Source organism: Numenius arquata, chromosome W, assembly GCF_964106895.1.
Source record: "Numenius arquata chromosome W, bNumArq3.hap1.1, whole genome shotgun sequence".
Taxonomy (NCBI): Eukaryota; Metazoa; Chordata; class Aves; order Charadriiformes; family Scolopacidae; genus Numenius; species Numenius arquata.
The window spans coordinates 18,911,589-18,983,677 of NC_133615.1; the positions used below are offsets into that span (position 1 = coordinate 18,911,589).

Below are 72,089 nucleotides of genomic sequence, written 5' to 3' on the forward strand. Positions count from 1 at the left end.
TCTTTGCAGGCATCAAAGGCTTCTTGCTGTTGCTTGGTCCCCTGCCAGACAACTTTCTTCCTAGTTAATTTCTGCCAAAGGCACATTAATATGACCAAATGTGGCATAAAAGTTCTCCAGTACCCTAAAAGCCCTCCAAAGGTCTGTGACTGTTTTACTGTGATTGGTACAGGAAATGGCTGCCTTGTTTGCTGTACCTGATTTGGTATTTTTCTGATCTGTCCATGCCAAACTATTCCCAAAAATTGTAGAGTAGCACTTGGGCCCTGTATTTTCTTTGGATTATTTGCCCAACCTCGGTCCTGCAAACGCACTTTTAACAATTCAGCAGCTGCTTCGCTTTCTTGTTGTGATTCTGCCAAAGTCAATAGATCATCAATAGAATGGTAAACAGTAACAGTACTGACCACACTGCTAAATCAGCTGCTATCATTAGGTGGCAAATGGAGGGACTGTGTTTGTATCCATGAGGCAATACTTGTAAAGTATATTGCTTTTGTTGCCGGGTAACATCTTGCACTGAGGTGTCAGGTGGGGTGGAGGGGAGGCGAGGAGTTGGTGGTGGGGCTGGGGGAGGTTGGCTTTTTTTGCGTAAATGCTAACTTTTGCCACCGGGGAAACATTTCTGATGTGATCCCATCTATCCCTGGTTGTGGGATACCAGCTTGCACAAAATCATTCCACATTTGTTTCCTTGTCACCCGTGCCGTAACTCCTTTCCATTTTGCTGCCTCTCCTTTATTCACCAGCCTCAGAGAGGGTCCCAAAATCACAGCCCCAGTTTCCCTCAAGGTATTTGTGGCGTATGAAGAAATCACGGACTCGCAGATCGTGCAGTAAGCGGATCCACTTTATTGCTACACAGAGAAACTTATATAGGCTAAGACACAAACCCACTCCCCTAGTAATGCCCAGTCATGGACTTACAAAAATATTTTTTACCTTCTACTGATCTTATTACAATAACAGGTACTCTGCTACCAGGACAAGTTTCGGTTCCCAGACTGTGTTCTGTTTTTGTCAGGATGAGCTTCAGGATGTGAAACTTGTGTTTCTCATTCCTCCCCTGCTCTCAAGGTCGCTACTGGCACACGCTGTTGCTCCAGATGCACGTAAATCTTAGCTGTGTGAGTGAACTTTAACTGAACCCACATCTCCCCCTCCTTTATTAGTTAGAATAGAAATCAAAGCGAGGGTCATCATAACCTGGCACTGAACACCACGCGTCTGATTAATAACTGAACCTAGGAACCCCAAAAAAAGAAAATTAAACAAAAGAGCAAAGCAACTTCAAGGGCCTGTAATCATGTACTATAGCAAAAGTTAATCACTCAAGAAAGCACTTAACCCTCTATTATTTTCAACTTCATCCTTAAGAAGTCTAACTAAATAACCTATACCATCTTGCCCCATTCACATGTAAAATTAACAGGTATCCATACTTCTGGTCGTCTTCTAAAAGAACAATAGTCATATAATTTCCTAATGCTAAATCAACATGTGTAATACAATTCTTAAAGAAAAGGATTGTGCTTCTAATGAATACAAACTATCATTAAAGGTGCATTAAGATTATGAGCTAACGCGAATACATATGAGTGAGTAGTACACACAGTTATGTTAGCACAATGCAAAACCATTAGATTAATTAAGGCAGTATTTTTCTGCATATACAACTGATATACAGTTCGTGTTAAGCCTGGCAAAACTAACATCCATAGATCTATTTTAATGCTAGAATGATTGTCATTATGAACATATTGAATCAAAGGTCCTGCCATTTCTCTATTATGCCAAATGAGGCTTGCATTATCCTCACTACAAGATAATGCCAAATAATTATATTTTTGATTGCAAAAGGTGACATGCGGGCCCCAGTCAATAACGAACCCAAATGACAAATTTTGTCTTTAAGGATACAACCTCAGACACTGAGCCAATTGTTGTAAATCTTGCAATTTTTGCAGATTGCATGCTGGAAAATAGGACGAATATGGGATAATACCCTCCTCGTCGGTATTGCTTAGACCTGGCAGAGTGGCCATAGTGTAATTAGTTTTGCCATTTAGTTTTAATCCAATAAGAGGTAACTGAGTAGTAGATTGATTCTTGGGCCTAGCAACATTGGCCCATGTGACACACATGTAAGTCACTATAAAATATCTGGCTAGTCTCAAAGGAATTGTTAAGATCATCGTAAGATGGTGGTAATCAAACTCCTCTCATCCATCTCGTGTCATTATTACTTAAAGGTGACACTAGATCCCACCACGTGAGAGACCTAAACGCAGGCAGGTCTAAAACATGTGCCCAATAGACATAAGCTCTAGTTACTGAGCTACATAACATACATATGATAATGCGAAACACATGTGACATGATTAAACCTGATGAAGATTAGAATCTTCCTCTTTAGCTTTGCCGTGAGAGACGTCTTCAACAGATTCCGCGTCTTTCTGTATAGTGTTGTCAGGCTTGATATTTTTTGCAGGTAACCAGTATGGTCCTGTGGATAAAGAAACACAACCATAGCCACGTCCCCATGACAACAAGGGTACTGGACCCATCCATTGTCCTGATTGTAAGTCTTTATAAAATACAGTAGGCTTCATATTTGTCTGATCCGGCAAGCCATGTCACCGTCGATTAGCAGTCAAATTGTCAGCATGCGTAAGATTCAAAAAATTTAGAACATAAGTGGCTCTATCTAATTGTTCCTGAGGTGTGGTACCCAGGGGATTCCCCCTTTTTTGTTTATAAAGCATGTTTTTCAGAGTAAGGTGGGAACGCTCTATAATTGCTTGACCAGTCGGAGAATGGGGAATACCTGTAACGTGCAGGATACCCCACTCAGCTAAAAAGGTTTTTGTCTGTCTGGTGACATAGCCTGGCCCATTATCAGTCTTAATTTTCTGTGGAATACCTAAAACAGCAATTGCACGAAGCCAATGGCGACAGACATCTTTAGCCTTTTCGCCTCTGTGTGCAGAAGCAACAATAAACCCAGAAAAGGTGTCAACAGTAACATGTACAAAGCGAAAAACTCCAAACGCAGAAATATGAGTAACATCAGTTTGCCATAGTTCATTGGGCTGAAATCCACAAGGATTAGATCCAGTCTGTGTAGGAAGCGGCAGGAGACGCTGGCAATCTGGACAGGCAGAGACAATTTCTTGTGCCTGCTGCAGTGTAAGCTGGAAATCCTTGGAGAGTTCCTTGGCATTCTGATGATAAAACTCATGGGAGAGTTGAGCCTGTTGAAGTTTCTTAGGTACCACAACAGTCACAGTAAAAGAATCGGCAACAGCATTACCTTTAACCATGGGCCCAGGCAATGTAGTGTGAGAACGTAAATGAGACACAAAATAAGAATGAGCTGTCCGTGAAATCAGTATATACAGCCTGGAGAGGAGATCAAACAAGTCCTGATTTGCAACTTCCTTTAAAAAGGATTTTTCTAATCTTCGTATAATGCCAAAGACATAGGCAGAGTCAGTGACAACATTAAGGGGTTCAGCAGCAAATAAACTGAATGCATGGATAGCAGCTGCAAGCTCAACCAATTGAGTAGAACCTGACTGAAAAACAACAGAGTTTTGCCACCCATGTGTGGCCTCTTGCCAGACAACAGCTGTCGTGGTTTTGACCAGATTAACCAATCAGAGCGACAGATGGCCCCTCCCCCCCCCCAAGGAAAAGAGAGGAAGAGATAAAAGAGATTTATGAGTTTAGAAAAAAACTAAACTACTTTAATGAAAATATTAATAAATAATGAAATAATAAATAATTTTAAAAAAGGAAAAAAAAAAAAGAAAAAAATATACAGTATATACAAAACCGTATCAAGCTCCCAGGATGATGATCATGTCACCAGCAGGCACAGGGGAAAAGTCCCAGGCTGGACTCGGTGATGGACAGGAGCTGGATTCCGGATCTGGAGTCAGGATTGCTCGGATCGGGATCAAAGGCAGACGAACAGACAGGGTCCTCCTCAGATGTCGGCCATTGAAGGAAGAGAGATGACCCTTTGATCCCTCAGCTTTTATACTGAGCATGATGCAGATGGGATGGAATACCCCGTTGGTCAGTTTTGGGTCACCTGTCCTGTCCGCTCCTCCCTGCAGGTGTGACCCCTCTATGCTTTTCCGCTTCCGACCCTCCAACGGGGCAAATAACAAAGTTACCTGACCTTGGTTGTTATAGCAATAAGTATAAGCAAAGGCCTCTCTGCATACCATTCCTTGGTATTATCAGGTCTTATCACTATGAGAGCGAGCAGTTTCTGAACAATATATCGTTAATTTCAGAGTTTAGTTAGTTAGAAGAGGCCCAGCTAAAAAGGAAAAATTACTGAACAGAAAATTAGTTCTGTTTTACCTCAAACCAGGACAACAGCGGCCTTGCCTGTTCTTCCAGAGCTGTCAATGAATGCCGTTCGGGCATTAGGGATTGGCGAAGATTGCTGTAGAAAAAGAGGCTGTAGAGGAACATCTTTTAGAGAGTTAAGCAGACGGTGCTTCGGCAGAGTATAAAGTATTTTGCCAAGGTAATCCACAAAGGCTGCCTGTAGAGAGAAACTCTCACGAAGCATTACCGTAAAATCTTCCTTCCTGATGTACATATGAATGAAATCCGGATCAGTTCCTCGAAGTTGCTGGCATCGCAGTCGACCTGTAGAAATTAATCTCACAAACATCTCAAGCAAAGTAGTTACAGTTTTTGAAAATGAATGAAGGAAAATCCATTCTAGTACAAATAGCTGTTGTTCCTTTTCATCCCATTGGCCAATAAGCGCATATGGCTGGAAAGAATTAGGGATTAAAAATAGAGGGACAGGTAAATTTAAATCATACCTGGATGCAAAGGCTGTATTAACCATGTTTGCCACAATCTGCAATACTTGCGAAGCTTCCCCGATAATCGATCTTGGGGATGACAAATCAGAATCGCCTTTCAAAAGGTCAAACAGGGGAGATAATAATTCTGTAGAAATCCCCAATAAAGGTCGTAGCCAATTAATGGTTCCCAATAATTTTTGTAACTCATTCAATGTAGTTACTGTATTGACAATTCATATGGGTTGTGGAATAATGGTTTTATCTAAAATTTGCCAACCCAGATATTTCCAAGGTGGTATAGACTGTACCTTCTCAGGTGCAATCCAAAGTCCGTAGCGTTCCATGGCCAATTTCACCTCAGCAAACGCAGATTGTAACTGAAACTCATCAGGCGCAGCAATTAAAATATCATCCATGTAATGATAAAACAGCAGGGTAGGAAATTGTGTTTTCAAAGCAGAATAAACAACAAATTGACAAATAGTTGGACTATTTTTCATGCCTTGAGGAAGTACCACCCAATGATATCTCTCCATAGGCCCTTCATTGTTAATAGAAGGTACAGAAAAGGCAAAATGTGGACAATCATCAGGATGCAGAAAAATTGTAAAGAAACAATCCTTTAAATCAATGACAAGAAGATTCCAAGATTGCGGTATCATTGCAGGATTCGGCAGTCCCGATTGCAGTGCACCCATTGGAGCTATAACAGCATTAACTGCCCGTAAATCCTGCAATAATCGCCATTTGCCCGATTTCTTAGGTATTACAAAAATTGGAGTATTCCATGGACTTGTAGAAGGGACAATATGTCCTAACTGCAATTGTTCTGCAACCAGCTCTCGCGCTCGCTCCAACCGCTCACCTCTGAGGGGCCACTGATCAACCCAAACAGGGGAATTGGTTAACCACGTAAGTTTGAGCCGTGGTTGGACATCAGCGACCCCAGTCAAAAATGTTTTGTTAAAAGCAAACCCCATTGTGACATCAAGTCACGGCCCCATAATATACAGGTAGAACGTATGGTTTTAATTTAGCTATTTTCCCATCTGGTCCTTCAACCAGCAGGGATTGTAGTAATTGTTGAGGAAGCTGAGTTCCTCTGACCCCAGTAATTAAAGCAGCTGTGTCCAAAACAGGCCATTCAGACAGCCAGTCAGACTTACGGATGATAGAAATATCCGCTCCAGTATCTACCAACCCTGAAAAATCTTTACCATTAAGTTGACAAGTAAGAAAAGGTTGTTGGGTCATGATCCGCTGAGTCCAATAAATCTGTGGGGCACCTGTACTCCCGAAACCTCCAGCTCCACGGATCGGTGCCGATGCAGCAGTGTCGTCTGTTAAGGGAGACAAACTAGGGAGAGGTATTAATTGAGCAATGCGTTCACCTGCTGGTATGGTACAGGGAGGATTCGGAGTCCATACCATGATTTTAATTTCTCCCCGATAGTCACTATCAATAATCCCAGGTAAAACAAACAAACCCATCTTTGTAGTAGAAGACCGGCCCAATAACAAGGCATGTCCGTTAAAAGGCAGCGGCCCTTGCAGTCCTGTTGATATCGGGTGCACAGCTGTGTGAGTGAACTTTAACTGAACCCACACTTTTATAGTGGTATTTTCTCTTTTACAGTTTCTACATGGTTTCCATGGAATTATTTTTCCTGAATTAAGCAAAGATACAGATTTTTCTACAGATCACTTTCAGTCCTTCTCATCATTCACATCTCCACTGACAAGGAAGCAAAACATTCATTTTGTAGATTCTTTTCCCTCCCTCTGTATTCAACTGTATTCCTTTAATTTGTACTGGTTCTTATATAAGTCAGTTTAAAAAGTCCTAGCTTCGCAGCCAGTTTACATCATCTAGCCCAAGGCAACCAGTGAAGCTGAGTTTACCACTTGAACATTTAGCTCTAATGAGAAAACAAAGATTACATTCTCTATACATAACAGTTTATCTCTGTTTCTGTTCAAGAAGCATGAGTGTCTGAAACCAGAGTAATGCTCTGAAACATAAAATAAAGGGAAGCTAACAATTGCCTTGGCACCAGCTTGTTGTCAAGAGAGGACTCGGTGCTGCAGTGACCATATACTGAAAGGTTAATTTCATCTGAAAGACAAGCATCTCTGTTTCAGGTCTTCTTTAAGTCTATAGCTGTTGGCTTGTGTTTAAAAATTGAAAATGTATGTAGACTTGTTCAGGGTTACTGAAACGCTTCTAATTGCTGCCAATAAACAAAATCCCAGATTAGGGTGCTACAAAGAAATTACTGTATGCACTACTTAGGTCAGGCTGGATAGGAAGGATAATTACTGTTTTATAATCCGTTTTGCAAGTGCAACTTTAAATTTAGCACAATGTTTCAAGGTAGATTAGTTCAAAAACTGTGAAATGCATCTAATGTGTATCACAGTATTGTAAAAAATGTTAATTTTTCAAATAACAAAGAATCTTAAGAGTGAGGAATTACATTTCAGTTTAAAAACCAAAGAGTAATATATTACCATTTTGTTATACCAAGTTTATGTATTAGTTTGAGGATAGGAACCAAAAAGAATCATCCAAGTTGTTCTAGCCATTTTACTCCTTTATTAAAAAACACAAAAGAAAGTTAAAAAATTATCAATTCTAAAAAAAAGAGTTTGTTGCCTCCAATACACATGTACTATTTTAAAATTCAGTCTCGATTTTTATTGTGCCATATCTCCAAACTAACAATCAAAGAAAGCTGGATAAGGATTTCAGTGTTTTAAACAATCGTGTACTTTTATGTTTTGCATATATGATGTATACAAGCCTTTTCTGGCTTCATAAACTACAGAAAAACCTTTCAGAATTCAAAACATACCCTAGAGTTTTTTGCTTAGAGACAAACAAATATTAACCTTATTGATATGTAAATCTTATTCCTGAACCAGAAAGGGAATACGGGGCCTAAAAGAAATTAGATTGCAAGGCAGAGAACTGGAGGTGATGGGGAGTATGACCAGGATGGTGCAGGTGTCAAGGCTGCTACAGCATAAACTGCAGTTGAAAACTGAAGCCCAGGAACCACAGGATTGTGTGACAGCAATCTGAAGACTGCATCAAGTATAAATTTTTTTTTATACTACTTTCTAAATAATGTCATTTGGTTTTGCTTCTTAAAAGATCGGAAAAAAAAATAAAATCAAATGTTCATATCTTTTTAAGCCCATTCCTAAATTATGGGAAGAGGCCTTCATTGGCATTAGTTGTTACTGATTTCGTGGTTGTTTTTTGTACCTCAGCAGGAATTTCTGAAACCAGTTACTAAGGAACCAGATTTGCAATCATATCTGTGAAGGTCTTTGGAGAGCAATAGGTGATCATGACCGCATTAATTTGCAAATTCAGCCCTATCATAGAATCATAGAATGGTTTGGCTTGGAAGGGACCTTTAAAGGTCATCTAGTCAAAGCCCCCTGCAATGAGCAGGGACATCTTCAACTACATCAGGTTGCTCAAAGCCCCATCCAGCCTGGTCTTGAATGTGTCCAGGGATAGGGCATCTACCACCTCTCTGGGCAACCTGTTCCAGTGTTTCACCACCCTCATTGTAAAAATTTCTTCTTTATATCTAGTCTAAATTTACTCTCTTTCAGTTTAAAACCATTACCCCTTGTCCTGTAGCAACAGGCCCTGCTAAAAAGTTTGTCCCCATCTTTCCTGTAGGCCCCCTTTAAGTAGTGGAAGGCTGCAATAAGGTCTCCCCGGATCCTTCTCTTCTCCAAGCTAAACAACCCCAACTCTCTCAGCCTGTCCTCATAGGAAATGTGTACTACTAGATGCAGTACTCCAGGTGGGGTCTCATAAGAGCATAGTAGAGAGGCAGAATCACCTCCCTCGACCTGCTGGCCATGCTTATTTTGATGCAGCCCAGGATACGGTTGGCTTTCTGGGATGCAAGCGCACATTGCTGGCTCATTTCCAGCTTTTCATCCACCAGTACCCGCAAGTCCTTCTCTGCAGGGCTGCTCTCAATACCTTCATCCCCCAGGCTCTATTGATACTGGGGGTTGCCCTGACCCATGTGCAGGACCCTGCACTTGGCCTTGTTGAACCTCATGAGGATCACACGGACCCCACTTCTCAAGCTTGTCCAGGCCCCTCTGAATGGCATACCATCCCTCAAGTGTGTCAACCGCACCACTCAGCTTGGTGTCATCTGCAAACTTGCTGAGAGTGCACTCAATCCCACTGTCTATGTCATTGATGAAGATATTAAATAGTACTGGTCCCAATATGGACCCCTGAGGGATTCCACATCTCCATCTGGACATTCAGCCATTGACCACTACCCTCTGGATGCAACCATCCAGGCAATTCCTCATCCACTGAACAGTCCACCTATCAAATCCATGTCTCTCCAATTTAGAGAGAAGGATGTTGTGAGGGGACCGTGTCAAAGGCCTTGCAGAAGCCCAGGCAGATTACATCCAGAGAGGTTCCAAGTGAATACTGAGGCAAAAAAGTTGTTGAGTACCTCAGCCTTCTCCTTGTCTGTTGTTACCAGTTTGCCAGTTGTGTTCGTCGGGGGAGTAGGGGAAGTACACTTTCTTTGACCTTCCTTTTCTGGCTAACATATCTGTAGAAGCTCTTATTATTCTTTCCGTCCCTTGCCAAGTTCAGCTGCAGCTGCACCTTGGCCTTCCTGACCCTATCCCTACACAACTGGGCAGTGTCCCTATACTCTTTCCAGGATTCCTGTCCCTGCTTCCACTGCCTGTGCATCTCTTTCTTGCCCTTTAGTTTGACTAGCAGGTCTTGACTCAGCCATGCTGGTCTCTTGCCCTCCTTTCCTGATTTCTTACACCTGGGGATCGAGAGCTCTTGCCCTCTGTGGAAAGCATCCTTAAAGATCTGCCAGCTTTGTTCTGCTCCCTTGTCCCCGAGGACAGTTTCCCAGGGGGTCCTATTGACTAACTCCTTGAAGAGCTGGAAGTTTGCTTTCCTAGAATTCAGGGTCCTGACTTTAATCTCCCCCTGATCCATATCCCTCAGGCCTGTGAACTCCACCAGTGCATGATCACTGCAGCCCAGGCTGCCTCCAGTCTTGATGTCACCAATTAGCTCACTTGAGTTGGTGATCATCAGGTCCAGTATCGCATCCCCTCTGATAGAGCTTTCAATTACTTGGCTTAAGAAGTTATCCTCAATGCATTCCAAAGTTATCCACAATGCATTGGTGTAGAGGCACTTCAGCTGGGCTGTCAGCCTTGTCACCTTTTTTAAAGGAACACTCCTTAGTTCCTTTGAGGTATTTCTCCCTTGTTTGATGTTGGCTCCTATTAGCTCAGGAGCCCTTGGCTCATCTCTGTAAGACTTCAAGTGTGCTGCAATGTACCCAGCACATCACAGAGCAAGAGGCTGAGGTTCCTCGCTAGCACACCATCCCTCTAACTATGTTGTATCATCCCATGGCTTGTAACAGGTAAGCCTGATGTTATCCCCCTCCCCCTTATAGTTTAAAGCTCTGTCAATGAGCCCTGCTAGCTCATGAGCAAAGACCCTCTTCCCCTTTTGAGAAAGATGAATCTCATGTGACTCCAGCAGGCCTGGTGGTGTGTAAACCATTCTATTATCAAAAAACCCAACATTCTGGTGGTGACACCAAACACGGAGCTAAGTATCAATAAACTCAGTCCGTCTGTTTCTTCCAATATTGCTGCCTGCAACTAGAAGGATAGAGGAGAAAATTACCTGGGCTCCGGAAGTTTACGGAATGTGGGAAAAGGGATTGGTCACTTGGGAGAAGTATAGGAACATTGTCAGAGTATGCAGGGATGCAATGAGGAAGGCTAAGGCCCACTTAAATTAAATCAGGCAAGGGATAGAATCATAGAATCATAGAATGGTTAGAGTTGGAAGGGACCTTAAAGATCATTGAGTTCCAACCCCCCTGCCATGGGCAGGGACACCTCCCATTACACCAGGTTGCTCAAAGCCCCATCCAGCCTGGTCTTGAACACTTCCAGGGATGGGGCATTCACAACTTGCCTGGGCAACCTGTTCCAGTGCCTCACCACCCTCACAGTAAAGAATTTCTTCCTAATATCTAATCTAAATCTCCCCTCTTCCAATTTAAAACCATTACCCCTTGTCCTGTCACTACACTTCCTGACAAAGAGTCCCTCTCCGGCTCTCCTGTAGGCTCCCTTCAGATATTGGAAGGCTGCTATAAGGTCTCCCTGGAGCCTTCTCTTCTCCAGGCTGAACAACCCCAGCTCTCTCAGCCTGTCTTCATAGGAGAAGTGCTCCAGCCCTCTGATCATCTTCATGGCCCTCCGCTGGACCCGTTCCAACAGGTCCATGTCCTTCCTGTGCTGAGGACTCCAGAGCTGAACACAGTATTCCAGGTGGGGTCTCACAAGCACAGAGTAGAGGGGTGGAATCACCTCCCTCGACCTGCTGGCCACACTTCTTTTGATGCAGCCCAGGATGTGGTTGGCTTTCTGGGCTGCCAGTGCACACTGCCGGCTCATGTTGAGCTTCTCATCCACGAGCACTCCCAAGTCCTTCTCCTCGGGGCTGCTCTCCAGCCATTCTCCGCCCAACCTGTATTTGTGCTTGGGATTGCCATGTCCCAGGTGCAGGACCCTGCACTTGGCCTGGTTGAACTTCATGCGAATTGCATGAGCCCACCTCTCAAGCCTGTCCAGGTCCCTCTGGATGGCATCCCTTCCCTCCAGCGTGTCGACCGCGCCACCGTGCTTGGTGTTGTCCGCAAACTTGCTGAGGGTGCACTCTATCCCACTGTCCATGTCTCCAACAAAGATGTTAAATAGTACTGGTCCCAGTACCGATCCCTGAGGAACACCACTCATCACTGACTGCCACTTGGACATTGAGCCGTTGACCACAACCCTTTGAGTGCGGCCATCCATCCAGTTCCATATCCACCGAGTGGTCCATCCATCGAATCCATGAGTTTCCAATTTTGAGACCAGGATGTTGTGCAGGACAGTGTCAAATGCTTTGCATAAGTCCAGGTAGATGACGTCTGTTGCTCTGCCCTTGTCCACCAAGCCTGTGGCAGTATCGTAAAAGGCCACCAAATTTGTCAGGCACGATTTGCCCTTGGTGAAGTCATGTTGGCTGTCTCCAATCACCTCCTTATTTTCCATGTGCTTTAGCAGAGATTCCAGGAGAATCTGCTCCATGATCTTGCCAGGCACAGAGGTGAGACTGACTGGCCTATAGTTCCCTGGGTCTTCTTTTTTTCCTTTTTTGAATATCGGGGTTATGTTCCCCTTTTTCCAGTCAGTGGGAACTTTGCCAGATTGCCACAATTTCTCAAATATGATGGAAAGTGGCTTAGCAACTTCATCCGCCAGCTCCCTCAGGACCCGTGGGTGGATTTCATCAGGTCCCATGGACTTATGCACCTTCAGGTTACTTAATAGGTCTAGAACCTGCTCTTCTCCTACTGTGGGCAGTTCTTCATTCTCAGAGCCCTTGTTTTTGCCTTCCGTGACTTTGGTAGTGTGGTTAGAGCCCTTGCCGGTGAAGACTGAGGCAAAAAAGTCATTCAGTAGCTCAGCCTTATCCATATCCTGGGAGGCCAGGTTTCCCGTTTCCTTCCGGAGAGGGCCCACAACTTCCCTAGTCTTGCCTTTATCCCTGACATATCTGTAGAAGTTTTTCTTATTGTCTTTGATGTCCCTGGCTAGATTTAGTTCTGCCTGGGCTTTCGCTTGCGTGATCTGGTTCTTGGCCACTCGGACAGTTTCTCTATATTCTGCCCAGTCTACCCGTCCCTGCTTCCACCCTCTATAGACCTCCTTTTTGGTCCTGAGCTTGTCCAGCAGTTCCTTGTTCATCCACGCAGGCCTTCTGGCTATTTTGCCTGACTTCTTTTTTGGGATGCACCTCTCCTGAGCTTGGAGGAGGCTATCCTTGAATGCCAACCAGCTTTCTTGGGCCCCTCTCCCCTCCAGTTCTTTTTCCCACGCTACCCTGCCAATCAGATCTCTCAGGAGACCGAAGTCTTCTCTCCTGAAGTCAAGGGTAGCAAGCTTGCTGCACACCCTCCTCACTGCCCTAAGAATCTTGAATTCTACCATTTCATGATCGCTGCAGCCAAGGCTACCCTTGAGCTTGACATTCCCCACCAGCCCCTCCTTGTTGGTAAGGACAAGGTCCAACACGGCTCCTTTCAGATGTAAACCATATCCCTGTGCTTTAGTGCTGAATTACAAGATGCCTGCTTATTTGAAGAAGGTCCAAAAGCATAGAGATTTTGAGTAATTTACTCTGGTTTTAGTGTTTCCATTTCTAGCTGTCTGTAGACTTGACTGTACTGTTGTTTGAATGCTTTTCTCATATTTTTACTATTTCTTCCTTTCTTATTGATTGGTAATAATTTGCTATGAAAATTCAATACCCAATACTAATTACTACTTTAGATAGCTTCTAAGAGGAAGACTTAAAGAAACCAATCAGGTTTTGATTTTGTCAGAATATTGGTTAAAGCTTTGTTTGATGGATTTTTTTTTAAAGCCTTTACACAGATGCAGCACTCTCAGAGGTCGTAAAATTCTATATATCATCTCAGTGTTGATTTTTAATTCTCCCTTCTTCCAGTATTCATATAAAACTCTTTCTTTATATATATAGTGTTATGTATGATGATGACATCCCTGTTTGGTTCATGTAACAACCTTCATGCAGGTTGTCGTGGTTTAGCCTCAGACGGCAACAAAGGACCACGTGGCAGCCGCTCCCTCAGATCGGGCCCTCCCCCCGTCAGCGCGGCAGGGGAGAATCGGAGGAAAAAGGCAAAAAACTCGTGGGTTGAGACAAAGGCAATTTAACAGAACAGCAAGGAGAGCAAGAAACAACAACAATAATAACACTGACAGAGGAATATACAGCCACGAGTACGATACCACCACTTGCCGATCGCACCCAGGACGCCCCCCGACTGCTCCGCTCCCCCGGGGGATGACTTCCTCTTCCCCCCCCCCCCCCGACTTCCTGCCCCTCCCCTTCCCCGGCTAGCTCCTGTTAGCCCCTGGGCATGGCTCACATGGAATGGAATACCTGTGTCCCTGCTAGGTCCTGGGGAGAATTAACCCTATCCCCGCCAGACCCAGGACACAGGTTTTGCCAAAAGGCTTGAAAGAGGCTTTTTTATCTCTGTGTAAGGAAGTCTCCCATCCTGCATTATAAGGCTATTTTCCAGCATGACTAGTCACATGCAAGAGGTTGAAATTCATAGTGTAAGATTATTTGTGAAATCATTGATATTTATGGAAATAAAAGAGATCAATCAGGCTTCATTTAGATACAGGTAATGTTTTGCATCTCCAAAAAGCTGCAGACTCCCACATACAATACTCCTTATTTTTCTACATTTTGTGAATTTCTTCTTTCATAGGATGGAGTTTCAGCATGGGCTCTGCCTACCATTTTTCAATTTGTGATTGTCTGTGCACTGCCCTGCATCTCTTCTGTGGTAGCTCTCACCATGCCAGAAAGTCCACGGTTCTTGCTGGAGGTATAACTTTCAAAATGGTTTTTAGATTCCAGTCAAAATTATTTCTGTGTTTACATCATAACATCTGTATAACAGGCATTAAGATAGTTCAGTGACTATAATGAATATCTTAATCTGAATATATGTTTTGTTTAAATGCTTTGATCAAATGTTTAGGTTGGAAAGCATGATGAAGCTTGGATGATACTCAAGCAAATTCATGACAGTGTCCCGGTTTGAAGTAAAACCGAACCAATTTTCTGTTCTGTAATTTTACATCCTAGCTAGGCCTCCTCTAACTCTCTGAAATTAATGGCATATTGTGGAGAAAACTGCTCGTTCTCAGAATGATAAGACCAATGTTTGTGCTCCATGCCAAGGAATGGTATGCAGGGAGGCCCTTGCTTATACTTATTGCCATAACAACCAAGGTCAGCCAATTTCGTTATTTGCCCCCTTAGAGGGTCAGAAACGGAAAAAAACGTAGAGGGGTCACATCGGTGGGGAGGAGCGGACAGGACAGGTGAGCCAAACCTGACCAACTGGGGTATTCCATCCCATCTGCCCCATGCTCAGTATAAAGGCTGAGGGATCAAAGGGTCAGCCCCCTTCCTGCGATGGCCGACGTCCAGAGAGGACTCTGTCTGTTCATCTGCCTTTGATCCCGATCCGTGTGTTCCTGACTCCAGAGCCGGAATCCAGTTCCCATTCATCGCCGAGTCCAGTCTGGGACTTCCCCAGTGCCTGCCGGTGATGTGACTGTCATCCTGGGAGCTTGATATGGTTTTGTATATATTGTATCTATTTCATTATTTTCTTCTTTATTTTTATTTTAATATTAATTCTTCATTAAAGTAGTTTAGTTCATTCTAAACTTCTGAATCTCCTTATCTCTTTCTCCTCCTCTCTCCTCTTTTTTGGGGGGGAAGAAGGGGGGGGGAAGGGCCATCTGTCAGTCCGGTTTTGGTAAATTCGGCCGAAACCACGACAGACAGAAACATGCGAGCTCATAGTCAGCCTGAAAAAGCCTTCACAGTGAGTATTTCTTTTAAAGTTAATTGCTTAGCTCATTAGCCAGCTTGCTGACTGGGAAGGTCTGTAGTGCTTAAGTGCTAAATATTAATATTCTGCATGAAAAGCCAGTCATTTGCACTCTAAATATAAGAACTGAATTCCTGCTGAATTTGTTATATATTCAGCAGATGTTAAGATATCAGCCTTTGGCCAGCATATTCTTCAGTGTATGAACCCATGGTGTGGTCATTTTCTCTGTTGTACCAAGATACTTAATAGATTCCATCTGTGGTTTTTTATTACGTTTACTTCATACTTAATGCAAGCACATAGTAGAAGTACAAATTAGTTCTCTGTTGTGTCTTTAAAGCTTTTGAAATGATTTTTCATTTTTATCAGCTAGAATAGTAATTTTTAAAAATTCATTTTCATTTCTGTGAAATAGTATTTTTTCAGACATTTAATTTTCTCAAAATATCTTGGAAGCTCAACTGCATCTTGTTATTGACTTGCAGGTCTAATGATAAGACCATATTCAAAGTATTAATAGGTTGTTTCTGTTTGGAAGAGAAATTGGCAGTTCACATGTGGGTCTTTTTTTATGGCATCTTTCTTATTTGTAAAGAATATACACAACAAATTTGTCTTCCTGAATACAGTAGGACCAAACAGCAGAAGGCATTTTCTTGCTTTGAAATCCAGTCTACCTTTCCAGCCTGCGCTATGCCATGGGAGTGCTGGCACTCTGCTCCTTCTTAGACCACGTGTGGGATTTTCTTTCCTCTTCCAGAGGTTTTCTCTGTGCTTTAATACACATATAACTCAATTAAGAAATCCTCTTAAAGATTAATGAATCACAGAATCACAGAATGATATGGGGTTCGAAGGGACCTCTGGAGATCATCCAGTCCAACCCCCCTGCCAAAGCAGGTCCACCTAGAGCAGGTTGCACAGGAACATATCCAAGTGGCTTTTGAATGTCTCCAGAGAAGGAGAATCCACCACCTCCCTGGGCAGCCTATTCCATTGCTCTGCCACCCTCAAAGTAAAGAAGTTCCTCCTCATGTTTAGGTGGAACTTCTTACGTTCAAGTTTGTGCTCATTTCCTCTTGTCCTGTCACTGGGCATCACTGAAAAAAGACTGGCCCCATCCTCTTGACACCCTCCCTTTAAGTATTTATAGGTGTTGATCAGATCCCCCCTCAGTCTTCTCCAGACTAAAAAGACCCAAGTCCCTCAGCCTTTTCTCATATGAGTGATGTTCTAGGCCCCTAATCATCTTTGTGGTCCTCTGCTGTACCCTCTCCAGCAGTTCCCTGTCCTTCTTGAACTGGGGAGCCCAGAATCAGACACAGTACTCCAGATGGGGCCTCGCCAGGGTGGAGTAGAGGGGGAGGATAACCTCTCTCAACCTGCTGGTCACACTCTTCCTGATGCACCCCAGGATGCCATTGGCCTTCTTGGCCACAAGGGCACATTGTTGGCTCATGATCATCCTATTGTCCACCAGGACTCCCAGGTCTTTCTCCTCAGAGGTGCTCTCCAGCAGGTCAGCCCCCAACCTGTACTGGTGCATGGGGTTATTCTTCCCCAGGTGCAGCACCCTACACTTGCCTTTATTGAAGTACATCAGGTTCCTCTCTGCCCAACTCTCCAGCCTATCCAGGTCTCGCTGTATGGCGGCACAGCCTTCCGGTGTGTCAACGAACCCTCCCAGTTTTGTATCGTCAGCAAACTTGCTGAGGGTACATTCCATCCCTTCATCCAGGTCATTGATGAATATATTGAAGAGGACTGGACCCAGTACTGAACCCTGGGGGACTCCACTTGTTACAGACCTCCATCTAGATTCTGTGCCCCTAATAACAACCCTCTGAGTTCTGTTTTTCAGCCAGTTTTCAATCCACCTCACTGTCCATTCATCTAATCCACACTTCCTAAGCTTACCTATGAGGATGCTGTGGGAGATTGTGTCAAAAGCCTTGCTGAAGTCTATATGTAGTGGGAATGCATATTAATATATACCTATGGAAAGAGGTGACACATGATGAGATGAAAAATTATCAGCAGGAACTTGAGGTGGCCACATTACAAATGGTAAAGTCATGAATAAATTGTGTAAATGAATGTCAATAAAACCTTTATAAGGCATCATATCTGCATGCATTTTTAGTCATGTTGAATGTTTTACCAGAAAACTACTTTAGGGCTATTTCAGAGAGTTTAATACAAGCTCACTGGGACTGTGCTCCATAACCTCTTTTACAAAACCAAAATTATGCAGTGTCTTTAAACCTTATAATGAAAATTAAGAAAAGTCTAATTATTTTAAAAAAGCACTAAAAATGTCAAAAATAGCTTTTCACAACTGTTAGAAATCTGGCATCTTAAAGATCTCCAGAGCTATGATGAAGTGTTGTAAACTAAGGTTTGTCACATATTTCCAATCAAAATTGCTTTGCTGGGGAAAATAGCATTTTCCCTAAAAAAAAAAAAATATCCAGGAAGTGTCTACTTTTAAAGTTTTTTGTCCAAAAATAGAGTAGTTGAATATTGAAATGTTATGATTTGACCTTGTTACTAAAGCAGCTTTAAAGGAGTTGCAGCTTGGTTGTTTAACATCCTTGTTATCTCACTGGACTAGCCCCTGGGTCAGAGTGTCTTCCCTGTTGCACAGTTTGCTAAAAACTCCTAGGACAAACTGCCTCTTCTCTTCAAAAGGAGGAGATCATCTTGAGATATAGGGGGGGAAGCACTATTCTCAGTCAGCTCTGCTGTAGCATCTCTGACCTGGGGGTAGTCCCAGCTTTTCCTCATATAGTTAAAGTACCAATTTCTAGCTGCGATAGGTTATGACAGATCAGACTATGAGTGTGTCCCTGTTGAATTATGGACTATAGTTTGTTTAAACTTAAAGCAATGTAATACTTGGAAATGAGAAGGAAACATTTCTGACAATGTCTGGTTTATTTGAGATAGTGAAATTAAGCTGCCTAGAGATTAGGAAAGTTTGAGGTGATCAGAGCAGGGGTGAATTAATGACACAGTCCACACTGATGGATGAAAAATTGGACATGAGCCGGCAATGTGCACTTGTAGTCCAGAAAGCCAACCATATCCTGGGCTGCATAAAAAGAAGTGTAGTCAGCAGGTTGAGGGAGATGATCCTGCCCCTCTACTCCACTCTCGTGAGACCCCATGTGGAGTACTGCATGCAGCTCTGGGGTCCTCAGTACAAGACAGACATAGACCTGTTAGAATGGGTCCAGAAGAGGGCCACAAAAATGATCAGAGGCCTGGAACACCTCTCCTATGAGGACGGGCTGAGAGAGTTTGGGTTGTTCAGCCTAGAGAAGAGAAGACCTTATCACAGCCTTTCAGTACTTAAAGGGGGCTTATAGGAAAGATGGAGAGAGACTTTTTGCCAAGGCCTGTAGTGACACAAGGGGTAATGTTTTTAAACTGAAAGAGGGTAGGTTTAGATTGGACATTAGTATGAAATTTTTACAATGAGGATGGTGAGACACTGGAGCAGGTTGACCAGAGAAGTTGTGGATGCCCCAACCCTGGAAGTGTTCAAGGTTGTTTTGGATGGGGCTCTGAGCAACCTGATCTAGTTGAAGATGTCCCTGCCCATGGCCAGAGGGGTTGGACTAGATGACCTTTAGAAGTCCCTTCCAACCCAAACCATTCTATGATTCTATGAAAAGAAGCTGGAAAGACACAGAACATGCACAAGCTGGCTATAGCTGTAGATTAACATACTTGTATCAGAAGTACAGCTATGATCTCAGTATTAAAGAGCTGATCTGCTATCTCTGATGCCCTGAAGAAGCAAGCAAATCAAAATCAAAAAGCTTCTATCATTTAACAAAATTGTTCAAAATGTGATTTAAAATAAATGTATTTCCTAATGATTTACAGATTTGGTTGACATTTATGAGATGCTTCAACTACCCAGTGAAAGATAATACAATCAAACTTACAGCTGTATGGTTCACCCTGTCTTTTGGGTAAGAATGGTTGAGATCCTAAACCATTTTTGATAGACTTTGACAGGCAGAAGAATCGTCTGCATGCAAATCTCTGTCACTACTATTGCCTTTTTTGTTTGGAAAGGTTTTATTCAGTATCTTTCCACAAAACATAACATTTATTGGTTAGTCTATTCTTGGTTGCGAGCCTGACTCATCAGGAATACCTGCTTCAGAAAACTGGCATCTTCTTTGGTCAGCACATTTCAACACCTTTTATATAGTCAATCAGCAAACACAGAAGAACTGTGCCTGCCTCAACATTTTTAAAATTTGAGCTTGGTACTCTACCTGCACTAACTTAAAAAGTAGTACATGTTTTAACCAGGGAGGACAGACTTCATTTGTACAGGATTTAGAAGATGCACTGGGTGTTATCACCAATTGTTCCCAAGCCCACCATTGTCATTGCAGACACATGATGCTGTAGTTCACCTGTTTGTATCTAAAGGCAGTTGTGCTGTGCGTATTTATTTTTTTTTTTGCATTTTTAAAATTAATTTAAGTTTAAAGCAGACTCTAGAAAAAGTTTCTTCTTTGTACCTCTCATGGTCTGCAGTCTACGGAAAACTCTGTTTGTTGTGTCTGGGCACTGCAGGGACTCCCTAGTGTCTGGCAGGGCAGGGCCTTGCCTGTCCCACCATCCCAGTCAGGAGCAGGGCAGATGGGGGCACCCAGGCATTAGGCACCTCCCTGTGGATGGTGACAGGCTGAGGCTGGGCCAGGATGTGGGCCTGCAGATTGGTCCAGTTCAGTGGAGCCCATGGCCGGTCAGGGCTGTAGGGAGGTAGAGACCAGCCCTGTTCTGGCATCACTAGGGCAGTGGATGACAGCTCTGGGGGAGCTGACATGGGGTCCTAGGCTGTGGGCATGGTAGGGGAGCCCTGGGGGTGTGCGCAGGGACATCAGAGCTGGAAGTGCTCTCAAGGCCTGGACCCATTGGTTTCATGCAGAAGTGAATTCCACTTTGGATCTGCTCTTTATACATGATACATGGAGACCATGATACCAGGCACAACAGCTCCATCATGTAAGTGGATGAGGGAGCTACTCATCTTCACCTTGCACAGGTTTCCAAACCATTGAGATCTGCAACTGAGTATTTTCTGGTTTTTTACAGATACTATGATTTATCTGTCTGGTTTCCTGATGTCATTAAACATCTGCAGTTAGATGAGTACGCATCCCGAGTGAAATACTTCCGCAATGAGGAGGTTTCTCATTTTGTCTGCAACTTCACACTGGAAAAATCAGATTCACAGCAATGGAGAATACATCAATGACAGGTTTAGAGATTTCCTAATATCCTGACTTGGCTGGAATAAATAAATGCATGTTTTAAAGCATGTCCTAATAATCTAATATTTTTCTTCATTAGCTAATTGTCAGAGTTTAACCCCAGCCATCAACTAAGCACCACACAGCTGCTTACTCACTCTTCCTCCCAGTGGGATGAGGGAAGCGAATCAGAAGAGTAAAAGTGAGAAAACTCGTGGGTTGAGATAAAGACAGTTTGATAAGTAAAGCAAAAGCCATGCACGCAAGCAAAGCAAAACAAGGAATTCATTCACTACTTCCCATTGGCAGGCAGGTATTCAGCCATCTCCAGCAAAGCAGGACTCCATCATGCATAACAGTTACCTGGGAAGACAAACACCATCACTCTGAATGTCCCCCCTTCCTCCAGCTTCTGTTGCTAAGCTTGATGTCATATGGTATGGAATTTGATCAGTTGGGGTCAGCTGTCCCAACTGTGTCCCCTCCCAACTTCTTGCATGCCCCCAGCCTACTCGTTGACAGCGCAGCGTGAGAAGCAGAAAAGGCCTTGACTCTGTGTAAGCACTGCTTAGCAATAACATCCCTGCATTATCAACACTGTTTTCAGCACAAATCCAAAACATAGCCCCATACTAGCTACTATGAAGAAAATTAACTGTATTTCAGCCAAAACCAGCATACTAATAATAGATGGTTTCATTACTTTTTTAATGGGAATTTATTTCTCTTCTCTATTTCTTATGACTTGATCTTGAATGGTGCTCTGGAGCGTGGGGAGAAGTGGACGCATACATGCACTGGTGGTTGCTGTGTGAGGATTCCTCCATGCAAACCCAGCTTCCTTGCCCTCCTGAAAAACAGACTGAAAAGCCAAAGTTCATGATACTTCCTTTCACGGTGGGATTCAAAGATTTTCAGACCCAACACTTGCAGCATATTGTAGGGCACTGGATGTCCTTTCATCTCTGTTGCTGGTTCTTTTCTTGTATTGATGAAATATGCTTCTGTGAAAGTGTTGAGCATTGAGAAGACAGGATTTTACCACAGAAAAATAAAAGCTAAACATTACTGTAAATCAATGAAAAGTAGGAACATCTCTTAAACGGGAAACAATACATCAGCAACACCTTTTGTGTTTTTTAACTGAATCTGTACAAATTAAGGCTCTATCTTTATAGATAACTAGAAAACTGGGGGGGGGGGGGAATTAAACACAGCTGGTTTAGGTATTTGGTTTCTCTTAAGAAATACACAGAACAACCATGTGAATGGTCTCCTGGATGTTATGGTGCTAATTATTACTTCCATAGAAAAATGCATATCTAAGTGAATAAAATGAATTATTTCAGTAATTCAGGACTTTCTTTTTTTTATATAAGAACTCAAGTTTTGATGCAGTTAAAAGTTTATGCATTGCAGACAAAAATGAACAGTTATTTCATTTTTAAACTATCCATATCTTCCCAGTTTTGTTCCTTTCCAGGAGGTAGATATTCTCCTAAAAGCAAAGAACCATTTACTGTCATTAAGCTTTAGTTGTTTTGCACTATCAACTGAGATCTTATCAATTTAAACTGAAAATTCTTGTAAAACACTAGATCTAACACTAATCTCCTCTAAAACACTAGTTTACTCTTTCAAATGTGCAAATTTAATAGGCCTCTGACAGTTATTTGAGATTCACAAAACATTTTCCACAGTAGTATGAACTCTGATATTCTTCCTCCATAAATGTTTCAGTGCTCCACTCACTGCTAATTTCAGCATTTCTTTCATGTTGTTTCTTAACTAGAAGATTCATCAATACTTTTTACTTCATTACATTTCTGTTGGGTTTGAATTCAAATCATTGCAACACCAATTTTTATATAGTCACAAGATATTTCCTGTCCAAAGGTAAAAATTGCATCAGAAAAACGTAGGACATAGTCTGTCATTTCTGTTCCAACTGACTAATCTAATTGCTAAATTATCTTTGTTCTCCTCTGGAATTAAGCTACATTTTAAAATGGAAAGTGCTATATGAGAAATGATAATGAGTTGACACTGAATGTCAGTCTGATTTTAATCAGTCTGTCATAAATGAGAAATGATACAGTAACTAAAACTAATGGGCTGAAAACACCATTTTTCTGACCAATACACAAAGAATTCATTAGCTAATAAGACTTTTCCTGTTATAAACACAATTAGCTTTTGCTTTCCTTTTTCACAAAGATGTGATTCCAACAACTTTATTGGTGAGAGCTTAACTCCTAGTATTTCATAGATAGCATATCTTGTGTGTTCCTATTCCTACTATTATTCTTGTTATAAGAAAAATATTTAGCTAGTCACACCAGGTTTAACTAGAGTAGAGCCAGGTCTGTGTTCAGAAGGCTTTGCCATTTTAACAGTTCTTACTGTCATTATTAACTATTATAATTAACTATTAAAGCACTGCTTTTCAAAGTTCTGCCACTTTGAGTGGTCTGCCAGCAAAACTGCCCCTTTTTCAGTTGCTTTTTCCATACCCTCACGTGAAATAAAAGACATCACAAAAAATAATGATATATTACTACATTTGTCTTTTTTTGTTGTTGTTGTTGGCATAATGTTAGTTGATATGAGTGTACTAGAAAAGACTTACAGCATTGTTTTAGACTAGCAATGTTGAGGTAGAAAATTACTGCTAGTAATACACTTTGTCCTTGACTTTTTCTATGGATGATTTGATTTACAGTCATGGTCAAAGATCTAGGAGTTAAGAGAGTCAGTAGGAAGGAGGATGTTCAGAAATAAGAAAAGCTACTTGTCGGAGTGGGAGACGGACCCGGAGTAACGATGAGTCTCAATATGAGTATGGTCGTTCTCACTTTATTCAAGTTCACACAGAGTATATAAAGACAGACAAGCAGAGCACGCGCTAGCAACAGTTATACAATTGGCTTACAGTCTCTGTTCACGCACCTAGAGCGCTCACACAATTAGTGCAGACCTCTTGTCTACACGCAGCAGATGTTTCTCTATCTCCCGGAGGCAGTACCGCTTATCACTTACTTATCATGTAGCTACTTCTTCATACTTCTGTTTCTCAAGGAGAGTTCACAGCCTCCTCCAGGCTTTCATCCCTATCAAAGACTGGGTTGCTCATTGTAATCAAGTCGTGCCCTTTTTCACTCAGCCATTCCTCCACAGCTACTGACAATGTGTTTGTGCATGTTTTACATACCCAGTAATTGCAATTGCATCCACAAGCACAGGAGTAACAAACACATACTTCCAGTTAGATACCTAGCTGTATAGCCGCCAATGTAATTGTTGCATTTGTGTTAAACCATTTTTAAACACTTGGACCAGTGTGGTTTGGATTTGAGTCTGACACAGTGCACAGTGTGTTCATCTGGAGAAATAAAGGTTCTTTCAAAGATTCTTTCTTTCCAGCTTGTTGGTACCAGCAGGTGCTTGTTTGTTCCAAGAAACCAGGTTTCTAGAACCTGAGCTCCCCATTTCCAACTGCAATGTCAAATTACAAGTAGCATTGATTTTACAAAGCTATTCCATGAATGTCACGACATTGTTTTTCATTGATGATTAAAGGCAAGTAATAACTGAAGTACTATCAAAGAAATTGTATTACTGGTTATGGCCAGCAGCTACATGGAGCTATTTGTCATATTAATGCTTTTTCTGAATGATTGTATTCTAGAATAATCAGCTAATTGTTAATTATATTTCCAGAACGCCTTTAAGGAATCACTGTTTCTGAGGTTGAGATTTTTTAGACCTACGTAGCTGTGTCAGCTTGACTTGTTCCTCTTTCTAACCTATGAAGGTAGACTGACAGAAATTATTTGTATTGAACAGGTTTATTACAATGAAATTTAAATCAGTAACCTTTGAAGAGTCCCTTTTTAAGAATTGTGTGTTTGAAGACATTACTGAACTCATACTTCAGGAACTGTACTTTTGTGAATACCACCTTCTACAACACAGGTATTACAAGAAAAAACCCTGAACACCCATTGTTTAGCTGCATGTTCTCATCTTACTATTTTGAACTGTTTATAATTTCTGGATTTCTAATAGGGCATACAAGAAGCCTTCTTGTAGGAAATAAAAAGCAACAGGCCTCAGTAACGTAATACCAGAAAAGAGAAAGGATCACACTCCATTAGAGGTACCTCATGCCTCATATTGACTCAGATAATAAACATCTCTTTGGTCTTAATAATCTCTAAAGAGATTCAGTCTGGAGAGGAAAATATGTTTACTTCTTTACTGATAGCTTTCATTAGGTGTATTTTTATTTGATCAAAATGGGACTGGTGAAATACATTGTTCTATTGTGCTTTCTGTGCCATGGGGATCTGAGTTCAGGATTCAAACTACCTTATCTATAATCATTCCCAGTCTACTAAGTATTCTACCAAAACCAGAAATGTATATTTTCATATGTTTAAACAGAGGACTCATTTTTTTCAGTTTAATACAATGTTGGTGAAAATAGAATATAGCCAACTAAGCTTGTTGGAAAGATGCGGTATTTATCACTTTCCTGTAACTCCAGCAATCATAATAGCAAGAGTTAAATTTCAGAACAAGCAATGCCCAGCTTGCTTTGCCTGGAAAGTATTCTTAATTCAGGCTTAAAAGATTGACATGAAAAACAGAAAGAAAATTATAAGGACAGATCTCTGAAATGGTATTTGAAGAAAAACAGCCTGAACGGCATGTAGTAACTCATTCATGTTCAAGCTAAAGACAAAGCAGCCTGCTCAGAAATGAAGAGAGGTTTAAATCTTTTTTTTCTTCTTTCTACAGATCTCGACCAATATAAATTTGTTGACAGCAAGTTGATAAATTGCACATTTTTCTACATCAGAACAGGATGCCAGATTTCTTTCAGTGATGACTACAGTGCCTACTGGATCTACTTTGTTAATTTCCTGGGAACTTTAGCAGTGTTACCAGGAAATATTGTGTCTGCTCTCCTGATGGACAGAATTGGACAGTTAACCATGCTAGGTACATGCTTCACTTTAAAACAGGAAACAACACCAACACCTAAAGCACTCCTGATAAAGTAAAATGTTCTCTTTTTAAAGAATTTGGTTCAGTAAGATGCAGAACATTTCTTCTACAGATACTTCTTTTATGTGGTATTCTAAGTGCAGTTTTAAAAAGCCCCTAATTTAGAAACTCTAGGAACAAAAGAGTCTAAACAGTTCTGCTATACCACATTATCAGTCATTGCTCTTCCATGCTGATATTACAAGACTACAATTTAAGCATTACATGATGAGATTTTTGGAGAGTATTCACTGCTCAAGCTCACTTTGCTCAAGCTGAGTGGAAAACAAGATGTATACGGGTGACCCTCAGTTTGTGAAGCAGCTCCTAAGAAGAGTTAGCAGTCCTTTGCCCATTATCTACTTTGCAAAGTAACACAGCTGAAAGATACCTACTGTGGATTATCTGCAATCACAAATCTGTTTTCATTTTACTTAAATAGCTATGTGGTAGTTCATTATGTTCATTTTCTAGGAGAATATTGTAGCGTATTGATTCGGAGAATGAATGGTTAAACGTCGTTAGTGTAGATTTAGTACAGCTTGACAAAGAACAGAGCTCGGAGCCCAGCATTCCAAGATAAGGAACTGGCCTTGTGTATAAGATAGCAGGAACAGCCTGCACGCTAAGGAGGAACCCAATTGTCTGGGTGAAGTGTCCATCTGGTCGGGATCAGTTTCACGGCTTGGGGTCCAGCCAGCTCAGCATTCTAAGCCAAAGGTAAAAGTACATGGTGAAGAAGACTATGAGCCTTCCTCCAGAAGACCCCGGCCCATGACCACCAGGCAACAGTACGCATGCGGCAAGGGGAGGAGACTTATGATAATGAGTTCCTAGAAATAATTAGAATAGTAATGCCTTTTCTTAGAATTAATTATAATAACCCAGCCCATATTAATGAATATGTATGCTTTTAATCATAAATAGACACTTGTTTTACAACCTGGTGTGCAAGTTTGGAGGAGCGATCCCCCTTGCACCCGGTGCCGCAATAAACATGCCTGCGTTATAACTCTTCGGGAGTTGCAGAGTCTGTTTCCGCGCCTCAATTTGGCACCCCAGATGGGACCCTCTCTGTCCAGCTGCGGGACCTGCTGAGGACGGGACTCATCTGGGTGCCCCCGAGATTTCTCGGGAGGACTCCCCCACTCACCCAGATCACCGCGGGGACAGACAAGGACCATCATCGGCAGACCAGGTATGTTATAATTGGGTAAGGGGATACCTGTAAGTCGTGAGGAGACGTCCTACGTGAGGTAAAGAGCATTGGTGCTCACCCCTGGGGTGGTGGGGTTTGAGTCCCCATAAAGTAGTAGCAGGGTGAGTGCTGCACCCTGTGGAATGGTAACCTGGGTCTCCTAGTCTTGGTGACAGGAGTTGCATGCAGCATTGCCATAATCATTGTCATCTGTTGTGTCTGTTGTAAAAATCCGGTACCGTGTGTTATGATCTAATTTATGCTGTTTGGTGTGGACCTGTGGCAAACGGTTAATGGTTTACAATTTACATCTTACGGTTGATTAGTGTTCTAATCTAAACATTCTGTGGTATGAATGAGGAATGTAACGGGCCCCTCTGTGTGAGTGAGTGTCTGCACTGTATGACGTGAGACGCAGCGCGGCTGCGAAGCGAGTGTGGAGTTCTGATCCGCGGTTCCGTATTCTCCACGAGGAGAGCGGCCGGAGACAAATGAAGCATATGACAGACTACAGAACAGTGTTACTTGAACCGTATGTTAGCTTTTGGTGTCCTATACACGGACCTAGGGATTTTTCGTGCAATCCAATCTTTGTTTTCAAGTGCTTCGGTTGTGAACAGGAAGTTTGGGTACAATTTGGAGACGATTTTTGGTGCACTCAGTGCCAGGGGAACTGGTCTGACTGGGATAAAATTGAGTGTTCCGGCGAACTAAAATGGGTAATCTGTGGGAATTTAGGGAGTGTTAAGAATCAGTAGAATTTGTGCAGCAAGGGTGTATCCATAGAGTTGTCTAAATATTGTAGGGGGGGAGTGTAGAAAGGGGAGTTATAAAAAGCCCTTTGGACGGAGCACGGTCTGTCTGTTCTGTAAGCATTATTGTCTGTTCGCGTTAAGTGTTTAAGTTGTCGCAAGTATATAATTTCTTTTGGAGGAATCTTAGTGATTGTTTAGAGTTTAGGTGTATCCGTTGTGGGATAAGCACACCCTTATACGGTTGACCCTGGGTTAGGTTTTGTTATTGTCGAGATAATCAGGTCATATTTCTTGGCTGAAAGATAGGCAGACATCATAGGAAACAGACAAAGTGGTAGAGTATTGAAGAGGAGCCCTTTAGGCTGTATTTTGGCTCATTGGAAGGACATAGGAGGACCACCAGGTGGGAGTGTGGATAAGAAAACCCTAATAAAATATTGTAATCAGTGGTGGCCCCTGTATAAGTTGGATGAGGGGGAGAAGTGGTCCTTTAATGGAACCTTAAGTCACAACACTTTATTACAACTAATGTTGTTCCTAAGGAGAGAGAGGAAATGGGACGAAGTCTCGTATGCGGACATGTTTTTCACCCTTCGAAACCACCTCGAATATCAGAAGGACTGTGGACTAGTGGCTCCACAAGACCCAATGGTGTAATAAGAAAGAAGGAAAAGGAAAGTTGAAGAGATGTTGCAGCAAGTGATATCCGGAGAGAGTTGAGGCTGGCAGAAAGCAGAGAAGCATGGAGAGTGTTAAGATGGAAGGAAAGATAAGTGGGAGTTAGTAGTGGCGCTACAAGAGAGTAAAGGATTTGGAGGTATGGGACCTAAGAGGCCTCTGAGAAGGGACCAATGTGCGTGGTGTGGACAGAAGGGACATTGGAAAAATGAGTGTCCAGAGAGATGGAGAGGGAAGGGAAGGATACAGGCCCAGGCAAAGGGGGACTGATGGGGACCTGGGGAACATACCCTAGTGGATCCACTGGTTACATTAAAGCTAGGAAAAAAAAAACAACGGAGCATAGAGTTTCTAGTTGACACCGGGGCAACGTTTTCAGTCTTAAATCAAGCTTTGACACCTGTAGATGGTGACTTTGTAACGGTAAGGGGAGCTACTGGCCAGAGTGAAAAGGTGTATTTTCTAAAACCTCTTAAATTAAAATTAGGAAAACAATTGGAGATACATAAATTTTTATCAGAAATAAAACTTGAAAAAGGGAAAGTGGAACTTCAAGTGGGAAATGACCAGCTAATCGAAATTTTGAGTTTGGCCCTTGTAAATACTCCTGTTGGCTCGGGAGTGCCTGAGGAAGTTCTGAACCAAGTGTATCTGGAGTTTGGAGGAGTGATCCCCCTTGCACCCCACGCCGCAATAAACATGCCTGCTTTATAACTCTTCAGGAGTTATAGAGTCTGTTTCCGCGCCTCAGTATGAAGAGCACGGACTCAGGTCAGGGCAGCAACCAGAATTATTTATTACAACCAACACTCAGCTTATATAGTCTTTCAGATCACTAAGTCCATCAGTGTTATCTTCTTGCCCAATCGACACCTTCTTGCAACCCCCAACTGCCGGATGGGCGGATTCTTCTCTAATCAGTAGGGTCCTTAGGCGCTGTTCACGGGTTGTCTTTTGTTAGTATTCCTGCTTATTCTATCCCTTGTTCTGGTCTTTGCTTCTTCCACAATCTGTTCAACATCCTGTTAACCCACATCTCCCCCTTTTTTGTTTAATATACAAAATAATGCTTGTGTTAGTATATCAGATAATGATTACATGTGATGCGTGGAAACAAACCCTACAACTCGAATAGAGTTATAAAGCAGGTATGTTTATTGCGGTGCCAGGTGCAAGGGGGATTTCTCCTCCTAACTTGCACACCCTTATGCTGAACCCGTAATTATTTATAATGTAAATCATACATATGCAAACTATGGGATGGAATAATACAATTAGTTCTAAGAATAGGTGGTACTATGTTAATTATTTCCGGGGCCTCATTATAATAAGTCTCCTCCTCCAGGCACATGCGTATTTTCTCCTGGTGGTCTTCTTTGGGGGTCTTCAGGGAGGAAGGCCCTGAGTCTTCCTCACGATGACCTTTTCCCCTTTATCGAGTTGGCTGTTTTTTCTCACAGTCGCTGAATCGGTTCCCACCGATTGTTCTGCTGACAGGGGCCTTCAAGCTTCTTGCTATCTTCCCTTACTAAATCATGATGTTCCTGTTTGCCTACTGAGTGTTCCTTCAAGGCTGGGGCCCACGTCCGCTAATTGAGTAATTCTTTTGTTTCTTCCCTCCCTTCCAAGGTTGAGATATATTTCCCTTGCATGATTAATCCTTCTGTTTTTCCGTTTCAATCCCCCCTTTTCTTTGTCCATTTGTAAATTCTTTTACAAGTGCCTAGAGTATATTTTCCCTCACCATCTGGTTTCTAAAGTACTTCCCTGACTCCACTCTTTCACGGAGCTGATGCTTCTTCCATTGAATTCCCTTCCATGTCCCTTGCATGATTAATCCTTCTGTTTTTCTGTTTCACATGTATATTACATCCTAATGATTACATTGACCCTATACTATTAATGTTAAAACATTGATTTCTATAACTCTCTCATATAACGTGATTAGTTTACTTCCACGCAAATTTTATGCTATGGCTGGTTTCTACATCCACTTCTTTTTCTAGCATCATGCTTTGCAAGGCAAGTACAGTGTGCATTTGAGCATACATGACTTGATTTATGCTTTTGTCAATGATTCGTTGAACACAGGAAAACAAACATGGCAAACATAACATAATCATCAACAGAGCTACCAGGCCGATGACAACAAAACCAGCGATACTTTTGTGAACAGAAAAGATTCATTGCTCCGTCATTTCTGATGGTTGTTCGTGATGCTCGGCTTCTAGATACAGTCGAATGTATCGTGCTGGGATCCACTTGGGACCATTTCCTGTGGAAACACAAGCGTATCCTCGCCCCCAAGTTATCAATGGCATGGGGCCTTCCCATTGTCCGGTGGCCATATCACAAATATGGACCATTGGCCATGTTTTGAACATTGGGGAAGCTCCAAAATGTTGACTTACTCGTGTCATATCACTGTTGTCTCTGTTTAGAAAATTTAAAACAGAAGTGGCTTTCCATAGTCGTTCCTGTGGTGGATCTCCCAGACTCCCCCTTTTTTGTTTAATTAGCAATTGCTTTAGCATTTGATGGGCACTCTCAACAATCGCCTGCCTTGTAGGGGAGTGTGGAATTCCAGTGATGTGGCGAATGCCCCATTCCTGTAAAAAAAGTTGTGTGGTTTTAGACACATACACAGGGCCATTGTCTGTCTTGATGGTTTCTGGTATACCCATAGCAGCGATGGCTGATAGCCAGTGTCGTTGGACATCTCAACTCTTTTCTCCTGTATGTGCAGTGGCAAAGATACAGTTAGAAAAAGTATCAACAGTGACATGTACATACTTTAGGCGGCCAAATTCTCCAAAATGTGTAACATCTGTTTGCCAAATTTGCAGTGGTGAGGTGCCACGTGGGTTAACTCCCAGTTGTGGCAACGGGGCTATAGATTGGCATTCAGGGCATGTCAAGATAATATTACGTGCTTGGTCTGTGGTTAGCTGAAATTGCTTTTGCAGTGCCTTCCTGTTTTGGTGAAAAAAGTTATGTGAGAGCTGTGCTTGTTGAAATAATTGCGGTGTGGCGAGGGCGACTGTGGCTTTATCAGCAGCACAGTTGCCCTCGGCTAGGGGTCCTGGCAGAGAGGTGTGTGACCGTATATGTGTGATATAATAGGGTAATTTACAATAGGAAACATAATGCCATAATTTTTTAAGTTGTGCGAATAACGCTGGGTTGCTGACTTCCTTTAGGAAAGCTCCTTCTATACGCTGAACAATTCCTGTAACATATAAAGAATCAGTTATGATATTGAGATTTACATCAGAAAAGAGCTGAAAAGCATGCGCAACAGCTGCAAGCTCAACAACTTGGGGCAATCCATCGACACATTTTATATCTTGGTTCCAGAGATTGTCGGTGGATCGCCAAAGGACTACTGCCCTGTGTGTTTTCCCAGAACCGTCTGTGAATGCTGTAACTGCATTAGAAAGTGGGGTATGAGAAAGTAAGGTTCGGTTAGTCAGGGGTAATTCTTCTAAGGAATTTAACAGACAATGTTTAGGTAAATGGATTCAAATTTGACCAGTGTAGCCTGCAAGTGCAGTCTGCACACTGAGAGATTCTGCTAACATCCAGTCCAAGTCTTTTTTGTTGGTGGGAATATAAATGAATTCTGGATCACTAGCTTTTAGAGTCTGAAGTTGGTGACAACCTTTCTGAATCAAGCTGGCAAACATTTCTAATCGTGAAGTTACAGTATTTGTAAATGCATGAGGCAAAAAGAGCCACTCTAATATCACAAGTGGGTCTTTTTTTGTTGAATCCCATTGGCTTAGAAGGGCATATGGCTGAAAGGTATTTTGAATGATGACTAAGTACACTGGAAACGTTAAACAAAGACGGTGACTTTGACGCATCTGTAAAGCCTCTATTACTTGCTGTAGACATTGCAGTCCAGTAGGTGTCAGCTGTCTTTTAGAGTTTAGGTCAGGATCGCCCTTTAATAATTGAAACAGGGGGTGTAGGTCTTGTGTGGTGATACCTAGAAAAGGTCTGAGCCAGTTGATGGTTCCTAACAATTTTTGCAGATCATTCAGAGTCTTTATTTGTAACGCCAGCTTCATTGCTTGTGGCTGGATGGTGTGAGTTGTAATTTTCCATCCTAGGTATTTCCAGGGTGGTTCACATTGGACCTTTTCCTCGGCTATCTGCAAGCCTGCTCCTTGGACAGCAAGGCGGACTTGGCAGATGACTGTCTGCAGGTCTTTGTCTTTTTCGGCGGCTAAAAGTATGTCATCCATGTAATGATAAATTATAACATGAGGGTTTGCATTTCGGACAGGTTGCAAAGCATTTGCTACAGTTAGTTGGCAGATAGTCGGGCTGTTTAGCATACCTTGTGGCAACACAGTCCAATGATACCGTCGTGTGGGCTGTTGCCGATTGATAGATGGTACAGAGAACGCAAACCGGGGTGCATCCCTTGGGTGTAGAGGAATAGCAAAAAAACAGTCCTTGAGATCGATGATGGCTATTGGCCAATTTTGAGGCAGCATAGAAGGTGAGGGAAGACCAGGTTGTAGCGCACCCATAGGCTCAATGACTGCATTTATAGCTCGAAGGTCATGTAACAGTTGCCACTTTTCTTTGGTATTACAAATACAGGAGTGTTCCACGGGCTGGTGGTGGGTACAATGTGTCCAGCGGCCAGTTGTTCTTGTACTAAGTCTTGCAAATACAGCAGTTCGTCCTTTTTCAGGGGCCATTGATCTACCCAAACAGAGTTTGTTGATTTCCAATGAAAGGGCCTGCTGCTTGTCAATAGCCCCTTGTTATGGTTTGAGAAAACCCATAACAATCTATTGTCGTTAGACAATTATTCTATCACCCAATGACCCCTCCCCACCCAGAAAGGGGAATCGGGGAACACAAAGAAACACAAGGGTTGAAATATAAATAGATTTAATAGACTAAGACTAAATAACTAACAATAATACTAAAGAACCAGTATTAATCCCAATACTGATATAAGATATACAGGAATTATACTCAGCCAATTCTATCAGTAGGAAGCTGTGCACTCCCAGCAGTGGACAGCAAATATCGGACACTGTGAACGCAATGGCTTCAGGAGGAACAGAAGGCCTCAGGGTTCCTGCACCGGGGCAAGGAATTGTCTGGACCGCCGCCATCAAGGGAGAGAGCGATCTACACAGCAAACTTTTCTAATTTATATTGAATGTGACGTTCATGGTGTGAGAAATGGGTTGTTTTGCTTCAGCGGATTGATATATGTTTGTTAGTGTGTCTGTACTAACAAAGGAGGCTTAGTGATAGTAGAATCTAATCAACTGTACCCAACTAATCCTTAAAATTGTCCGGGGTCTGTCAAGGGATCCTTGTTTACAGAACATTATCTAGGTAAAGAGAAACAGACTGGAATGTGGCATTCAATGCAAGAACGCAGAAGATAGGGGAATATCGATAAGGCCAAAGAAACCAGGCCTGGACGGTAAATCTGCTGAGGGGGCTGTGAAGACTGCTGAGTGGACTAAGGTCATCTAGAGGGCAGCTGATGAAGAGGAGGATATGACCACCTGATGAAGTAAACGACCACCAGAGTGCTTGTAATTACTAACACTGGATAGTAAATGGTAGCAAAGACTGTGAAATAACCTGTAGTGTAATCAACTAATTAAAGGCGTGTTTAGGATAATGATTTCGTAGAGTAGGTGTGTGTATGCCCTATAAGGCAAAAAGGTATGAACTGAACCTGTAATAGGTTAGGCGGTCGGGAAGAATGTGAGCTCCAACTTCTCAACCAATGAGAAGAGACAGAAACTCAGATGGCCGGGATAGGATATAAATACTTCAAAGCTGAAAGATGAGGTGTGCCTCTGCTTTGAGATGCACCCGATTCAGCGCTGTTTCGTATAATAAATTTTTATTTTTTTATCTTTGCTTCGGCGACTTTGTTCTCTATCAAATTCTAATCGTGAGCCGGTGTTTCTCACAATGGTATGAAATAATCCCGTTGGCCAGCCTGGGTCAAATGCCCAGGCCTTTCTCCTCCTTGTCCCTACCCCTGGCAAGGCTCAAAAACACTAACCTTGAATCCCACAGAGCCTGGCTGGCTATAAAGTAAATATTTTCACAAATTCAGACACTAGAGTCTTCTAAAAGTGCAATTTTCCCCAGCATTAGAAGAAAAGTTAGTCCTGTGTCTCTCAACCCAGGACACCCCTAATAAAAATTTGTTTTCAGGAGGATTCTCTACTGGCTTAACAAGTCTCGACCCTATAACGTACAGGGCACAGGGAGGACATAAGGAGCTGTTTGTGCAATCCGACCATCAGGTCCCTTGAAAGTTAATATCTTTGCACTTTGTTTGGGTCTCTGAGGACCTCCTACCCCTACAATAGCAGAGGTGGGATCTCTAAGTGGCCATTCGGGAGGCCAGTCAGATACATTAATGATAGTGACATCTGCTCCTGTGTCCACCAGACCAGAAAAGTGCCGACCGTGGACTTGGCAATGTAACAAAGGCTGTTCTTTGGATACTTGTTTAGACCATAAAACTACAGGCTTTCCAGTGTTCCCAAATCCTCCTTCACGATTCCCTTCCCCAGGGTTGGTCATGGAGAGGAAAGGTACTAATTGTGCAATTCGTTGCCCTTTTGGAACAAAACAAGGCGGAGATGGTGTCCAAGCCATAATTTTGATTTCTCCCGTAAAATCAGCATCAATGACTCCAGGCAAAACAAAAAGTCCCATTTGTATGGTGGAGGAACGCCCTAACAAAAGAGCACTCCTGCCATTTCCAAGAGGTCCCATCACCCCAGTGGGGATGAGAACAACTGCTGTGGTATCTAGTTACTGACTGGGCTGTGGCCAGGTCCACTCCTGCACTTCCAGCTGTGGCTGGTCGGAGGGTGTTGGCCAAGCATTGTTCTGTGGTCTTGGGACCGTATTTGTTGTTATCGCACACGGTCTCGCACTCCTCCCCCTGCTTCCTGACCCCCCTAGGGTTCGACCATCAGCATGGAATTTGGATCTGCATTCACTTGCCCAGTGCAGTCCTTTACTGCAATGAGGGCATGGTCGGTTTGGCATGGATTGATTTTCTCGACTGCCTCGCTTAACTGTTTTACAATCTTTTTTAAGATGCCCAGGCTTTCCGCAATTATAGCAGTCTCCCTTTTGAGCAGCCCAGCCCCCACAGTGAGGTGTGTTGATAATGCATCAGCTAAGAGACTCATTTTATGAGTTTCTGTGCTAATATCTTGGCACGCTTTTATCATATCAGTGATAGAAAGATTAGCATTCTTAATTGTTTGCAATACTTTACGACAGTCAGCATTAGCATTTTCGAATGCTAATTGTTTCATAAGAATATCACGAGCTGCTCGGTTACCTACTTGTCTCTACTGCATTTTGGAGCCGATCAAGGAATTTTATATAGGGTTCTCCAGGCGCTTGTGTGATAGCAGAAAAGGAAGCTTCTGGAGCGGCTCTATCAGGTACCTGTTTTATCGCATGCAGTACAATTTCTTTTACTTGCTCAAAACACTGTCTGTCCATTTGAGCTTGCATGTCGGGAGTAGCCCGAGGCCCCTCACCGATGAGCTCATTCAGACCAATATGATTTAAATTGCCAGTTAAGTTATCCATTGCCGTGGCAGTCGCGAGATCACGGTACTCAGTCATGAATACAGCATATTGCATAGCCAATAAAATCATACGCCATAGCATTTTCCAGTCATGGGGAGTGTCGTGGTTTAGCCTCAGACGGCAACAAAGGACCACGTGGCAGCCGCTCGCTCAGATCGGGCCCTCCCCCCGCCAGCGTGGCCGGGAGGGGAGAATCGGAAGAAAAAGGCAAAAAACTCGTGGGTTGAGACAAAGGCAATTTAACAGAACAGCAAGGGGAGCAAGAAACAACAACAATAATAACACCGACAGGGGAATATACAACCACGAGTACGATACCACCGCTTGCCGACTGCACCCGGGACGCCCCTGACCGCTCCGCTCCCCTGGGGGATGACTTCCTCCTTCCCCCCCCCCCCCCCCGCCCCGACTTCCTGCCCCTCCCCTTCCCCGGCTAGCTCCTGTTACCCCCTGGGCATGGCTCACATGGGATGGAATACCTGTGTCCCTGCTAGGTCCTGGGGAGAATTAACCCTATCCCTGCCAGACCCAGGACATCATCCACCCCTTATTCCATATCATTTCATGCCATGCCCAGATCTTACAGTTTCCAATTAAATACTATCAGTTTCCCCTGACATACATATATATATATATATATATGTATATCTCCATACAGGCGTAATGTCCTTAGTCTGTGGGCCATCACTCTAAAATGTCCGTTGAGTTCATTTAGTCCATGACTTCGAGCTCCATCTGTTAGAACAGTCCCTCAGGGCATGCAAGATAGCGTGTGTGGAGCTGGACTGTCGCATGCTGTATTCTTGAGGCTTGTGGCTGATGTATCCGGTGCGGCTCATGTCCATGGTCCATGGGTTGAAGATGTTGATCTCAATTAAGTTGCTGGACGCCAGCTGCTGAGGTCAGTTCTGGTCCCTTCGCTGCTGCACTTTACTTGGTTTTTCATCAGAGTCCATTTGTCATTAGTTTGGGTGATTCTTACTATAGTACAACCAATAGCAGTTACAGAAATGAGATGTACAGTGGCAGGGTCATTTAGCAATTAACATCATACAGTTTCATTCACTGGCTATTCTCGCCCAAAATCAGGTCCCTGTGTGGTACACATCGAACTTCCCCATCCTTCCGCATCACCCACCAAGTGCACCCAGGTCCTTGAGCAAAGGCAATCCCACGGACGGGTTTGCCTTTGCCTGAGGCAGGACTAACCCAGACTGTCTTCCCTAACATATTCTTCATGTGCACTACGGGGACTTTATCTCCCTCCACAGTACGTGGAGGTTTTGATTGGGCAGGGCCAGCTCGGTTGGTAGATCCCCTGGTGTTAACTAGTCAGGTAGCCTTTGCTAAATGTGTATCCCAATTTTTTAAAGTTCCACCACCCATTGCTCTCAGTGCAGTTTTTAACAGTCCATTGTATTGTTGTATCTTCCCAGAGGCTGGTGCATGATAAGGGATGTGATAGACCCATTCAATACCATGCTCTTTGGCCCAGGTGTCAATGAGGCTGTTTCGGAAATGAGTCCCGTTGTCCGACTCAATTCTCTGTGGGGTGCCATGTCGCCACAGGACTTGTTTTTCAAGGCCCAGGATGGTGTTCTGGGCGGTGGCATGGGGCACAGGATATGTTTCCAGCCATCCAGTGGTTGCTTCCACCATTGTGAGCACATGGCGCTTGCCTTGACGGGTTTGTGGGAGTGTAATATAATCGATCTGCCAGGCCTCCCCATATTTGTATTTCAGCCATCGTCCTCCATACCAAAGAGGCTTTAATCGCTTGGCTTGCTTGACTGCAGCACGCGTCTCACATTCGTGGATGATCTGTGCAACAGTGTCCATGGTCAAATCCACCCCTCGGTCATGAGCCCATCTATATGTAGCGTCTCTTCCTTGATGGCCTGAGGAGTCATGGGCCCATCGAGCTATGAATAATTCACCCTTATGTTGCCAGTCCAGCTCCACCTCGGCCACTTCAATCTTAGGAGCCTGATCCACTTGCTGGTTGTTCTGATGTTCCTCAGTGGCCCGGCTCTTGGGTACATGGGCATCTACATGATGTACTTTCACAACCAGATTCTCTATCTGGGCAGCAATATCTTGCCACAATTCAGCAGCCCAGATAGGTTTGCCTCTGCGCTGCCAATTGCTCTGCTTCCACTGCCGTAACCACCCCCACAAGGCATTTGCCACCATCCATGAATCAGTGTAGAGATAAAGTACTGGCCATTTTTCCCGCTCGGCAATGTCCAAAGCCAGCTGAATTGCTTTCACCTCTGCAAACTGGCTTGATTCACCTTGTCCTTCAGTGGCTTCTGCAACTCGTCTTGTAGGACTCCACACGGCAGCCTTCCACTTTCTATGCTTTCCCACAATCCGGCAGGACCCATCAGTGAACAGGACATATTTCTTCTCATTGTCTGGTAGTTCATTATACGGTGGGGCCTCATCCACATGTGTCACCTCCTCTCCGGTGACATTCCAAAATCCTTGCCTTCTGGCCAGTCCATAATCACCTCTAGAATTCCTGGGCGACTGGGGTTTCCCATTCGAGTTCGCTGCGTGATCAATGCAATCCACTTACTCCATGTAGCATCCATTGCATGATGTGTAGCAGGGACCCTTTCTTTGAACATCCAACCCAGCACCGGCAGCCGAGGTGCCAAGAGGAGCTGTGCTTCTGTACCAACCACTTCCGAAGCAGCTCGAACCCCTTCATATGCTGCCAGTATCTCCTTTTCTGTTGGAGTATAGCGGGCTTCAGATCCTCTGTATGCCTGACTCCAAAACCCTAGGGGTCGACCGCGTGTCTCCCCTGGCGCTTTCTGCCAGAGGCTCCAAGTAGGGCCGTTCTCCCCAGCTGCGGTGCAGAGCACGTTTTTAACATCTTGTCCTGCCCGGACTGGCCCCAGAGCTACTGCATGGACTATTTCCTGTTTAATTTGTTCAAAAGCTTGTCGCTGCTCAGGACCCCATTTAAAATCGTTCTTCTTCCGGGTTACTTGATACAGAGGGCTCACAATCAGACTGTAATCTGGGATATGCATCCTCCAAAAACCCACAACACCTAAGAAAGCTTGTGCTTCCTTTTTACTAGTTGGTGGAGACATAGCTGCTATTTTATTGATCACGTCCATTGGGATCTGACGGCGTCCATCTTGCCATTTTACTCCTAAAAACTGGATCTCCTGTGCAGGTCCCTTGACCTTACTTCGTCTTATGGCAAAACCGGCTTTCAGAAGGATTTGAATTATTTTATTCCCCTTCTCAAAAATTTCTTCTGCTGTGTTGCCCCATACGATGATGTCGTCAATGTACTGCAGATGTTCCGGAGCTTCACCCTGTTCCAGTGCAGTCTGGATCAGTCCATGGCAAATGGTGGGGCTATGTTTCCACCCCGGGGCAGCCGGTTCCAGGTGTACTGGACACCTCTCCAAGTGAAAGTGAACTGTGATCTGCACTCTGCTGCCAGAGGGATTGAGAAGAATGCATTAGCGATATCAATTGTGGCATACCACTTGGTTGCCTTGGACTCCAGTTCGTATTGAAGTTCTAACATGTCCGGCACAGCAGCACTCAGCGGTGGAGTGACTTCATTAAGGCCACGATAGTCCACAGTTAGCCTCCACTCTCCATTAGATTTCTGCACCGGCCATATGGGACTGTTAAAGGGCGAGCGAGTCTTGCTGATCACTCCTTGAATCTCTAGTTGACGAATCAGCTTATGGATGGGGATCAGAGAATCTCGGTTAGTTCGATATTGCTGCCGATGAACTGTTGTGGTAGCGATTGGCACCTGTTGTTCTTCGACCCTCAACAACCCCACAACAGAAGGATCCTCTGAAAGACCAGGCAAGGTAGACAACTGTTTAACTTCTTCCGCCTCCAAGGCAGCTATGCCAAAAGCCCACCGGTACCCTTTGGGGTCCTTCAAATACCCTCTCCTGAGGTAATCTATACCAAGGATGCATGGAGCGTATGGACCAGTCACAATGGGATGCTTTTGCCACTCATTCCCAGTTAGGCTCACTTCAGCCTCCAGTACAGTCAATTCTTGGGATCCCCCTGTCACTCCAGAAATACAAATGGGTTCTGTCCCTCTATAGCTTGATGGTATTAGGGTACACTGTGCACCTGTGTCCACTAAAGCTCTATACTCCTGTGGGCCTGATGTGCCAGGCCATCGAATCCACACTGTCCAATAAACCCGGTTGTCCCTTTCCCCCACCTGGCTGGAGGCAGGGCCCCCCTAATACTGGTCATAGTATCCGTTACTCGCCTCTTGCAGAAATGATCTGGAAGTTCCTTCAAGGGGATCAGAAGTAGGCTCAGGCCTTCTATTCTGTCTGGGGAACTGCACATTGGAAACCGGGGCAGCACTTTTCCTGGGGAGATCCGCTTTTGTGGTTGTTCTTCCTTGCAATTCCTGTACCCGTGCCCGTAGGATTGAAGTAGGTTGTCCATCCCACTTCCTCATGTCCTCTCCGTGGTCATGCAAGCAGAACCACAGGGTGCTTCGTGGGGTGTACTCCCTGTATTCTCTATCTTGAGTGGAAAAACGTCTGTTCCTAACAGCTGAGATACTGGCTCGTACAGGTGGGGAGGACATATTCTCTTCAAGTTGCTGGACCTTCCGGGACAGTTTCTCCACAGCTGAGACGAGGGGAGAAGAAAGATTTTCTTCATATTGCCAAAGTCGGGCAGCCACCTCATCCACTGTTGGTCCCTCTTCGCCTTTCCATTCCATCACTGCTAATGAGTTGGCATATGATGATGGTGCACTCCGTACAAACTTCCGCCACATGGACCTTGTGCATTGGATCTCATCAGGATCTGTGGGAAACTGGGCATTGTCCAGGTCATAATAAATCATCTCCCACACGGCTAATTCTCTCAGGTACTGAATACCTCTTTCCATGGTGGTCCACTTGCTTGGATGACATACAACATCTTCACTGAAGGGATACCTTTCCCTCATGCCTGACAGGAGTCGCCTCCAGAGGCTGAGAGCTTGTGTCCTTTTCCCAATTGCCTTGTCAATGCCCCCCTCTCTAGACAGAGATCCCAGCTGCCTGGCTTCCCTACCCTCCAATTCCAAGCTACCGGCTCCGTTGTCCCAGCACCGGAGCAGCCAGGTGACAAGGCGCTCACCTGGAAGTCGACTGAAATCTTTTCGCATGTCCCGCAGCTCACTCAGGGACAGGGATCGAGTGATTATCTCTGGTTCTGCCTCTTCCTCTTGTTCTCGTGACAACCCTGGATCATCGTCATCCTTCGCTGAGCGAACTGATTTCTTGGTGTATTTCTTCTTCTGGATAGGGGCAACTGATACGGGCACAGGTTGGTTTTCTGGTTCATTTGCAGTGCCTGCCACTGGGGTTAGAGTAGCCGCAGTGCCTGCCGCAGGGGCTGGAGTAGCCGCAGTGCCTGCCGCAGGTGCCGGAGCAGCCGCAGTGCCTGCCGCAGGGGCTGGGGCAGCCACCGCGCCTGCTGCAGGGGTGGCAGCAGCCACACTGCCTGTCGGCCTGGTTTCCATCTCTTCCTCCTGAGGATGCTGCGCAACATTGAGCAATGCTTGGTAGATACTGGCCAGGGCCCAGCACAATGCAGTGAGTTGTGCCTCTCTGGAGTAGCCACAGCATTTTCCTTTCAAATATTCTATCACTTTATCAGGGTCCTGTCATTGTTCGGTGGTGAAATCCCAGACCATTGGAGGTGAAAAACTCTCTAGATACCTGCCCATGTTCTCCCACATGCCATGCCATCCATGACTCTCCAGCCTTGGGGCAGATCTCGGGGTGGTAGTCTTAAATAGTTGCTTAACCCTAAACAAAAACTGAAAAACATTCAGGATACCTAGCAATAGGACCAAGCTGGTCTGCGTGTCCCAAGAGTATTCAAAATTCTCAAAAACTGGCATATCCAGCACGAAGGAGAAAAGGGAGGTGAAAGAGCTGGGAAAAGTATCCCCCCCTGCTTCCCCCATAGACTCAGTGTATTTATTAATAAATTCCCCGAGATATGGGCAGGAAAACAGTGCCAAATAAACAACCCAACATAACCATCTGAACAGTGATGCTATCATATCATAAGTTGATATCGCACAGGACAGCAAAATTATAATCCTGACCCCTCTCCCAGAAGTGATAAACATCATCACAGGAAGTACATAGAGCATGTAAGAGTTTACATAACACAGCCATGAAAACAAACGAAGCAACATTGTCCCCAGTAAATAATACAATAAATACCGATAACAAATTCCTTTTAGCACGCTCTGGTCAGATCTGTCTTTATCTCAACCCTCCGAGTTGCCCCACGTTGGGCGCCAAAAAGGACTGTCGTGGTTTAGCCTCAGACGGCAACAAAGGACCACGTGGCAGCCGCTCGCTCAGATCGGGCCCTCCCCCCGCCAGCGCGGCCGGGAGGGGAGAATCGGAAGAAAAAGGCAAAAAACTCGTGGGTTGAGACAAAGGCAATTTAACAGAACAGCAAGGAGAGCAAGAAACAACAACAATAATAACACCGACAGGGGAATATACAGCCACGAGTACGATACCACCGCTTGCCGACCGCACCCGGGACGCCCCCGACCGCTCCACTCCCCTGGGGGATGACTTCCTCCTCCCCCCCCCCCCGACTTCCTGCCCCTCCCCTTCCCCGGCTAGCTCCTGTTACCCCCTGGGCATGGCTCACATGGGATGGAATACCTGTGTCCCTGCTAGGTCCTGGGGAGAATTAACCCTATCCCCATCAGACCCAGGACAGGGAGTCATGACATACCCTTCCCCAACAGCTGTTAGTAAGTTCATGGCGTATGCTGACTGGAGACCATAATCTTTTACTGATTTCCTCAGTTCTTTAACATGATCGTAATTCAAAGCCTCCCACGCTCCGGGTCGATTTCTGCAATAAATAACAGGAAACACCTGCAAAATGTCTGCGTCGCCTTTAAGTAAGGCTTCTTTTCGACATTTGTCCCACACACTATGACAATCACTCGAGGGGGTTAGTTCCTTCCCCACTACCTCTTTCAAATTATCGTCAGGAGGAAATAGATTAGGTTCTTGGTCTGGGTCAATTGGCCCAGGATCAAAGGAGTCTCCTTCGGAGAAACCCTCTTCTGCAACATAGGTGTTGTCTGCGGGTGGTGGTGACGGGGCGGAAGGACGCATTGGGCTCTCCTCAGAGGTTTTTTTTTGTCCCTTTGCAGAGCTCTACTAGGGCTTCAGATATCTGCCACCAAACTGGTAAATGCTTAGCTGCAACCTTATCTGTCCCTGTAGCAGTGTCCCAAAGCTTTGTGCCAATTTGGTCCCACATGTCTTTGTCAAAAGTGCCCATCGGTGGAAAGTCGGGGACGTTTCTCCTGACCCAGTCTAAGAAAGTTACTAAAGACAGGGTAGATACGGATCGATTCTGAGTTTTTGAAATATAGTGTAGTACCTCGAGATTCATTTGCTGCTCTTTCGGCAGAGAATTTCCCATGGTTCCCAATCGCTCACCTCTGTCCAGCAGAAAGGTGATGAGCCAGCAATGAAGTCAGTCCTCGAGTCAATCCCTGGTTCGATTGAGCCAAGGAAACAGGCTAGTAGGTCAGCAATAGCAGTTATATATTAATAGGATATTAGGTCAATAGGTTAATGCTTATGGCAATATATCAGAAGGGAAACAAAGAGGATGTTGGGCAAGAGAAGAAACAAGAGGCAAGCGCTGCAAGTCAAGAACAGCCAAACCGACTAAAACTAGTTTGCGGTTTGGCTGAATCCCAATGAAGATCTAAGCCTGCGCGAACAAGAAAGGTTACTAGCGGTGACGAAGAGGAGTCTCCTTACTTCATCATTGGGACCCCCAGCGACCACCACCAGGAGGCACTGCACAGACGCAAAGGGGCGGAGAGTATGGAAATGGACTTGAGAGACTGATTTTAATATGAAGCGGGACAGGACATACATATGTATAGGCGTCTTGCAACATACATTGAATATGTATAAGTTAGTAGCATAAAGATGGGGCTTTTGGGTTTTGAGGGTGCGCACAGTTTGGTGGGATCACCCCCCTGTGCTGCCCGGTGCTGAATAAACATACCTACTTTACAACTTTATAATTTGTGGAGTCTATTTTCCGCACATCAATTTGGCGAGCCAGCCAGGAGGAACTCTACTCGGCTGCGGGATCAACTGCGGAGAGGACGCCCCTAGGCACGCCCCGAGTACTTTCCTCGGAGGAGCCTCCACTCCCAGCTGCTCACCGCGGGAGTAGACAACGACCTCCCGAAGCCGCGGACAAATGGTATGTTTAAGGGGGGCCATGGACGGGGCTGCTGGTAAATCGCACAGAGACGTCTGGCGTATGGCATAGTCCCCATTTGGGAGGGTACCCAATTTGGTATTTGGTAAGGGGATTCGCTTTGCTGACTGATAGAACAGTCATTAACGGTTTGGGGATCAATTTGAGCAAATCCGAGGTTGCCACTGCATCTAGTTTAAGGGAGCCAGGACGGACCTGCTAATGATTGTATAAGAAGCAAGAGAAGGGTAAGTGGGCCTCATATTATAATCTAAGTAACAAATAGACTTAAGTTTTACTGGCCATGTATGTTTGAGAAGTATGTATATATGAAGTGTGTGCGTGTGTGAGACGCAGCAGAGCTGCGAAGCGAGTGTGGAGTTCTGATCCGCAGTTCCGTGTTCTCTGCGAGGAGGCCGTCCGGAGACGAATGAAGCATTTGAAGCACCTTATTTACACTGGCAGAATATAGGAAATCCTTCCTCAAATGGTTTGGGCTTGAACCTTGGGAATATCTTAACGAAGGAGGGGGTTGGGTAAGGTGGGGGGAGGATCAAATCTTATTAAAAGGAGTATATTTAACCCCAACCAATCAAATAGTGGCTTTAGACTGGGAGCAGCCTGTTGTAGATAACCTGCCCAATATTTCAGACTTGAACCCCTGGGTCAATGGCTATGTCAGGGTGATCCCTTGCCTTGCGTGTGGAATAACTCTCGCACATAAGTCAATCGGGAACTGGCATTCAAGTTGGGTATTACTGGAGTATAAAAGCTGTAGAAGGAGGTGGTATTGTCTGTCGAGGAGACGGAGAGCGGAGTGCCCTAAGTGCCAGTCCCCTGACCTTAATTATTGGAAGAAAGACCAGGAAGCTGCCAAAATAATAGGGCTAGCATGCAGTAAAGGGAGCCTAGTCCCAGACATCTGGGACGTGTGGGAGGGGGACTGGGAGAAGATGAAGGAACTCTGCAGATATAAGTTTGGGTGGAAACCGAGAAAGAGATGGAGAGAGATGGGGAATCAGATAGAGCCTCTTCCCCCGACAGCCCTATAGCCTCCCGAACTTGGGGGAAATCAACAGTCCTACAGGCACCCCTTTGGGAAGCGGTGGGACCTGAGGGAGGAACGAGATTGATTAAAGTTCCGTTTTCCATCACCGATTTGGAAGCATGGAAGAGAATAGCTAGGGAGTATAGGAATGATCCCATAGTTGTGGCTAGACATCTCCAGTTTATTATAAAGCAACACAACCAGGATTGGAAATACATACAATTATTGCTGGAATATATGACTGAAACCGAAAAACAACTGATCCTGAAAGTAGCTGGAAATTTAGCGGAAGACCATTATAAAACAGTGGGAGAAGATGTGAAAGAATATTTCCCACTACAGGATCCGAAGTGGGACCCGAACCGATCTGTGCATATGGATCGGCTGCAGGCCTATCAGGGATGGATTCTGAAGGGCATGGAAAGAGCTATCCCGAAAACTATCAATTGGTCAGCTCTGTATGCTATCAAACAAGGGCCCTCAGAATCACCATCCGAATTTTTAGACTGGCTAAGGGATGTAATGCGCCGCAGTACACCCTTGGATCCCGGGTCAGAGGTGGGGATCCAGCAGCTGGTGTCGTTGTTTTTGGGGCAGTCGACGGGAGATATTAGGCATAAACTCCAGAAACTGCGGCTGAATGAGAGCAGGAATTTAGAGGTACTGCTTGATGAAGCTTGGAGAGTGTTTAGCAACCGGGAGGAAGATTGTAAAAGAGGCCAGAGAAGGATAGTGGCTGTTATTAGAGAAGAGGGAGATCGAAAGCCCAGGCGGGGGCCACCCCAGCTAGGCAGGGACCAATGCGCTTTGTGCAAGGGGTGTGGTCATTGGAAAGGAGAATGTCCCAAAAGTAAGAACAAGGGACGAGTTAGTGGGCAGGGGAGAGTGGTAGCCCACATGAAAGAAGATTGACGGGAACCTGGGAAGTCTACCCTAGCGGATCCCTTGGTTGCAATAAAGCTAGGGAATGAGCAAAAAGAGGTGGAATTTTTGGTGGATATGGGAGCAACATATTCAGTTCTGAATCAAGCTTTAACCCCCTTGGGGAATGAGTACATTATGGTCAAGGGAGCAACTGGCCTAAGTGAAAAGGCACATTTTTGCAAACCTCTTAAGTATAAAATGGGGACACAGTGGGGTATTCATAGATTCCTATACATGCCAAATTCTCCCAAAGCACTTTTGGGAAGGGATCTGTTGGAACAGTTGGGAGCGGTTATAAAATTTGAGAAGGGGGAGGTTACACTGGAGGTAAAGGATCAACAGTATATTCAGATAATGAGCTTATCCTTGACCAACCTCTCCCCAGAGGGAAAGATCAATGAAGAAGTTATTAACCAAGTTTATCCTGGGGTATGGGCCACAGATGTGCCTGGGAAGGCTAAGAATGCATTCCCTGTTAAAGTGCAGCTCAAGGAAGGATATCAGCCAGTAAAAATCAAACAATACCCTCTAAAAAGAGAGGATAGGGAAGGAATCCAATCGACTATAGAAAAATTCCTCCAGCTAGGGATATTGAGAGAATGTGAGTCCAACTTCAATACTCCTATATTGCCAGTTCAGAAACCCGATGGTTCATATTGGATAGTACAGGACCTGCGAGCAGTGAACAAGATAACAGAGGACCTGTACCCAGTGGTGGCCAATCCATATACTTTGCTTACCACACTAACCCCCGAGCTAACTTGGTTTACTGTTTTAGATTTGAAGGATGCCTTCTTTTGCCTCCCTCTTCACCAAACCAGCCAAAAGTTATTCGCGTTTGAGTGGGAAAACCCCAAGAGCGGGCGTAAGACTCAGCTTACCTGGACAGTGTTGCCGCAAGGATATAAAAACAGCCCAACCATATTCAGCAATCAACTTGCAAAAGATCTATAATCTTGGGAGCAGCCGCCAGAAGAAGGGAAGCTGCTACAATATGTGGATGACATCCTAATTGCTACAAAGACAAAAGATGCATGCATGACCTGGACGGTAAGCCTCCTCAACTTTTTGGGGCTCCAGGGGTATCAAGTGTCCCAGAAAAAGGCACAAGTTATACAACAAAAGGTAATTTATTTGGGGTATGAAATCAGTGCTGGAGAAAGAACCTTGGGGAGGGCCCGTAAAGAGGCCATATGCCAAACTCCAAAACCCAGAACGGTGAAGGAATTGCGGACCTTTCTGGGAATTACTGGGTGGTGCCGGTTGTGGATTTATAATTATGGACTGCTTGTTAGACCTTTATATGTGTTAACCACCACGGACCAGAAGTTCCTCGAGTGGGACGATGACTCCGAGAAGGCCTTCGAGTCACTGAAGAAAGCCCTAATGTCAGCCCCAGCCCTAGGATTGCCGGACATGAGTAAACCGTTGCTTTCAACTTCAACCGTTGCTTTCTCAACTCTAGGAATCTTGGCACAGGACCTAGGCCCATATCGTCAAGCAGTGGCATATTTCTCCAAACAATTGGATACAACTGCGAAGGGATGGCCTGGGTGCTTGCGAGCCGTTGCAGCAGTAGTGTTAAATATACAGGAGGCCCGAAAATTCACTCTGGGCCAGAGAATAACTGTATTGGTATCCCATACGGTATCCGCGGTATTGGAAGCTAAAGGTGGACATTGGCTTTCTCCGCAAAGATTCTTGAAATATCAAGCTATAATGGTAGAACAAGATGATGTAGAAATTGTAGTCACTAATCTTGTCAATCCAGCCTCTTTCCTTGAAGGAAACATGGGAGAACCAGTGCACCATGACTGCCTGGAGACTATCGAGGCAACATATTCGAGCCGCCTGGATTTGAAAGATAGCCCTATGGACGATGCAGAAAACTGGTTCACAGATGGAAGCATCTATGTCCAAAGTGGCAAGAGACACGCTGGATATGCCATTACTACCAGTCAGGGAATAATAGAATCAGGACCTTTACCCATAAACACTTCTGCGCAGAAAGCGGAAATAATTGCTCTGACCCGTGCTCTGGAGTTGGCCCAAGGCAAAGCTGTGAACCTTTATACAGATTCAAAATATGCCTTTGGAGTCGTGCATGCGCACGGAGCTATCTGGAAGGAGAGAGGATTATTGAGCTCGCAAGGGAAAAACATTAAGCACGCAGAGAAGACTGTTGGAAGCAGTACAGCTCCCGGAGAAAGTGGCGATTATGCATATCAAGGCACACCAGAAGGTGAACTCGGAGCTGGAAAAAAGAAATGAGCTGGCGGACAGGGAGGCAAAACAGGCAGCCAGAAAAAAGGTAAAAACGGAAGGGGCCTTGATCCCTGACGGGCGAATCTCCTTAGAAGGTAAGCTAGAGTACACCAAAGAAGACCAGAAACTTATTACCGATCTAGGAGGGTCATTTAATCAGGATGGGTGGGCCCACACCCCACAAGGGAAATTAATTGTTCCTTCCTACCTAATATGGTCCCTGGTAAAGGAGGAACACAGAAAGAGACATTGGGGAGCAGAGGCCCTATATAAACACCTAGTCAGAGAAATCACAGCTAGAAATTTATATACAACAGTGAGACAAGTGACTCGGCAATGTGACCTCTGCCTCCAGACTAATCCCAAGAATATCCTCAAACCAGAAATGGGCCAAATTGGGAAGGGTAATGGGCCCGGGCAACAGTGGCAGATTGACTTTTCGGAACTCCCCAGAAAAGGGGGGTATCGATATTTATTGGTGCTAACAGATACCTTTTCAGGTTGGCCAGAGGCATTCCCCACCAGAACCGCCAAAGCTCGAGAGGTGACCAGGGTGTTAATACAAGAAATAATTCCACATTTTGGGGTTCCGGCAACTATATCCTCAGATAGGGGGCCACATTTTGTTTCAAAAGTAGTACAACAAATTAGCAGGCATCTGGGTATAGATTGGCAACTTCATACCCCATATAGCCCCCAGTTGAGCGGCCAAGTAGAAAAAATGAACCACCTAATTAAACAGCAAATTGTGAAATTAGGGCAAGAAGCTAATTTGACCTGGCCCCAGTCCCTTCCCTTGGCTCTTTTGCGGATACGAACTAGGCCAAGAGCAAGAGAAGGACTAAGTCCCTTTGAAATTCTGTATGGACGGCCTTATGGGGTACAGAGAGGAATGTCTACACAGGTTGGAGAGGAAGTCATGACCTCCTATATGGTGGCATTAAGCAAACAACTCAGTAAAATTGGGAAGTATGTAACTGGAACCCGCGGTAGAGGCCTAGATGGGCCTGTTCATAACATACAACCTGGAGACTATGTTTATGTAAAATCCCTCATAGAAAAGACCCTGGAGCCACAGTGGGAAGGACTCTACCAAGTCCTCCTGACCACATTCACCGCCATCCGTATCAAAGAACAGAGCACCTGGATACATCACACGTGAGTGAAGAAAGCCCCCCCGCGGGGTTTGGATGTCTGAAGTTAGTGTACCGTTAAGGCTCAGATTACGGCGGTAATATGTTGGGTGGATTGCGCCTGGTGCTATGTCTGTTCCAGATGGTTCAGGTAGTGGGGTGGCAGGGAAATTCTTACATACAGTTGACCCAGAGTGTTATACGAATTGCAAACAAAACAAGTTGTTGGGTCTGCACACAATTGCCAAGAGATTCCAAGCAGGGAACTCCCTTGATAGGGGTACCACTACCCCTTAATGTCTCATGGACAAGCCCTGAGTATTGGCGAAACACCACACTAAGGAAAGACTCTCCCACTAGGTGGGGACGGAAGCTAGATGTTAGCCCTATAGCAAGATCCGATGTAAAAGATAGGTGTTTAGTAAGCGCGGGAGACAGCTCACCTGTTGGAAATTACATGAACTGTGATCTAAAGGCCTCGCTGAATATGACACAGGTAGACCGTCAATTCCGAAGGCATCATTTTACTGGTTTACCGGTACCCTTGGGTTCAGGGTGGTATTGGATATGTGGGAACACGGTCTGGAAAGTTCTACCCTTGGGGTGGCAGGGAGCGTGTACACTGGGAGCTCTAGTCCCTAACTTTACTTTTATTGAAGGAGACCAGCAAAAGAAAGGGAGGGTGCGAAAAAGACAAAGCGCTTCCCCACCTGATAATCCCCTTGTGGAACGCTCAACCGGTTATCAAAGCTTTATGCGTTGGTTCTTTCCTCGGCTTGGAGTCAGTGAGCTTGAAAAAAGCAATAGTAAACATATCAGCAGTGATTGAGGGAATCGAGAATAAAACCTTGGATGCTATCATAACCCTTCAGGAAGAAACCTCTAGCCTGTCTCAGGTAGTTTTACAGAACCGTATGGCTTTAGATCTATTACTGGCTTCACAGGGAGGGGTTTGCACTGTAATTAACACCAGCTGTTGTACGTATATAGATCAGAGCGGAAGGGTTGCCACTGATATAAAAGGCATCCGAGGCCATATGCAAATTTTACATGGTGTGACCCAGGACGACACTTCATGGGGATTTTCCAAGATATGGGAAAAATTGACTTCATGGCTACCGAATCTAGCATGGCTTAAGCAGCTGTTTGTAATGGTTATAATGCTCGTGATTCTGTTTTTGATTCTTTGCTTAATGATTAAGTGTGCATTTAAATGTTGTTTAAATACAGGAGATTTATAGTGAATGGAAGAGAAATCGGTTGAGGCAGAAGTTGGAATCTAATAAGTACTTTAGGGATTTAGATAGTAAAGGAATTGACTAGTTTGTAGAAAAGGGGGGATTGAGCCAAGGAAACAGGCTAGTAGGTCAGCAACAGCAGTTATATATTTTTATACTTTATAAGTTGTGGAGTCTATTTTCCGCACATCACGATCGGGCTATGCTACCGGTACGGACATCTTCAGTCTCTTGATTCGTGCCCCACGTTGGGTGCCATTTGTAGCTTATGAAGAGCACAGACTCAGGTCGGGGCTACAACCAGAATCATTTATTACAACCAACACTCAGCTTATATAGTCTTTCAGATCACTAAGTCCATCAGTGTTATCTTCTTGCCCAATCGACACCTTCTTGCAACCCCCAACTGCCGGATGGGCGGATTCTTCTCTAATCAGTAGGGTCCTTAGGCGCTGTTCACGGGTTGTCTTTTGTTAGTATTCCTGCTTATTCTATCCCTTGTTCTGGTCTTTGCTTCTTCCACAATCTGTTCAACATCCTGTTAACCCACAGAATATCTCTATATAAATGCAATTCCCACTTAGTGTTTTTATTACTGCAATATATGAATGAATTTCATGTAATTGTAGAAGATGATGCATGAAGAAGAATAGGGGTAGTTTTTTCCCCAGGCAGATTGCTTTGAGAGCTCAGAGAGGGTTCCAGCTTAATACATTATTATATGTATGCTAATGTTTGGGGATTTATGATTTTTTCCCTGAGCCCCTTATAAAGTTTGTCTGTCTGAGCAGTCTTAGCAGCAGAGGATGTCTCTAATTTTTAACTCAAGTATATCGGTAAGTTATTTAGCCATGCTGTATGAATGAAAACATTTGATGCAACAAAGATTGTTCTTTAAATACAGCTCTACTTAGTGTTCATTTCATCTGTCTCATACCTAGGTGGTTCTATGGTTCTTTCTGACATAAGCTGTTTTTTCCTGTGGTTTGGGACCAGTGAATCTATGATGATAGGTATGCTGTGCCTCTATGATGGTCTTACCATCTCAGCGTGGAACTCTCTTGTTGTTATTACTGTGGAGTTGTATCCTACAGACAGAAGGTATGCACAGATACATCTCCATTAACATTGCTGACTCTATCTCTACGTACCAGCAGAAATGGTAAATAGAAAAGGTTAAGTATGAGCTTTACAGTGGTAGTGATGCTTTGAGTGGGCTGAACGAATAGCTTGTTTTATGAATAACAAGGGGGGGGGAATAATCAAAAAGATTTTTTTTGAGCTATTTAGTATGTATTTTGCATCAAATATCACCTAATCAGGAAAATACCACAAACGTAGTTTCATATGAAGGGGGAAAAAAAAAAGTCTAACTGCTACTGTCATTTAAAAGACAGCTAATGAGTAGTATTTCTGAAAACAGTAATGGAATATTTCTGGGTTTCCCCTAGTGCAACTAGCTATGATGGCAATAGTTGGTCTGAAATAGCAATATAGCTGCATTTGTCTGTTGACTGTGAAATGGTGGGGATGATGATAAAAAAATAACTCTCCAGTTGAACAGTATTTTCTGGAAGAGATTGTGGGCTTGAACCATGCTGAGCTGTTAATCAGTCTGCTATGAATTTGTATGCAGGGTCTTTAGGAGTTTGTACATACTCATCATTAAGCAGATACAAAAATGTTTTGGGCACTGCTCTTCAAGGCTTTTGCAGAAAAGCTCATGACAGTTTCCGTGTCCTGCAAGCATTGCTGCTAAATGACATGGGTGGTTTTTTTGAGATACAGGGTACTCTTTAATGCTGATCTTATGTTACTGAATGGACTGAAGGAAGAATAGTTGAGTCATATGCTATTGTATGTCAAGTGTAAAAATATAAATTATATTTTCTTGAATAGACTGAGATCTTCCACCCTCCCCCCCATAAAAAAAATAAAATCTGTGTAAAGTTGCCCAGATTCCTGCCAAAGGATGGCTTTTCCTTTCTGTCATCACAGTGCTAAGCATTATGGCATTCACTAGAAGTTTCAAATATCATGAAAAAAATTTCCAGTTTATAAATGCATGATGCCTTGTTGGCAAGTCTGTTTTTGGACACAGGTGCAACTAGCTTTGGTATTGTCCATTAGAAGAGGAAGGCTGTAGACTAGCTTCTCTGTTTTCTTTTCACTGACATTTAAAAAAAATTATGCTTCTTTACACAAGAAATAGATCTCCATTGTTATGTTTGTATCAAATAACCATACTAGGCTACTTTTGAATCCAAAGCAATAAGCTTTAATATTAAGCACTACTGTTTTTATTACACCTCAGGAAATTGCTCTTCTGGCAAAAATTATTCCATCAGCCAAACCTATGATATAATTCTAATAAATATCCTTTAGAAATAGCTATCTTCTTGACATTCCTGAACGTAGTAGACACAAATATCTTCTTAAAATAAGAAATAATGATCATCATAACTAGAAATGATAAAAAGAATGTAACTGATATCTATTCTAAGGCATCTGAATTTTGTAGATAATAGTCATTTTTAATAGTTTCTGCTAGCTTTGGGATTGTAGCAAATTTTTCCCCATTTTCCGTTTTTAAAAAACTTATGTAGGCAATAATAGCTGTATTGAATTCCACCACAAAAATTTACTTGCAGCTGAGGATTTGGTGTTTTTTTACAACAACTCGGATAGAAAAACTTGTCATTTTATATTATCAATATAAAAGACTGATAGGCCAAATCTACCTTTGTCAGGAAAGACATTGCTGACATATACTGAAGATGAGATTTATTTTTTCCCAAAAAAATTCTGGTTCCATCACTGCCAGTTTTTGTGAGTTGGGTTATAAGGAAACAAGTAATTCTAGAATTCTCTTCCTATACATGTCTTTTTAGACTGGGGCAAAGCTTCTTCATGTTTCATAGAACTATTTGAAAATTAATACCTTCAGGAACTCAAATAGGCTGTTTCCTCAATTTTTTTTTTCTCTGATATTTTTTTGTCCAGACCAGCTACAGTTTAACAGACAGCATTACTCACCTCTGATTTCCATAGCCTGGCATGACTTGCCACAGTTTGCTGGGAATTTCCAGGTTCTGCAAGTAGCTGTAGGGCTGAACAGCCTTTCCAGGCATATATGGTACACAAAGCTGCCTGATCTGTTTTTGCATACAAGGTCCTTCATACTGTGCAGAAAATCCTATTGCCAGAGGTCAATGTTCACAAAGGAGACAGAGGAGTCCTGCAAAGACTTTATTCAAATAAAGAGAGAGTCCACTGGGGCATATCCCTGTGGGGTCTCTCAAATTGCCGGAGGATGCAGCCTCCATTTTATCCTAATTCCCTGGTCGCATGTAACCCTCTTCCTTTCCCCATTGGCTGAGCTACTTGGAAGGTACAGACTTCTCAATCTGCCTATTACAGAAAAGTTCAACTTTTGTGGTTTTTCAATTGTCTAACTTTTGCAGTTTCAGTTAATCAGGATCCAGGAAACTACAGGCCTGTCAGCCTGACCTCGATACCAGGAAAGATCATGGAGAGGATCATCTTGAGTGAGCTCTCATGGCAAGTGCAGGGCAGCCAAGGGATGAGGGCCAGCCAGCATGGGTTTATGAAAGGGAGGTCCTGCTTAACCAACTTGATCTCTTTCTATGACCATGTGACCCGCCTTCTCGATGCGGAGAAGGCTGTGGACGTTGTCTACCTGGACTTTGGTAAGGCCTTTGACACCGTCCCTCACAGCGTTCTCCTGGAGAAGCTGGCAAATCATGGCATAGACAAGTGTACTCTTCACTGGGTAAAAAACTGGCTGGATGGCCGTGCCCAGAGAGTTGTGATTAATGGGGTGAAATCCAGTGGTGTCCCTCAGGGCTCAGTTTTGGGGCCAGTCTTGTTCAATATCTTTATTGATGATCTGGATAAGGGGATTGAGTGCACCCTCAGTAAGTTTGCAGATGACACCAAACTAGGTGGGAGTGTTGATCTGCTTGAGGGTCGGAAGGCTCTACAGAGGGACCTGGACAGGTTGGATCAATGGGCCAAGGCCAATGGGATGAGGTTTAATAAGGCCAAGTGCCGGGTCCTGCATTTCGGTCACAACAACCCCAGGCAACGCTACAGGCTCGAGGAAGAGTGGCTGGAAAGCTGCCCAGCAGAAAAGGACCTGGGGGTGTTGGTGGACAGCCGGCTTAACATGAGCCAGCAGTGTGCCCAGGTGGCCAAGAAGGCCAACAGCATCCTGGCCTGTATCAGGAATAGCGTGGCCAGCAGGAGTAGGGAAGTGATTGTGCCTCTGTACTTGGCCCTGGTGAGGCCTCACCTTGAGTACTGTGTTCATTTCTGGGCCCCTCACTACAGGAAGGACATTGAAGTGCTGGAGCGTGTCCAGAGGAGAGCCACCAAGCTGGTGAGGGGTCTGGAGAACAAGTCATATGAGGAGAGGCTGAGGGAACTGGGCATGTTTCGTTTGGAGAAGAGGAGGCTGCGGGGGGACCTCATTGCCCTCTACAACTACCTGAAAGGAGGTTGTAGAGAGGTGGGTGTTGGCCTCTTCTCCCAAGGGAATAATGACAGGACCAGAGGAAATGGTCTGAAGTTGTGGCAGGGGAGGTTTAGATTAGATATTAGGAAGAATTACTTTACTGAGAGAGTGGTCAGGCATTGGAACAGCCTGCCCAGGGAGGTGGTGGAGTCGCCATCCCTGGAGGTATTTACAAAATGTGTAGACATGGCACTTCAGGGCATGCTCTAGTGCCCAAGATTGTTGGTTTGTGTCTGTTTGTGGGTGGTCGTGGTGTGTGGTTGTGGGTGTTTGTTTTGTGTGTTTGTTTTTTTGTTGGGTTTTTTTTTGTTGTTGTTGGTGGTTGGACTCGATGATCTCAAAGGTCCCTTCCAACCAAGAAGACTCTGTGATTCTGTAATTCCCCTAATTTTCAGTTATCTCACTCCTGCAGCTTCAATTAACTTCCCTGTTTGTTAAGACACTCTTATCCCTATTTTATCAATACTTAATATGATGTGCTCCACTTCAAAGCTGCATCCAGAATTAATCTGGTCCTGAAACTGGCTTCCAGTTTTCCCTCAAAAGGTGATCTAGGCACAACAATTTTGCTCACTGTGTCACCATTTTACTATTCCAATATGTACTTTTTCTTTACTCCCAACCAGTAAAATGATCACAAATCAGCAGCAAAGCACAGCTGGAGACTGGGCTGGAAGAAATGTGTGTGGAAGGAGGCTAGTTCACACTACCACGCACAAGAGACCAGGCTGGGCTTCCTTTCGTTTTCCACCTGCACAACTCCTCACAGAAACCAGCCAGTTGCCAAACCGCTGGGGCTTTGCCAGTGCCATGCAGGGTAGTACAAAAGGTGTTTCATAAATTGCACTCCAGGTTATTTCTGGTTCATACTGGCTTTTTGCCAGGTAGGGATGTGGTGAGCAATTTGGAAATGTGCAGTATATATGACACATGGGACACTTTTGTTTCCTCTTCATCAGCTGCCTGCAGGGTAGAGTTAAGGTTGCTTTAAAATCTTAACAGATTTGGATTCTGTGTGCATTCAACTCACCTATGTATTTACATTTTAATTTACTTATGCCTGGATTTGAGGTAATTAAGTAGTTTGTCTTATATTCTTGATAAGTACTTTCAAACTTTATGCCATTGTAGCATAGCTTTTGTCTGCATATTCTTTATAAAACCTCAGATGATTTGCACAACTGCTTAAATAAGAGATGTTAGAGACTGTATAGATTTCAAATGGTTCTCAAGTAGATGAAGTTATGTTAAAAGGTGATGATATGTTATCAATGCTAGTCATAGGTCATTCTGTCTTCCAGATGATACACATGGTGGTAACGAATAATCATTTAATTTTTTATTTTTTATTTACTTTTCAATACACAAATTTTAAAGGACACCCATGATGACTAGCTAATTTCCAATAAGCAAGTAAATTAATCCAGCTCCACAATGTAAAGAATGTCTATTGTCTCGTCTATTGTCTCGTCTATTGTCTTATCTTAATGGCCTGTGCTATCCTGGATTGCTCAGCAGTCACCTGGTTCTGAAAAGTCTTTGGTGACCCTCTTGAAAGCCAAACCAAACTATTCCATAGCCGTGGAAGCTCTGCTCTGAAGAAAAGTTATTAAACGTCTTGCAAACATTTTTGAATGCTTCTAGGGTGATTACCTACTCTTTCATAAACTTTCTGTATTTTCAGAACACTACTCTGAAAGAAGGTGATGTAGAAATTGAGGCACAGAGGAAAAAGATATTTTAAAAAATTACTTTAGGTGCCCAATTTGACATGTGTGGTACCTGTGATTCCAGTCACTGACCATTTTAGAAGAGGGAATGGGCTGAAAGTATAACTTCCACTGCAGCTATAAGCACTCAGCACTTCAGCAACACAAACTTGAAGGTGCCAAGATGAGCACACAGAAAATGTGAAATGCATACTTGATGACTATTTAGTTAGCTTTATGTGACTTGCTAGCATCATATAGGAATTCTGTGACAGGAGCAGGGATTGTATCCTTTCTCCTGACAGCACTCAATGAGACCATAAGACTGCTTTCTTATCTTGTGGTCCCCAACCTTATTCACAGTGAACCTTTCAACTTCTACAACAGATGAGGGAAACCAAGTTTCCTTCACTACATACATGTTTTATCACTCAAGCTTTCTTTGTTTTGCACGTTGGCAGTGATACAGAAAAAAATATTGCGTGATGATGTTGTCCCAAATCTGGGTTCTTTACCCGGTGTGCAAGTCAATAACACACAGAGCAGAGATATTTCCAAGTTTATTCCATTAATGCACAGAAACGGGGTGCTCGTCCCAAGGGAGCACACCTTAGTTTCAAAAATTTCCCTTTTTATACACTAATTATTACATATTCTGACAATTAATACATATTCATTGTTATTCTCTTTAATGATTGGTCAAGATTCCTTTACTTCCTATGTAAATTAGTGTGCAGACTCTGTTGTCTTCCATTGTTTTCTTTTGAGTAGGTGGTATCATTTGGGTAAGTGGTCAATGAGTCAGTGGTCAAAATCTCCCCCTGCCGAAATTACCTTTTACCTACTTCTCTTCCAATCTTGGCAGTTCCAGGTGGTTTTCTCATCATTTTCCTGACAGAAATATCCTGCTTATTAACAAAGCTACATTGTCTAGTAGTTAGTTCCTTAATTCAATCTTAAATTATTCATGTCTAGTTACTATTACTCTATAAATAATGTTGGGGCGATATAGAGGACTTTTACCAGCAACAGCAGGTTCCCTTGGTTGCCTCGATTACATGTTACATGTCAATTTTACTACAACAATTATAGAATGTGTTGTAATGCGCGTGTCCAAGGAACTTGCAATAACATTGCACAATTTCCTAGCTCTGCCTGTAATACAAATATAAATGGAAGAGAGTTAAAATTCTCTGGAGAAGTAACATTTAGGTGATTTTTATGACTTTATAAAGCACAATCATTACTTTCACATAAATGATAAATATCTTATTGTGAACTAACTTGGGAAGCACCAACTTTATAAGCCAAGACTCTTGTCAAGGAGCGGATACAACAAATAAGCCAAACCTAAACAGACAGTGGAGTAGAAATAGGTCATCTCCTTGTATCTCCTGCAGAGTAAATTGAGGTCAGATTGCATCATAACCAACGATTCATAAGTTTTACTACAGCTGCTAGACATCTGGGTTTGAATCTTGTCCAGGAATATTTAGAATTCAAGGTGTGCTATAAAATGAAGTCCTGGTTTGCCTTTTTTAATACCTCTGAAATAAGTTCATAAGGGTTTGGTCATAATTAAGAAACATCATCTATCTTCAGTTCATTATATTTATCTTTTGCTCCTCTTCTTGAACCCTGAGAATTTGTCCCCAGAGTAATAAACATTATTTATGGGGTATCTTAAGTCCAACTTCTTATTGTTGTGGCTGTCAGAAGAGAAGTTTTCTATTCTTTTGAGTCATAACAGCAGTCATCAACTTACAGTATACTTCCTGACAGCTATTTTCTACTGCCATCCTGTGGATGTGGTTCAACTGCATTTTGCTGAAATTTCATGTTGCTGTTTATAATTCATGAAGCAATGAACATATGCAATTCCTTAGGCAGTAGGCCAGGGCAGGAAGGCAAATTCCACAGTTGTACTTGCACACTGAGTGCTCTAATTAGCCAGGTTATAATATGCATCTGTGTAATCATTTTTTAAAAGATCTGAAAATGTCTGGACATTAGAAAATTGTCCATAGCACATTCAGAAACTATTTTCATAGCCTTTGCATATTATCAACATCCACAAAAATGGAATTTAGAGTCCTTTGTAAAGTGCTGGATAGGCTTGGCACTAGCTCTGGCAAGAAGGTTATGAAATACCTGTGCTACACATTCAGTAGCGCTGCACTGCAGCACAATGCAGTTGTTAGGTGCTCTGATTATGAACAATGGAAAAGTGGGCCTGAAATATTTTATGTAGGAATATAAGCACCTGGTCTAAGATGGAGCATATGTGGCAACCAGGAAACAAGCTCTTTTAATCTGAAGGCTTGGATAATACCTCTATTTTTAACTGTTTGGATTCCTGCTATTTGTTACATGGTGCTTAGGTGAAAAGAAGCTAAGTATTTTAATTTGCCACAGCTTTCCCAGCACCAGAAGTACAATACATTTGGGAAAATTCCTTTTCTCTAACATTCAGCTTTCTCTCAGATCTGACACTTTCATAGGACTTCTGCATTTTTCTTCTATCAATACTAAAATCTGTAACTTCTGTTTTCTTAAGGCAAGCCCAAATTGATTCATCAGCATCATTTTACTGATGTGCTTGAAGGATTTATTTACATTCTCTAGCTGGACAAGGGATTCTTACTACCAAACTCCCTTGGCCAGTAATGAGGATTACTCGTGGAGCCAAAAAGACATCTTTGTGCCAGTGCTTTACTCAGTAATTGATCATAACGGAAACTGGTGTATATAGTAATGGCCTTATGTCTTTGAATTTTTTCATTTAATTCATTCATGGTGCTGAGATGACACGTAACATATCTTTGATAATTTTTCAGACCTTCCATACATTCTAGCCCTTTCCTGAAACACTGTAGCAAAGACTGTATTTGGGCTGCAAGAGAAAACTGGGCTCTTATACGTATTTGTATTGCAGTGTATATATTGCATGGCTATTTTTACTCCTTGGATTCAGTAGAATGACTTATGAAAGTATGAATTAATATAGTTTTTAGATTATTTGAATCACAAACACCATTCTAAGACAGATGTTTATAAACCAAGTCTGAACGTGCTATCTCTAGAGCTCAACAGTTTGCTCAATGACTTTGTTCTGAGTATTAGTATGCAACAAATTCACATTCAAATACGGTTTTAAAATTGAAGGATATGAAGGCTGTAAGGGACGACTTGTAATTTCCTCTTCAAGTGTTTCAGCCAAGGGGGTGCTATAAGGGACCACTCATCATTTCTCCTAAACAAAGCAGCCTGAAGAGACTTTTAATGTCTCAAACACTCACAATACCAGGTCTTCTGCTCAAGGAACTGATAAGGCTAATACCTGGTTATCTCTTCTGCTATTCATGGGAAAGACACTGGCACCTCTAGGACCAGTCTTAAAGAAACAGAACAGCCCTGTTTTCACTCCCGTGAAGGACGAGCTGTTTCTCTGAAAAAGACACTATGCCCAGTGATGACCCTTGCCTCATTATCCGTGAAATGCATATTAAAGTTCACACCCCTGCATATGCTAATGAAGATTATTGAGATCATCCTAAACGTATATGACTACAGCTCTTGCCTCCCCACCTAAATCATGCTGCATGGCACCTGGGGGTGAGGGAGAAACTTGAGACGAAACTGCCCCTAGGAGTGGGCAAACATAAAAAGGGGGAAGACTTTCCCTGAAGAGAGAAGAAGATTTATGACCTGGGAAGATTTTTCCCTGAAGAGACCCTGAAGAGTGTTTCTACGATCCGCGCTGACCAGAGTAACACTGGAACCAGGACCGGTGATCTCTCTATCTCTCTCCCTCTCAATCTCTTCTTCCCTACCCCTTTGCTTCTTCTTTTTATTTTTTCTTTATTCTTTCTTTCTCTTTCCTTTCAAAGAAGTAATGCAAGGCATACTGTACCCCTTGCTACAATTCATTGTATACCTGTTATGAAGTACCACTTGCCATAATTTGTTATATACCTAGCTAGTTATAGTAGACTTAGTTAGACCTGGTTACTAACCTAATAAATGTTTGTATACGGACCTTGAGATTTGTCTCACCTTAGTCCACGCCACTGGGGATTTGCGAATCTGAGTCACTTACCCCTCCTCCTTTCTGAGTGGGATATGACAAAGGCAGAAGATTGAACAGTGACAATGCTTTTTAGGTACAGGTCACAATGACATTTTACTTAAGCATGGGAAAATCTTACTGTTCCTGCTCATTATGTGCATATTTTAGGCAAAAGGATATGCCTGAAAACTGCTTAAGATCAAAAGATTGAACTTCTGCCAGGTTATTCATTTTGTATAATCAGGGCAGTCAAGGGCAATAAAAATGGGCCTCCTTTGTCTTACTCGTCTTTCTTTATAATTTGATAACATTAATGGTATTAGACTAATAATGACTCATTACAATTGGAAAAATTGAATAAGTCCATTTTACAAAGCAGAACTGTTTTTTCAGTGCCACAAATTATTTCATTTTGCTCAGATATAAGAGATATTATATTACAAAATTACTTTAAAGCTTAATAAGGCAATCTTGGGTAGATAACCTATAATAGATCTAGATCACAGTGGCAGCCCTCAATGTGCTATCTGTAGAGCCCAGCACATGAAAATAAATGGTCCAAATTGCTCAGAAATATATATTCAGAGTCCTGTTATAACTAGTTGATATAAGCAAATAGCATATGTGAAACAGCTTACTTTTCTAATGTAGTATAAAACAACACTGAATATAAGTTTTGTAATATTGCCTTTCCAAAGATTTCCTACCTGTATCTATCCAAATTTACATTAGCTAGATCTTTGTATTCCTTGGGGAGTTCTGGTATCTCTCTGAATATACCAAGGCTGTTGATGACAGTGTCTGTTTTCTCTATGTGAACAGTGGTTTTTTTTCTGTTACTGTTATTTGGGAGCAAGTTTGGTTTTACATCAGTACTGGTAGCCGAAGAAATTGTATTTACATGTGAAGACATTGATGACAACCAGTCACCACTATAACTTTAGAAATACTTTCTGTGTGTAAACAAGGCCAAAATTGAAACAGTTCTGACTGTCCTCCTCTTCTTTCCCTGTCTTGTTCAAAATAGCTGCAGCCTGTTATTACCCTGTCAGACAGACTCTGTTTTCCAGGCTAGCTGTTGTCTTTAAATTTTTCCTACTTGTTTGGGATAAAGTCTACTTTTATAGAATCATTTAGGTTGGAAAAGACTCTTAAGATCATTGAGTCCAACCATTAACCTAACACTGCTAAGTCCACCACTAAGCCATGGCCCTAAGTGCCACATCTACACATCTTTTAAATACCTCCAGGGATGGTGACTCAACCACTTCCCTGGGCAGCCTGTTCCAATGCTTGACAACCCTTTCAGTGAAAAAATTTTTCCTAATAGCCAATCTAAACCTCCCCTGGTGTAACTTAAGGCCATTTCCTCTTGTCCTATTGCCTGTTACTTGGGAGAAGAGACCGAGCCCCGCCTCTCTACAATCTCCTTTCAGGTAGTTGTATGTTGGGACCACAACGACCTAGCCAGGAGGAGGAGAGTGAGAAACCAGTCCCAGAGCCAGCCCAGTCTGTCCCCACCCAGGCAGGGACCCACTGCTGCCCCTGGGACTCCACGCATTGTTGGGGCCATGCAGAACATCTGGAAGATCGATTAAGACTGATTTTGGAACCCTTCTGAGCATGTTGCAGATCAAGCAAAACTTGATCAGAAATAAGACTATATTGCTTTAAGAAAAAGATTGTTTCGAGCTGGCCAGACAAGAGAAAAACATTGTGTGTGTCTGTGAAGGTCAGGCTGGAAAACCACCTGGAGGAGTGTGTGTAGAGAGATGTGGCTGAAGACAGTCGCATTCCGTGAGAATGGGAGTGCTCATCCTGTTTGGCAAAACAGCTCATAAACTAGCTCTATATATATAGCTTTGTGTATGTGAATAAAGTGTGGTGCTCCTGCTTGTGCCTGTGCTTCTGCTTTTACTGCTTCTGCTTATTGCATACAATTGTGGGGGTTCAGTTAAAGTTCACTCACACAGCTACGGTGTAAGTGCACTACACACAGCATCTGGAGCAACAGTGTGTGCCAGTAAAACATTAAGTGACCTTGAGAGCAGTGGAGGAATGAGAAACACGAGTTTCACATCCTGACAAAAAGCAGAACACAGTCTGGGAACCGAAACTTGTCTTGGTAGCAGAATACCTATTATTGTGATAAGATCAGTAGAATGTAAAAATTATTTGTAAGCCCATGATTGGGCATTACTTGGGGAGTGGGGTTTGTGTCTCAGCGTATATAAGTTTCTCTGTGTAGCAATAAAGTAGATTTGCTTACTGCACGATCAGCGAGTCCGTGATTTCCTCATACGCCACAAATGGCGCCCAAACAGGGACAAAGACTCAGCACGACAGTGATCAAGGATCGGTGGCGTACCCCCATGAGCCAAACAGAAGGTGTTGATCACCAAGGAGCTCCTATATACTCATCGCTGCACGATATAAGGTTAGCACAGCAAGGGGCTGGGGAAGGTATTATAATGGGACAGTCTGCGACGAAAACGCAGCAGATATATAAAGAGCTTTTAATGAGAATCATTAAGGAACAAGGATTTAAGTTACAGCCCCTTAAACTTGTACAGCTTTTAGTATGGATTCGGGATCATTGTCCGTGGTACCCCCCCAGCGGATCTTAGGAGCTTTCTGACTGGCAGAAAGTGGGAGAATGTTTGCAAGCGCGACTAATTATTGATCATGATGTTAATCCCGATAATGTCGTAACGTGGCGTGTCATATATACAGCGTTACAAACATTCCTCCCTGCCAATAAAGCCGTTTCTGACTCAGCTTTTCTGCCTCCACTGGCTGATTTATTAACTTTAGAGGACACAGCTCCTGCTGGTTCAAACCCTGACGCTGAGACTGTCTGTGATTCAGATGAGCCGCCACAGTTGCCATTAGCTGCCACAGCAGAAATAGCCGATGACTCAGACCCACCGATTCCTGAGGATCCCTTCGATCCAGGTCCTATTGACTCTGATCAAGAGCCTGATTTGTACCCGTCTTTAACTCCTGTTAAAGCTATGGTGGCTTCTGCGCCAACCGCGGAACAGATCTTACAAAATACGAGACAAAGGACTATTACTCGTGCCTCCATTACACGTCCGCTGCCTTCTGCTCCTTCTCTAGTCATGCCTCCTAATGATTCTCACGATAAGGCAAAAATGGATTTCGTGGATGCGTGTAGAAAAAGGGCTTTGCAAGAGGGTGATGTGTCAATGCTTCAAGCTATGCTGGTCATCTATAGACCCCAACAGCTTCCTCACTATGAGACACTGACATATGAAGTTATCAGAGAGTTACAAAAATCCATTAAGGAAAATGGTTTACAAGCCTCCTTTACTATTAATTTGCTGGAAGCGATATCGGAGTCGTATGTTATGGTTCCTGCAGATTGGAAATCTGTGTTAAAGTTGATGTTAATGGCAGGGCAATATTCCATCTGGTTAACAGAATATCGTGACTTGGTCGCTGCCCAAGCAATGGAAAATTTGACAGCTGGGCATCCTATTGGAGTTGATCAGTTGATGGGGGAAGGGCAATATGTGACTACAGCAGCTCAAATTCAAATGGACAGATTAGTTTTCTAACAGGTGGCTACACTCGCCCTACGTGCTTTAAAATGAGTTCTCGATGGTACAGAACTGTCATTTGCGAGTATCTGACAGGGAGCGCAAGAGCCTTACATATGATTCATAGACTGCTTGCAAACAGCTATTTCTTGACAGATTGAACTTCCAGCAGCTGCTGAACTTTTATTAATGCAATTAGCAGTGGAAAATGCTAATACTGAATGCCGCAGGGCTTTAGACCCTATATGTGGCAAGGCCACCACTTTGAATGAATTTATTAAAGCATGTCAGCATATAGGAACAGAATATCACAAAACTGAGATGTTAGCGACGGCATTGGCTCAACAACTAACCATGGCTCGTGCTGCTATTAAATGTTTTTCATGTGGGCAGGACGGACACATGAGAAAGGATTGCCCAAAACAAAGGGGAGAAAAGGATAAGACTCTGAATCAATTATGTCCTCGGTGCCAGAAAGGATATCATTGGAGCAATCAATGTCACTCTAAATTTGATAAAAGTGGTAATCCCTAACCCTCTCCGTGGTCAGGAAACGCCAGGAGGGGTGCGCGGTCTGGTGCCCCACACAATCCCAACAGGGCCCAAGGGCAGATGCTGCAATTAGCACCACAGCAGGAGAATGGACAAGCAATGCAGGCATCAACCCCCGCCGTGTCACCCCTGGGAGTGCCGGGTTGGACGTAGCAACTGTTGCCACAACAAATGTAAATGATACTTCTGTGCACCCGATATCGATGGGACTGCAAGGGCCGCTGCCTTTTAACGGACATGCCTTGTTATTGGGCCGGTCTTCTACTACAAAGATGGGTTTGTTTGTTTTACCTGGGATTATTGATAGTGACTATCGGGGAGAAATTAAAATCATGGTATGGACTCCAAATCCTCCCTGTACCATACCAGCAGGTGAACGCATTGCTCAATTAATACCTCTCCCTAGTTTGTCTCCCTTAACAGACAACACTGCTGCATCGGCACCGATCCGTGGAGCTGGAGGTTTCGGGAGTACAGGTGCCCCACAGATTTATTGGACTCAGCGGATCACGACTCAACAACCCTTTCTTACTTGTCGACTTAATGGTAAAGATTTTTCAGGGTTGGTAGATACTGGAGCGGATATTTCTATCATCTGTAAGTCTGGCCGTCTGAATGGCCTGTTGTGGACACAGCTGCTTTAATTACTGGGGTCAGAGGAACTCAGCTTCCTCAACAATTACTACAATCCCTGCTGGTTGAAGGACCGGATGGGAAAATAGCTAAATTAAAACCATACGTTCTACCAGTACCCTGTACATTATGGGGCCGTGACTTGATTTCACAATGGGGTTTGCTTTTAACAAAACATTTTTGACTGGGATCGCTGATGTCCAACCACGGCTCAAACTTACGTGGTTAACCAATTCCCCTGTTTGGGTTGATCAGTGGCCCCTCAGAGGTGAGCGGTTGGAGCGAGCGCGAGAGCTGGTTGCAGAACAATTGCAGTTAGGACATATTGTCCCTTCTACAAGTCCATGGAATACTCCAATTTTTGTAATACCTAAGAAATCGGGCAAATGGCGATTATTGCAGGATTTACGGGCAGTTAATGCTGTTATAGCTCCAAGGGGTGCACTGCAATCGGGACTGCCAAATCCTGCAATGATACCGCAATCTTGGAATCTTCTTGTCATTGATTTAAAGGATTGTTTCTTTACAATTTTTCTGCATCCTGATGATTGTCCACATTTTGCCTTTTCTGTACCTTCTATTAACAATTAAGGGCCTATGGAGAGATATCATTGGGTGGTACTTCCTCAAGGCATGAAAAATAGTCCAACTATTTGTCAATTTGTTGTTTATTCTGCTTTGAAAACACAATTTCCTACCCTGCTGTTTTATCATTACATGGATGATATTTTAATTGCTGCGCCTGATGAGTTTCAGTTACAATCTGCGTTTGCTGAGGTGAAATTGGCCATGGAACGCTACGGACTTTGGATTGCACCTGAGAAGGTACAGTCTATACCACCTTGGAAATATCTGGGTTGGCAAATTTTAGATAAAACCATTATTCCACAACCCATATGAATTGTCAATACAGTAACTACATTGAATGAGTTACAAAAATTATTGGGAACCATTAATTGGCTACGACCTTTATTGGGGATTTCTACAGAATTATTATCTCCCCTGTTTGACCTTTTGAAAGGCGATTCTGATTTGTCATCCCCAAGATCGATTATCGGGGAAGCTTCGCAAGTATTGCAGATTGTGGCAAACATGGTTAATACAGCCTTTGCATCCAGGTATGATTTAAATTTACCTGTCCCTCTATTTTTAATCCCTAATTCTTTCCAGCCATATGCGCTTATTGGCCAATGGGATGAAAAGGAACAACAGCTATTTGTACTAGAATGGATTTTCCTTCATTCATTTTCAAAAACTGTAACTACTTTGCTTGAGATGTTTGTGAGATTAATTTCTACAGGTCGACTGCGATGCCAGCAACTTCGAGGAACTGATCCGGATTTCATTCATATGTACATCAGGAAGGAAGATTTTACGGTAATGCTTCGTGAGAGTTTCTCTCTACAGGCAGCCTTTGTGGATTACCTTGGCAAAATACTTTATACTCTGCCGAAGCACCGTCTGCTTAACTCTCTAAAAGATGTTCCTCTACAGCCTCTTTTTCTACAGCAATCTTCGCCAATCCCTAATGCCCGAACGGCATTCATTGACAGCTCTGGAAGAACAGGCAAGGCCGCTGTTGTCCTGGTTTGAGGTAAAACAGAACTAATTTTCTGTTCAGTAATTTTTCCTTTTTAGCTGGGCCTCTTCTAACTAACTAAACTCTGAAATTAACGATATATTGTTCAGAAACTGCTCGCTCTCATAGTGATAAGACCTGATAATACCAAGGAATGGTATGCAGAGAGGCCTTTGCTTATACTTATTGCTATAACAACCAAGGTCAGGTAACTTTGTTATTTGCCCCGTTGGAGGGTCGGAAGCGGAAAAGCATAGAGGGGTCACACCTGCAGGGAGGAGCGGACAGGACAGGTGACCCAAAACTGACCAACGGGGTATTCCATCCCATCTGCATCATGCTCAGTATAAAAGCTGAGGGATCAAAGGGTCATCTCTCTTCCTTCAATGGCCGACATCTGAGGAGGACCCTGTCTGTTCGTCTGCCTTTGATCCCGATCCGAGCAATCCTGACTCCAGATCCGGAATCCAGCTCCTGTCCATCACCGAGTCCAGCCTGGGACTTTTCCCCTGTGCCTGCTGGTGACATGATCATCATCCTGGGAGCTTGATACGGTTTTGTATATACTGTATATTTTTTTCTTTTTTTTTTTTCCTTTTTTTAAATTATTTATTATTTCATTATTTATTAATATTTTCATTAAAGTAGTTTAGTTTTTTTCTAAACTCATAAATCTCTTTTATCTCTTCCTCTCTTTTCCTTGGGGGGGGGGAGGGGCCATCTGTCGCTCTGATTGGTTAATCTGGTCAAAACCACGACAGCTGTTGTCTGGCAAGAGGCCACACATGGGTGGCAAAACTCTGTTGTTTTTCAGTCAGGTTCTACTCAATTGGTTGAGCTTGCAGCTGCTATCCATGCATTCAGTTTATTTGCTGCTGAACCCCTTAATGTTGTCACTGACTCTGCCTATGTCTTTGGCATTATACGAAGATTAGAAAAATCCTTTTTAAAGGAAGTTGCAAATCAGGACTTGTTTGATCTCCTCTCCAGGCTGTATATACTGATTTCACGGACAGCTCATTCTTATTTTGTGTCTCATTTACGTTCTCACACTACATTGCCTGGGCCCATGGTTAAAGGTAATGCTGTTGCCGATTCTTTTACTGTGACTGTTGTGGTACCTAAGAAACTTCAACAGGCTCAACTCTCCCATGAGTTTTATCATCAGAATGCCAAGGAACTCTCCAAGGATTTCCAGCTTACACTGCAGCAGGCACGAGAAATTGTCTCTGCCTGTCCAGATTGCCAGCGTCTCCTGCCGCTTCCTACACAGACTGGATCTAATCCTTGTGGATTTCAGCCCAATGAACTATGGCAAACTGATGTTACTCATATTTCTGCGTTTGGAGTTTTTCGCTTTGTACATGTTACTGTTGACACCTTTTCTGGGTTTATTGTTGCTTCTGCACACAGAGGCGAAAAGGCTAAAGATGTCTGTCGCCATTGGCTTCGTGCAATTGCTGTTTTAGGTATTCCACAGAAAATTAAGACTGATAATGGGCCAGGCTATGTCACCAGACAGACAAAAACCTTTTTAGCTGAGTGGGGTATCCTGCACGTTACAGGTATTCCCCATTCTCCGACTGGTCAAGCAATTATAGAGCGTTCCCACCTTACTCTGAAAAACATGCTTTATAAACAAAAAAGGGGGAATCCCCTGGGTACCACACCTCAGGAACAATTAGATAGAGCCACTTATGTTCTAAATTTTTTTAATCTTACGCATGCTGACAATTTGACTGCTAATTGACGGTGACATGGTTTGCCGGATCAGACAAATATGAAGCCTACAGTTTATAAAGACTTACAAGCAGGACAATGGATGGGCCCAGTACCCTTGTTGTCATGGGGACGTGGTTATGGTTGTGTTTCTTTATCCACAGGACCATACTGGTTACCTGCAAAAAATATCAAGCCTGACAACACTATACAGAAAGACGCGGAATCTGTTGAAGACGTCTCTCACGGCAAAGCTAAAGAGGAAGATTCTAATCTTCATCAGGTTTAATCATGTCGCATGTGTCTCGCATTATCATATGTATGTTATGTAGCTCAGTAACTAGAGCTTATGTCTATTGGGCACACGTTTTAGACCTGCCTGCGTTTAGGTCTCTCACGTGGTGGGATCTAGTGTCACCTTTAAGTAATAATGACACGAGATGGATGAGAGGAATTTGATTACCACCATCTTACGATGATCTTAACAATTCCTTTGAGACTAGCCAGATATTTTATAGTGACTTACATGTGTGTCACATGGGCCAATGTCACTAGGCCTGAGATTCACTCTCCTTATATAAATTTTACTACTCAGTTACATCTTATTGGATTAAAACTAAATGGCAAAACTAATTACACTATGGTCACTCTGCCAAGTCCAAGCAATACCGAGGAGGAGGGTATTATACTTTTTCACATGTTAATCTTGCAATGTGTGTGATTTTTCTCTTGTAAGAGAATAGTTGCTTCTGCTTGGTTAACAGTATTAACTACCTGTAATACAACATACTGCATACTTAAAATATCCTGGGACAATTAAGTTCTGTACTTAAAACTGTCAAGAAGTTCTGAAGCTTGAGTGTTTGCATGTAAACTTTTTAATGGTAAAGTATTTCTTGCTGCTTCAGTTAAGTGTAGTTTGTTTACTTAACAGCTTTCATGAGAGGACAGAATTATTAAACAAATAATCCTCACATCACCACTGGGATAACAAAACTTAAAACACTTAGGTATTAGTTTATGGAAAAGGGAACTAAAGCTTGGAGAGACTAATTGATTTGCTGAAGAATAACAAAATGAAACTGTGGTGCTATTGGTAACCTGGCCCTAATAGTGGTCTACTGTTCTGTCTCATAATTACTCTAAAGCAGAATTTGTGTCTAGCTCATCAAGCATCTGGCCAGTATAAGTTTTGCTTTTGTCTGTGAAGCCGCAGAACATTTTTTACTGTGAAGTGCTCCTGATCATAGGCAGCTGATGATGTTGCAATTTTTGAGTAAAGCTTTATATTTGGAAGTCTAAAAAGAGAGTTTTGGTCTAGCTCCAGCTGAGGTTTTCATTAAAAATGAATAGGAGCCTTTCTGAAAGGTGATGTGCTTGGTGCAGAAGGGACTGGAATCTCCTGCTTATCCACAGGATGTGTAATCTTGGCAAAACTGTCTGACCTCTCTTACCTTGTTATCTCATTTCTGTGATGTGTCTTGATGCTGCTCTAGCAGCACTCCTTTTAATGATAAGAAGATAATGATAATTATAATGATAATTCCTTTTAATGATAGGAAGATAATTTGGTTTCCTGTCAGCTCAGCTCTAGGCTCTTTTGAAGGGGGCTAGTATTTAGGATTGGTTAGGATGGGTTTTCCCCACTTGTGCCTCTGTTACCATAAGAGAAATGGCTCTGCCTTGGAACCCTTCATAGTTTAGCAGTGTCCCATTTGCCATATGATATTATGGGATTTCAGTTGTCACCTCTGCTCTCCCAGCTGTCCTTTGCTCCTGTAAGACTGCATTTTTTATTATTTTTTCCATAGCTTTTGTTGCATGTAGCTGTTACACAGGGGCTTGAGTTCAATGCCAAGTGAGAATGCTAGTTGTCTTCCTTCCAGTTTAATGCAGTCTCATCTCTGCCTATCTGTGGAAAGAAACTGTTTTCTAGTAGTAGTCAGGTGGTGTGGCCATCATTGGTTCTTCCTGGCTAAGAATCTTAATGTCTCAGTTACCTTTTTCCTTTTGAGTCTTTGCTTGTCTTAGTCACATGTTCATATGAGCATAGAGACCATAAACTTGTTTGGATTATTGTTCTCCTTTATTTGTACAGCCCCCGGCACAGTGAGGACCTAGTGTGATGACTTTTTAGATGCTGTCTCTGTAAATGCTCAATAATATTCAGAAATATTATTCAGGTTCACCATCTCACTTTATGTAAGCTGCTGAACAGTGTGTAGGCAGTGTTGATGGTTACTTGGCCAAACCCAATTTAAAATCAGTAATCTGAGGTTTGTTAGCTTTGATGTTAAAATTGCTTCATTTTGATCACTCCACAAGTTTGTTTTTTTTTCCACTAGCTCCATCTACTGTGCATAAAGGTACATGTGGAATTTCAGATGTCTTCAGTGTGGATTCTCATGAGTCTACATTAGCCAGAATTTTCCAGTTTACTCAATATTCCTCAAAGCAGGGGGTAGCACTTCAAAAGTAGCAAAGGCAACAAAATGAGAGTTGGCGTCTGGATCCTTTAAAAACAAGTAAATGAATTCAGTATAGGTAGTTGTATCTTTTTGATACTACTGTTTAAAAATTCAGTTTCACGTACACTTTCTTAATTTAAAGGAGCATAAAACTTAAGTTTACAGCTGTTTAATTTGCTTAACTAAGAGTAACAGTTTAGCTTTTTGGTTTTGGGGGTTTTTGTGGGTGGTGGTGCGTGGCTGTTTTTTTGGGGGGTTGTTTTTTTTTCCCCACTGTTTAGAAGGCAACTTGCTCGCTTGTGCTGGTTAGAGTTTTTACTGCAATTTTTTTTTTTTTTTTTTTGGGTCACCAATGGTATTTGGTGTATTCATGAAAGTGAGGTCCCTCAGTGG

The 72,089-nt window shown here is 43.2% G+C and overlaps 1 protein-coding gene across 1 annotated transcript; it reads left to right on the plus strand.

The window, feature by feature from the left end:
- Positions 1 to 20,378: 20,378 nt before the first annotated feature.
- LOC141476794 (synaptic vesicle glycoprotein 2C-like) lies at positions 20,379 to 52,707 on the plus strand. The gene is given in 8 exon segments (XM_074165596.1): positions 20,379 to 20,422; positions 20,513 to 20,639; positions 20,641 to 20,678; positions 24,517 to 24,591; positions 24,593 to 24,645; positions 25,474 to 25,677; positions 51,809 to 51,968; positions 52,656 to 52,707. Coding segments are annotated over 8 exon segments (753 nt in total).
- Positions 52,708 to 72,089: the final 19,382 nt, after the last annotated feature.